The sequence below is a fragment of the Gadus morhua genome, chromosome 1, assembly GCF_902167405.1.
Source record: "Gadus morhua chromosome 1, gadMor3.0, whole genome shotgun sequence".
Classification (NCBI taxonomy): domain Eukaryota; kingdom Metazoa; phylum Chordata; class Actinopteri; order Gadiformes; family Gadidae; genus Gadus; species Gadus morhua.
This window is the reverse complement of record NC_044048.1, coordinates 15587089-15658774: the sequence shown is the minus strand read 5'-3', so window position 1 is coordinate 15658774 and position 71686 is coordinate 15587089. Positions and strand designations below refer to the sequence as shown.

The 71686-nt window shown below is 44.7% G+C and overlaps 3 protein-coding genes across 7 annotated transcripts; all 3 read right to left on the bottom strand.

Moving 5' to 3' along the window:
- Positions 1–2250: 2250 nt before the first annotated feature.
- On the bottom strand, positions 2251–22023 carry nfatc2a (nuclear factor of activated T cells 2a). 5 transcript variants are annotated; one of them, XM_030357220.1, is made up of 11 exons: positions 20089–20488; positions 18583–19588; positions 18156–18324; positions 15524–15726; positions 15221–15393; positions 13557–13697; positions 11475–11530; positions 11206–11338; positions 10091–10885; positions 9480–9560; positions 2251–4204 (listed from the first exon to the last, which is right to left on the bottom strand). In XM_030357220.1, exons 1-10 carry the CDS (start codon positions 20219–20221, stop codon positions 9517–9519), a joined length of 2853 nt encoding a protein of 950 aa, XP_030213080.1. In that variant the 5' UTR covers positions 20222–20488; the 3' UTR covers positions 2251–4204; positions 9480–9516. The 5 variants fall into 5 exon arrangements, with proteins under 5 accessions (XP_030213080.1, XP_030213088.1, XP_030213096.1 ...); XM_030357228.1 differs by having other exon boundaries at positions 10097–10885; XM_030357236.1 differs by lacking the exons at positions 9480–9560; positions 20089–20488 and adding an exon at positions 21619–22023.
- A 4908-nt stretch (positions 22024–26931) lies between these two features.
- On the bottom strand, positions 26932–58807 carry atp9a (ATPase phospholipid transporting 9A). The gene is made up of 28 exons (XM_030357588.1): positions 58628–58807; positions 57161–57305; positions 55358–55471; positions 55087–55195; positions 53852–53910; positions 52705–52756; positions 51407–51501; positions 50864–50944; positions 50696–50771; positions 50043–50119; positions 49729–49889; positions 49302–49444; positions 48315–48427; positions 47293–47502; positions 42550–42711; positions 41540–41632; positions 41200–41283; positions 40032–40202; positions 36791–36889; positions 34784–34873; positions 34474–34618; positions 34107–34171; positions 33610–33765; positions 32164–32228; positions 31771–31879; positions 31141–31198; positions 30524–30727; positions 26932–28965 (listed from the first exon to the last, which is right to left on the bottom strand). Exons 1-28 carry the CDS (start codon positions 58693–58695, stop codon positions 28829–28831), a joined length of 3141 nt encoding a protein of 1046 aa, XP_030213448.1. The 5' UTR covers positions 58696–58807; the 3' UTR covers positions 26932–28828.
- Positions 58808–59016: 209 nt separating this feature from the next.
- sall4 (spalt-like transcription factor 4) lies at positions 59017–65891 on the bottom strand. The gene is made up of 4 exons (XM_030357587.1): positions 65638–65891; positions 61346–63796; positions 60948–61246; positions 59017–60856 (listed from the first exon to the last, which is right to left on the bottom strand). The coding sequence occupies exons 1-4, from the start codon at positions 65702–65704 to the stop codon at positions 60425–60427; spliced, it is 3249 nt and encodes a 1082-aa protein (XP_030213447.1). The 5' UTR covers positions 65705–65891; the 3' UTR covers positions 59017–60424.
- Between the last annotated feature and the right edge of the window lie 5795 nt (positions 65892–71686).

The window sequence follows — 71686 nt, the reverse complement described above, 5'->3', positions numbered from 1 at the left end:
ATATATACTACTATTAATTTAGAAATGTTTTTTTTAATATGTTGCTTTATGTTCAGTATTTATATGTGTGTGTGTGTGTGTGTGTGTGTGTGTGTGTGTGTGTGTGTGTGTGTGTGTGTGTGTGTGTGTGTGTGTGTGTGTGTGTGTGTGTGTGTGTGTGTGTGTGTGTGTGTGTGTGTGGGTGTGTGCGTGTATGTGTATGCATGTCTGTATGTCCGTCAGTTTGTCTGTCTGTCTGCCTGTCTGTCCATCTGTCTGTCTGACTGTCTCTGTTTGAATGCTTGTTTGTCTGTCTGCCAGTCGGTCAGTTTGGCAGACAGACAGTTTGCCTGCCTGTCTGTAGGCTATGTGAGTGTGTATGCGTTTGTTAATTTGGCATGTCCAAATGTCTCTATCCGTGCATTTTCTACATTTACTACTGACTAATGTTCTCGCGAAATGTCTCTGTTGAGGAACCTCGACTCAAGTTAGACAAGTGTGACACTTGAACGTGTGAACATCCCCTCACTGTTTCTGAATACCATTTCTTAGGCCTATCATTTAAGTGGCATTTTACTCTCTTACAGTTCAGGGTTGTTGAACCGACACGCGGATGATATTTCAGCATGATGCCATGGTGACAGCATTACGAGGCCGACCCTCTGAAGCGTCTCCGCGATGCGAAATATCAAAGTGATGAGCAGAATGAAATACCAAGCATGTTAAAAGATCACTCAGTTTCTTCTTCTTCCGATGGCGAGCAAGAAATCCCTATACAGTCTATGAACTCATTACGCCACTTAGTGCCTTGCTAAAGGGCACGTGAGTCACCGTGGCATATATCCGTAGGAGTCGGGGGTAAAAGTCGCTCAGCAAGAGAAGCCCACGTGCTGCACTCCCCCCACCCCCTGCGGTGATGTCATTGCCAGAGACTTCCTGAACACAGGGTTCATTCACAGAGCCCTCAACTAGCACCAGCTCCCAAACACTCGTCTCTATGGCAACAGGGCCACAAGGCATGCATGTGGGCCTTTCTGTTATTTGTTTGAACGAGGGATGGAGTTGTCATGTGTGAGTAGTGTGTGCACATGTTCACAGTGTGTGTCTGTGTGTGTGTGTGTCTTTGTGTGTGTGTGTGTGTGTGTGTGTGTGTGTGTGTGTGTGTGTGTGTGTGTGTGTGTGTGTGTGTGTGTGTGTGTGTGTGTGTGAGGGGGCGAGGGGGGGTTGTATGTGGGTGTGTGTGTATGTGTGTCTGTGTGTGTGTGCATGCATTCATGAAAGTATATGTTCGATTCCCGTACGCAGCTTGTACATTTCTGTGTGTCTGAATCCAGCCCATAGTAACTGCAAGCAAATCAAAGCCCCGGTGAAGAGTAAAACCTATGTTATAGATGTATCAGTTATGGCCCTTTTCCATTCGCAATTTTGGCTTCATCAAACCATGCCACGCCGATTCACGTTTTCATTCCCAGTTTAATTGTGCCAGAGATAGACCATCTCCAGAGTGCACCCGACCAGCCTCTAAGCAGGCTGCAGTGATGTAAGCCTTGCCTGCTGGTCTGAGCGAGAAGTTTCTGTCAAATTTTAGGACTAGAGACCTATGAAAATACAATAACTGTACTCTTGTGACTGAGACGCATCAATGCCTAGATTTTTTATTATTAGGTCATTCCTAAAACTAAAATCAAGGACATCATGTGGCACTTGGGAAAATATGTGTTAAACATTGTCAAATGTGTAAACAAGACCGATCTTTTTCAGTAGGCTGTAATATGAAAGTGTGTGTTCAATCAAGCCAAAAACATACGTTCAAGTTAGTTTGGTTGTGATGGCGTTGCAAATCCCAGTCATGCTGGACTGCCATGAGTCAAAACCAAGTCAAGCCAGATTCCAGTATAGTACAATTAAAAAACACAATTAGTTGCAATCCTCAACCTCATCACTAGATGCCACTTAATCCCGCATACCGCACCTTTAAAGAACAGGTGACCCTTTAATGTTGTAAATAATCTCTAACATCAAATGTACATATCATTTTTTTTCTGTTTGTCTATTTCTATATTAGATATGGTTGGAATATGTCTGTTCATTGAGAGTTAGTAGCTTTAATACTCGATGTAGGTCAATATTTGTGTCTTATCTAATGATTTTGGTTAAACAAACTTACCCTAAGCCAAACTCATTTTTAATAGGATGTTAATAAAAACAAAATCTTTGATGATTTAAAGAACTCGGTTGATTTAAGTGAAAACATAACAAACAACACAAGCGAATCGTCTATGGTTATTATTTATTGCTACTTTTAAGGATATAAAAATAAGATGAAACAAATTGTTTTAAACATACAGTTTGATGCATTCATAATAGAACAAATTATAAAAAAAAAAATATGAGGGAAAATCATGTTATCCAATGATGGAACAAACTTTTTGTAACAATGATAGTAAAATATTCAAAAAGCAAAATAATTAAACACTATTGGCAGTAGAAATATGCCTATAATAATTCCCTTTGTAAAAACAATCATCGATTCTCGATTTTTGCAAATTAAAATAAAAATTGAATATTTCCTCATAGTAACGCAAAGTAATACTTACAGTGCAATATACCATAAGTGTTCTTTGTAGTAAAACGTGCAAATCAATCACAAACTTTGTGTATACTTGAAAACTAATGGATTGATAAAAGAAAGAATGTAACTCATGAAGAACATAAAAAGGAGAGAAAATGTACTTTACATTCCTTCTTTAACCTTTGAATTAATTAATTCTTGGACAAACAGGGTATACTTTGCATTTTATATTTACAGAAACAAATATAAAGTTTACATTCAGAAACTCTTTGTACATGGAGAGAATGGCTCATTAGAGAAAACATTTTATGTAACTGTTTTTATCAAATCTCACTCCTGCAAAATACCCATATGATATCCAATATTAAACATTAGACAACCATTTTCTGGCCAATGGTTGCCTTTAAAACAAATAGCTTTAATTGCACTTCATTGGTCATATTTTAAGTCGGATTAATGGCACTTAAAAGACAAAGGCACTCTTTTCAACAACTATTTTAAACTATATTTGTATGAAATAAAACTTTGTTAAGACAAAATAAAAAATATTTGACATAATAATTTAATACAAAAATAGTCATAATAATAATGTATTTTCTGTATTATTTTCTAAAAATGGGGGCTTACCTTAAAAATGCAAGGCACTGAAGGCACACTAGTGCATAACACATGAAGGGACAGGACAAGTCTGTTGATGTCTTTGAATACAAGGGCTGCCTTTATAAATGCTCTCAGACTTCTGCAAGCACTGTACAAAACATCTTACATAAAAAAAGGCACTGGATATATTCTCTGTGAATTGAAATACGAACACAGATATAATTACAATACAATTATGAGAAATACAAATAGAAAAGGTATTTAAGAGAAAGACAAGCAACCAGATTTCAAATCTGTGTTTGCCTGCTGCATTTGGCATCCCCAATAATTTGGAATATTGGACTTGGACAATACTTTACACTATAAAGCCTTTAACGTATGGCTTTTAATAAACTGCTGCACAGATTATCCTTTTCATAATTTTAATCAATCATTTAAGCCACAGAATTAAAGGCACTATTCACATCAAAGAAATGTTTACAAGTTTTGGCAAAACAGTGCATTTTAGGAGGTGCCAAATATTGTTTTTTATTTTAGTTAAGTCACTAAAATAATAAGGTAGTGTGTTTTTATCTCCACATACTTCATACACAACTGAACCTAAAATGAGATGATTAAAGTACATACAATCTGCTGTTGTACATCTGTAGACATTTTGACTTTTGAGTATATATTCGAAAAAGTAGCTCCAATAGTCAAACGGTATTAACAGTTTTGCAGCATGTGAATGTATTTTAGTTATCGACCTTCTCTTTATTAATCTTTTTTTAATAAAAAGAAGATGTTTCGCTTAAAAAACATTGATTTAAGCACATTGTTTTGATTGTTTTCCACATTTAAGTAAAGACTTTACAGTCATGAAATACTAAAAGATGACTCTAATATAACGGCTGTAAACGGACATCTCTATGGATAAAGAGGATGAGGAAGAGGAGTTGCGGGGTAGGGCTATAGCTGTGACGAAGTTGACATGATGTCGTGTCCTGCAGGTTTTCCTCTATGTCTGCCCTCTGGCCTGGACAGCAGTCAGATCCTTCCTTATGATTTCATTGACTGTAGAGAGAGAGAGAGAGAAAAGCAGAAGAAAACAAGAAAAGAGGATGTTAGAAAGTAAGAGGACAAGGCATAGCGTACAAAGCCAAACACACTTTAGCTCATGTTGTAATAAGATCATAAACAATATAACTGTGAAAGTGAATGAGAACAAGAGTGAAGCTTATTAACAGGAAAACACATGAAAGATGTCCATGTATCCCGTGACAGTTTTTCTTGTGTCGTCAAGAGAATGATAATAATCTCTATCCGTTTCCTGTTTTGCACACATAGGCTTTAGGTGTCTCTCTTCATGCGGTGGAGTGAGTAAAGGTGAGCGAGTTGAACAGGAAATGTTCACTCTTTAAATCTTAAAAGACGAATAATAGAGCCAGTTGCCACGACAGAGAATTGAGTCTCAAGGTTTCACATTTACAAAGGTTAGCTAGGTAAGTTGGGTAACCCTAGGTCAGTTTGCAACCCCTAACCATAACCAAAATCCTGACCCTGTAAAAAACAAGGATAACTTTTGCAAAAACAATTAAAACAAGGATAACTTCTGCAAAAACAATTAAATAAACTAATATCCCAAAGAATTCTAACACCACGAACAAAGTGGCTGCCTTCTCCTGTCAACAGGCGAGACGTAGAGTCTGGATGCTTGTGATTTGATCACGGTCAAATAGCCTACCGACAACTGTGAGGAATGCAACATATGTTGTCCTACCAGAAAGGCCACATTCAACGCAACAGCATAGTATATGTTGAGCAGAGAACCACAGAGTGTTGTTCTCTGCTCTTTGTCAGTCCCCCGCGGAGCACGTGTTTGTGAGCGAGCATTAAAACATACACGCTAACACCCAAACACACGTGCACGCTAACTCTCTCTGTAGCACAGTGTGGCCGTATAGTCGTTGCTACTATGGAGTATTATACTACTGGGTCATTAGGGCTGGTGAGTCATCAACATAATAACGGCTTCAAAGGGGCTCACAAGACATTCTGACTGCAGCTTGGGCCTGGAACACAGAGCCACTGAGCATGGCTGCTTAGAAGTTGTCCTGGTAACCTTGACCAAAAAAACAAACCTTTTTTTTTGGCAGCCCGATTGCATTTAAGAATGAAACGCGGTTGAAACGAGAAAATATGATGCCTGAGCTGACCCAAACGTGGCCATAAATCAGCTGCATGATGTGAAGCTGTGTTGTTTCTTTTGTTCCGTTTGGCTTTATTTAGAAAGTGATGCTCTCTTCCTCTTATTCTACTTCCTCTTCCCTCTTAACCTTTTTACACTTGAGTAACATTCAATGTAGTCTTGTGATTTTGAGCAAACAATAACCCAGTTTCAACTTCCCCAAAGCATGCTGTCATTGAACATCTGCAGCCGCTGTGAGAGGAAAAACAGTACAGTAACCCCCACACTGAGCCCAATGGATAGCCAGGACTGCTTCTCTGAAACCAAACGGGAACGTGGATGCCCTGCAGACGTATAGTAACCAACACGGCTGGGCTCCTGTTTGTTTAAGTCTGCGGTGGAATTCCCTTTGACACCTCACGCCTCGAAGACACTTTCATCTCGCCTAGTGGGGCTTGAGGGTGTTTTCCTGAGCATAAAAAAACAGGCAGAGAGAGAGAGAGAGAGAGAGAGAGGGTGAGACAGCGAGAGGAGAGAGAGACAGATAGACAGCCAGAGGAAAGAAAGAGACACACCCAGAGGAGAGAGAGAGAGAGAGAGAGAGAGAGAGAGAGAGAGAGAGAGAGAGAGAGAGAGAGAGAGAGAGAGATCAGCAAGAGAGAGTGAGAGAGAGCAAGAGAGACAGAGCGAGAGAGAGACAGCAGGAGAGAGAGAAACAGCCAGAGAGAGAGAGAGACAGCCAGAGAGAGAGACAGCCAGAGAGAGAGAGAGAGAGAGAGAGAGAGACAGCCAGAGAGAGAGAAAGAAAGAGATAGCCAGAGTGAGAGAGAGACAGACAGCCAGAGAGAGAGAGAGGGGGGGGGGGGGGGGGGATGCGAGTGAGGGAGAGCCACAGGCGGTCAAATACACACAAGAAGGGCTTTGCTGAGCCTAATGAAGGGTTGGCACGGGGAACGGCCGGGCCGAGGCTGGTGTGAGGAGCACTCAGGGACTCCTGCGCCTGCACAATAGGTGAGTGTCTGTCTGGACTGTTTACCGACTGGTTCACCGGCGTAGGAGTACAGAGGGGATCCCTGTGCTGCCCCCAAACGAGACTCAAGAGAGACGGGCACGCCGCCGCCACCGCCAAACGAAGAGTGACAAAGAGTGGGTCAGTGGTGTGTGGAGGGAGCAGAAACCCATCTGTATGTGCAGTACAAGCACACACACACACCCACACACACCCACACACACACACACACACACACACACACACACACACACACACACACACACACACACACACACACACACACACACACACACACACACACACACGCACACACACACACAAACACGCACACCTAGCAGCCAGCTCATGAATATTGTACATACAGCAGTATGTTTAACTTTAAAGCTACACTCTTTCACTGGATTATACCACCACACCATCACTTTGGGTTAAAAGGTTTTGAAATGATCTGTGTTATGAGAATTAATCCATCCACCCATGGATGGGTGCAAAAAGGTTACAACATGTTGGTTTATTAATACCGCCATCGAGTTGACGTGAGGGCAACTCAACCGCTGGGATGATATTGTTTGTTGTTGTAAAAATGTATTTCAATGAAATGGACGGTAGTATAATGCCACTGGGTCATAGGGCCGATGAGTCATCATAATAATAACTGCTTCAAAGGGGCTCACAAGACATTTCGACGGCAGTTTGGGGCTGGAACACAGAGCCACTGAGCATGGCTGCTTAGAGGTTGTCTTGGTAACCTTGAGAGGAAGGCAAGCCAACCTTGAGGGAGTGGATAAAGGATGATCTAGTTAAGATGGACCAACAGCTAACTCCTCCTCCAACACAAGTAGACAACAAAACAAACACACTTATAAGTCTAAGAGGTGGAGGGAAGCTGAAACCATGGCATGTATCGTTGGTCCTCCCTCTCCAATGGGGTGGAAGTGAAGTGAAACTAATGCTTGTCCGCCATGCTCTCTCCGTGTGCTTTATCTCTCCACCTGTTGGAACATTTTTCACCTGCTCCACTGCCTCTGGGCGTTATTCCACCACCACCACCACCACCACCACCACCACCACCAGCACCCTCGCCTCCCCCCCTCCACCACCCAGCTGGGCCCTAGGAGGTCGTGCAGGCCGGGCCCCATGGCGCTCCCTCCGCTCTCTCCCTCTCCCTCTCCTGCTGAACAGGCAGCGGACAGCAGCCAGTGGGCCACAGCCTCAGCCTGGGCCTCGCCTGGCCTTCAGAGGGAAACCAACACAATGGTCTTTGTGATTCCTCAGCCAGCCGCGTGAACGTTGACAGAAAACATGTTCGGAAAAAGCCCCAATGACTTACTGAGGTATTTAACCGATTCAGAACAACCGACAAACCCGGGAGAATTTGACCGGAATGGAAACGTTCATTTGCAGTTTTTGCTTAAACTTGGCACTTTTGCAGTCGTGGGAAAAATTAGATGGACGTAGTAACAAGCCCATGTGTGGGGTAGGAATCAGTGTTTGTGAAGTTGTTTTGACCTAGAAGTAAAGGGCACGACATATCATGAAGCAAATGTACAACTTAGACACGTGACGGACAACCCCCTCAAGGGAAATGACGCCGGTATCGTTTCCCTCATTTCCAACGATTGAAAGGAAGAGAGAAAAAATAACTCTCATTTTCTGCAAAATATCATGTGTGCTTTCCTCTAAATATGCAGTACATTAAGGGGCAGCCCCTCATTTGTTTTTTGAGGCTAAAAGTGTTTCAGTATCAGTCAGCAACGGCACGATATATGGTTTTCATTTCATGATGAATAGGTGTGTGTTTTCTAAATTTCAACATAGATCTGCTCCACGTTTAAATCCTTATGAAGTTAAAAGACTTCCAAGCTACTTCTGGTGGAAAACTTTAGGCCTGCTTCGCCTGCCAGCTGACAGCTGACACGGTTCACTTAAACGCATGTACACTGATAGGCCCTCGATTTAAGATCTATCTAATCACACACACACAGGCAATCTCTCCCTGCGGCGTGAAGTGTATCAGCTGGATCCCCCCCCCGACCAGCACCACCCCAGCCTACACCTGCTTCGGTTCTGCTCTGTATTGTATGCAACCTGCACAATGGGTTGAAATATCAGATGTATCCCATGGGGGTGGGGGGTTGGATTCCCTGTGGTCAAATGCTGTACCTGACATCTGTGTGTCATGCTTTAAATCCCACCACGCCCTCAAAGAGAGGAACCACCCTGCTAAACCAAAGCGTCTATACCGTTTTATGCAAAACAGCCACATCAGGCAGCAACCAGGAGGGGATAATGTGGCCTGGCCATCACCCTGTGATCAGTGTGTCTCCCCCTGACCCGACATGCCTGGACCGAGCCCTGCCCGCTCCGAAAACAACCCTGTGTGAATTCACCCCAGCTCCAAAACCCTGTTGCTGTTTACCGTGTAGGGAAACCCTGCATCTACCAGATCCAAAAAACACAAATTCCATTGCTGGCCTCTTTTCTTCGTTTCATTTTTTCCACTGGCCCCCTCCTCTCCAGCCCACCCCCCCCCCACTCCCACCACCACACACCACCCTTCCCTTTTCCTGCGGACCGCCCGCTCCACCCTCCTCCCCGCTATCTTACAGGGATCAGGCTGGGTTTTTCTGGAGGGGCGCAGCTGCAAATGGGAATTTCTAGTGCCAGATTGGCAGAATCCCATGGTCGGAAAAAAAAGCTAATCCTCTGTTGGGTTCCCCCGCAGAACTGGGTGGCGCGGGGCCAAAGGGAGCCCCGGCCAACTACAACAAACACAGAGGCTTTCCCCAGCTCTCCCAGGCAGCCCGGTTCCACTGTGTGACAATGGTTGCCATGGAAGTTGTTTTTCAGTTAATAACAGTGTCAACACATCCAGGCCATCAGGAGAACTGACACCTCTTTTCATTTTTTTGTCGTTGTCTTGTTTTTCGTGTGTCTCTTCTTTCACATCATATTTCAAGAGAAAGTCGAGGCAAAAAAAAAAAGAGAAAGGGGCTGTATGTTTTGACAGTGTTCGAAAACGTCCCCCACCCCCTCCTCCCAACCCCCCCATTTTTGAGACAAGCCAACATGTACGGGGGTGGGGAGTTCACCCGTGAACTGACAAATGAGGGGGAAAAACCTGCAACTCATCAATTGTAAAAACTCACCGATGTGGCTGTTGCGGACGAGAGACTCGATTGACTCTCAGAAGGGGCCATTAGGGCGTAACAAGGTGTAGTTGGGAGGACCTTTGCAAAACAAGGAAAAGATTCAACCTCCTGACTGCGGCTGAACGTGGCCTGACATTAATTCTATCAAGAGGGCAACGGGGTTGACAAGCACAAGTATAAACATGCGACTCACGAACCTCTTCGGCAAACATTGTTTTAAAGATGTAAGATTGGGTGTTTGTTTTCTTTATTCTTTTTTCCGAGGGACACTATTGGCCACACCGAGGATACGCGGTGAAGCGAAATTGTAAATATCCTTGAATTGTTCTCGGGGAAATGTTTCATCTTTCCTCGACAGTTCTTCGTCCCCTAATCGCCGTTGACATCGCTATCGCAACATATAGCTTCCCTACAGTGACGGACGGCGGCCATAATCAATCCTGGACACTCGGACGGAAAGCAAGGACAGGAAAAAAAAGAAAAGCTCCACCTACTCTCACTTAACCTCATCAGTAGCACACGCGCGCACGACGACGACGACGACGACAACAACACCATCAGAGAGTCACACGCCGCCATGCACACAAAGTAGAGAGGCCCAGACTTACACTCACCGTCATCGAGGTAGGCCTGGTCCAGGTTCTCCTCCTTGACCGCCACCCTCCTCTGGTGGCCGTTCCCCAGGGCCGGGGCCCCCTCCTGGGGTCCCTCCTGGCCCGCCTGCTCGGGGCCAGGGGCCCCGGGGGTAGGGGGGGATCGGACCTTCTGCGGGAGGGCCTTCTGCGTGTACTGGGGCTGGGGCTGGATCACCGTGGCGTAGTGCTGCGGCTGGCCGGCCGCGGGCCCCCCCTGGGTGTGGGGGGACGTGTTGGGCGTGGACTGGGGGGAGTATCCGTCCTCGCCGTAGGTGATGGGCTGCTGGCTGCTGCTGTTGTCGGCCTGAGGGGCGGCGGGGGGGGCGGCGGTGGGCGGGGGGTCCCCCGCCCCTCGGAGCAGAAGGTGGTGGTGTGCGGGGGGGCCGTTGGGGGAGAACTGGATGATGGACGGGTGCTGGCCCGCCGCCAGGTGGGGACCCCCCAGGGGCTGGGACGGAGAGCCGGCGTGGACCAGCACAGAGCGGTGCGGCTCGGGCATCTGCTGGTACAGGCCGGGGCTGCTCAGGCCGGCGGCGTTGATGATGGCGTGACTCTGCAGCTGCTGCTGCTGCTGGTAGCGGGGGTCCTGGGGGGCCCGCCCCCCCTCCAGGCAGGAGGCCAGGCCGGAGACCAGGCCGCTGTCCGGCTGCAGGATGGCCCGGGCGTTGTGGTAGTAGGAGTGGGGGGACAGGCCCAGCATCTGGGGCACGGCGAAGCCCATGTGAGCCGCCTCGTACTCGTCCTGGGGCTCCGTCTTGATGGAGGGCACTGTGGTAAGGGGGTGGGGGGCACGTGGTCATTGGATGGACAGAGAACACAGCCACAGGGCGGACCCTTTGCAAGCAGACCCGCGGATTGGGCTTCATCAGGGGACAGATGCAGCCATCGTTCGTAACCCTGTTTAGTGTCTGCCACGTCTACGTCCTCGGGTAGTATAGAGTATAAAGTGACACTAGTGAGGCTAACACACATTGACCGGGGACAGCGTGCCCCGGTACAGACAAAGAGCAGACTCTAAAAGTGTGTTTATCGTGTCGCGCTTGTGTGCTACAGGTAATGATTCAATGTGGTGTCCGTTGAACCGTTACCTGACAACGGGGTGAAGGTGAAATGCTGCGGCTGGCTCCGCTTCCTCTTGCCGTTGATGACGTAGAAGTGGACCTTGACCGAGTGGCAGACGGACAGTTCCCGGTAGGAAGGCACCTCCACAAACAGCAGGTTCTACAGCACAGGGGAGCCATGAGGAGTGGGCTATTATGGTCCACTCATTTCAGGATCAGACTGTAACTGTGCAGTGGGGTTAGTGAGAAGGGCTTTCTACGTGAGATATACAGGGACACGGTGGTTCTCCACTTACTGGCTGACTCTTGTCTTTGTCTACAGTCGCCTCCATCTCCCATATCTGCTGGCCGTCTGTTGGACGGTGAACACAGGGGACAGGGAAGGTCAGCACAGAGTACCAATGATCATTTGAATATGAAATTAATAAAGAGAGAAAGCTTTTTTTTTCACTACACTCTATATTGAACCTTCACTCGCAATTGAAAATTGTAGAAAAAGCGCTCTTAGCGGCCATTGAATTGATGTCTTGTTCATCCTGTTCAGAAGACGTGTTTCCGTGTGTTGGCAGCGTGAGGGTGGTGGGCGCAGCCACACACAACTCTTTGTTAGATTAAAGCTAGAGAAGATCTCCCCGGCTGGCCCTTTCCTCTTACACCATGAAGTGCACGGCGTCACATGCATAGAACATTTGCATGTTGCATGTGGACCCACGGCCACCGAGTCTATGGGTATCATGTTCTTAATATCGGTACAGAACATGGGTGATTGGTTGGATCGATGGGGTAGCGGGGAGATGACTGAATAGAAGAGTTGATGTCTAGATATGTTCCCAGGCTGTGGCCAACCAAACAGTTTTCAGTATTGAGACAGAAAGTAAGATAGTGAGTAAATAGTAAACATTTGTGGTTTGAAACAACTGCTTTCTGCTGAAGGGATAGCAGATTGGAGATGATGTAAACAGATAGGTTAACCTTTATTCAGTTTCAAATTCACTTCCTAACAGTTTAGTTCTGCTTTATAGCAAAATAGCGCTCTACCACCTACAGAGTGCTACATTTAGGGAAGAGAGTTCAGGCTAGGGGGCAAAATATAGGTATATTATGTATGAACTGCCTGTGTAATATGAAATCGACTGAAAAACTGTAAGATTGGGTTTTGTAAGCATATCTGTTGGGCTGCATACAATAAATATGCAAAACAGGGTAACTTTAGTTCATCCATTTCTTATGAATGTTTTCCTCACATATTATTCAATATAGCTATATAGATATAAAGAATGCTTGTAAATTCCAAATGCCTTTGACATACAGCAGGACTGAAAGTGCACATAGTTATCTGTGAAGCCCTTACTCGAACAAGGCTGAAAGTGCACAGTCTGTTAAAGTGAGTGGGAATCACTCTGTCCAACTTGGCTGAGAGTGCACAGTCTGACAAAGTGAGTGGGAAGCACTCTGTCCAACATGGCTGAGAGTTTGAAAGGTAGGTGGGAAACTATGCACAACCAATTGAAAAACACTGAAATGAGTCAGCAAGCAAACGAAGGGGATTCCAAAAAATCCCTCCTTCATCTTATTTCTACTTTTATGATCAATTTGCTCAGTTTTCCCAAAACAGAAGTTGATGACCAATGCTTTCTTGGCGCCCGTGTTTGTTGTGCATTTGGTTGCAACTCGACTCCATGGGATACCCTCTGGAGCTGGTTGTGAGGGGACTAAGTGGATGGAGTGGAGTGGTGGAGTATGTGTGTGTGTGTGTGTGTGTGTGTGTGTGTGTGTGTGTAGTGGGGGGACGGGGGGACGGACGGGGGGGAGGGGGGTGATGTTGGACCCAGCCGTTAGGGGCTGCTGGGAGCTGTGGAGGCTGTGCTTGGCTGAGGGTAAACCTTCCCCTGAACACGGAGCCAGGGGAGCCCCAGCCGGGCGCAGCTGTCTCCCATTCAAAGGGCCTTCACAGCTGCCCTGGTCCAGAGCGCATGTGTCATACACAGACTCTCCAAAACAATAGCAATCCCACAGTCATTTTTCTACCGGTGTTTAATTGTCTGTGTTAATCTGCTCTGCGTTGTGGTGCGATAGCAGGGAACCCAGGAAAAACGTGAGGGGACGGGGGGACGGGGGGGGGACGTTGTAGTCTCAGTAGCACTCCGAGAGCCAGCGATGTTTACGAGCCAAGGGCTATTCTCTCTGACAGCCCTGGACCCGGTGAGTCATGACACCATATGCTTTTAGAAGGTCTCATCGCGCTGCCGCTGGTCACCAATATAAAGTTTGGTTTATAGCAACCGAAGGTGAATCACTAAGGGGAGGATTTCCCGAAGTTGGGGGAATAAAGACGTGCAGCGTTAAAGTGGTCAGGGGATCCCTATGCTACTGCTCACCTTGGGTTTTCTCCATGAAGATCACCCTGGAGTCGGAGCTGAAGTTCTGCCCCGTCAGGATCATCTGCTGGCCCCCCAGGACGGAGCAGCCGTCCATATCCTGCTTCTCCACTAGAGGGAGCTCATGGGCCGAGCGCTGGGCTGAAGCCGAAAAAGAGAGAGACACAGTAGAAGAAGAAATAAGAGACAGTCTATGGCCCTGCCATGATTTTGAAGACTGACACACACATTATTACCAGAATATTACATCACCATGATAATATATGTAGGTTATAAGTATTCTTATTTTAGAATCAACAAGATGCAATACACGGAACAATTCATCAATTGTAAAGCAAATCATAAGTGGAACCAATTATATTAGCAACCTGTCAGGATTATGGACTCAATCCAACAAATTGTCACCGCACACCCTGCATAGCCTAAAGGACACCCAACCAGTTTTCCTCCACACAGGCACACACTGGTGAGAAACCAGGCGATTAAAAACGACGGAATGGTAAATGTTGAATATAAACTATGCAGAAAGGAGATTGCTTAAAATCAACACCAACGCAGCCTGAGCTACACAGAAAGTTGTGCAGCATGTTTATGCTTATTCTGGCTCGACGCGCGCACGGTACACCTGTTCTGCAACAAAATAATAAAATCCGAAAAACACACCACCGCTTGTGTTGTCACTTCGCATCACTTGTCAGCTCAGGTGCCATTCGTTACCCACTGGAGCGGGAGCTGAGGAGTTGGCAAACATTCGTGTGACCTTTGCGCAGGTTTGTTTGGGCCTACTACCGTGTGAGTCAACAAAACAACGAGGCGGACATGACGAGAGACCATCGTCTCTCCGTTTGCTTATCGGCCCGGCCCCGGCAGATGTGCTGCAGGGAGTGAGGCTGCACACGACGCAGGTTCACGCTTGATTGTATTTTTACTGACTGCACTGGATCGGATGTTCGTCTGATGGTAATATCCTGGTGGGAGATAGGACGGCAGTAACTGACTGCGCTGCACTATCTACCGAGGGAAATTACATCGCCCATGTTCTGTCACCAGGACTTTAGTGTGCGGTGGATGTGCAGAGCATTGTTTGGTTGACGAGCGAGTGGCGTAAGGCTTAATAAAGGGCCTTGTTTGACTTTGATTAGGTGCCTAATAAACATGTGTGTACTTCCTCACTGATCTTTGGTGAACCAAACGCACCCGTGATCCGTGTGCACATAGTCAGACTGCTTGGTGATGAGCTTCTATGTGCATGTGCACATGTTGCACACACCCACACAGAAACACACACACACACACACACACACACACACACACACACACACACACACACACACACACACACACACACACACACACACACACACATACACACACAAACATGCTCACAGCCATGCATTCACCTACAGACAAACACACAAAGACATAGAATCATACAGACATGCACACTGCAGCCTGCCAATCAAGACACAACAACTCCAACTCACCAAACATATTACTCAGCAACAGAATTTCTCCAAACTCACTGGACATGCAAAAGGCCCTTAAACGCTTGCAAGAAGCCTGACCAATGCCTTGCCCTTAAAACCTCAGCATAAAGCCCTGCCAGTCCTAATCTATGTGTGTGTGCGTGTGTGTGTGTAATGTAAATGACGTGTCTTGCTTACAGCACTCTATGGGATGTGAGGCGGCCTGCAGTGAGATGTGCTGCCCTCCAGGTTGAGGGATGTGGACTCGGAACACCAGGCGCACGCGGGTGTTCTTCCGCCCGATGTCCGTCTCCCCTTTCCTCAGTTCGATGTCGGCGTTCCTGAGCTTCAGAATTCCGGCACAGTCGATTCTGTGAAGTAAAAAAGGGTAAACACGTCATGTCAAAATAACGTCCTGTTAAAAAAAAATAATGCAGATGGTCGGATACTAGGCTCGGATCTCGGTGCAATTCTGAAGCTATGCATGAGGAAAACGCTCACATGGCTTTCATGTTGTTCTTTGGCTCCAGGGGGATCTCCAGGACTTTGGTGCCGTTGACTACCTTCTCTAGGCTGGTGGTGGTGACCGTCTTGCCCGTGATGCGGTGGACCTGGTAGAAGGCATGCGGCTTCAGGATGCGCTCGTCTGCTGTGCCGATGAAGATCTGCAGGCCGAGGGGCTCCTTGCCTTTGTAGCCGTGCAGCTGTCGAGTCAAAACGAGGAGTGTAGGTTACTGGGACAGCTCTGCACACGAATGCAGACACAATCACTCTGCTCGCTGTCTGTTTCTCAGTTCCTGAAAGCAATCCTTTGTTGCTTATTCTCGTGATCGATTCAAACTATTTGGAAAGTGTTGAGTGGTTAGTAAGTGAACTTGATTAAGCCAGAACTATTGACAAGTTATTACATTTAAGGCAACCTCATTGGGCTCAGAATAACATCTAATAATAAAAAATAACATTCTGCAGCATAGCTTATTATATCGCAATATAGCTTATATAGTCTTTTCCTTCTGTTACAGCATGCATGGACTGAGTATCGAAAACGGGAACCACCCTCTCCTGAAGTTAATGACAGATTGACAAAAGCTTTGTGGAGGGACACACTTTAACACATGGCACACACAAAGAGCCGTGAATGGATTGCACCAGCAATTGAAGTGGGCGTGTGTGTAAGTGAGTGTGTGTGTGTGTGTATACATATGTGTGTGTGTGTGTGTGTGTGTGTGTGTGTGTGTGTGTGTGTGTGTGTGTGTGTGTGTGTGTGTGTGTGTGTGTGTGTGTGTGTGTGCGTGCGTGCGTGCGTGCGTGCGTGCGTGCGTGCGTGTGTGTGTGTGTGTGTGCGCTTATGTGTTTGTGGTGGTTGGTGGTTTTGGGGCTTGTACAGTGTTCAGCAAGTTCAGTGACTTTGCATATGAGCAAGTAAGAGAGAGAGAGAGAGCGGGAAAGAGGGGGAGAGGCACTGACACGAAACCTGAGACCAATGACTGAGGAAATGTGCAGAAACCACAGCAGTCGTACCTGCATCTAGAACACGATTTAAAAAAAAAGAAACAATGGCAGTGAAGTGACTGAACCGTGTTCATCATCAAACTAAAAAATGTAATTATATTATTTATTCTTAACTTAACCTTAATCTTTGTTCTAAAACACTATAGTAAATAGCAAGTTTGTCTCTTCCACTCAAACCATAATGTTTACATTGCAGCGACCATGACCAGCTGACAAATAAGGAGTTAGAAGAAAAAAAAGGGGGGGAAAAAACACTATGGCAAAATGGCCTGCAGAACCACTGAAGTAGAGGAAGTTCGCCGTAAACACGCCAAGGGCCATGTGAACAGGTGGTTGTCATGGCGCCGGGGGCAGTGATGATGAGTCATGAGCAGGAGAGGGCTAGGAAAAGTAAAGTGGAGTATTGGAGTCTCAGGGAGAGAGAGGGAAAGAAAGAGAGAGCTAGAGGGAAAGCATGGGAAATATATATATATATATATATATATATATATATATATATAGAGAGAGAGAGAGAGAGAGAGAGAGAGAGAGAGAGAGAGAGAGAGAGAGAAGATGGTTCGAGAGGGGGTGGTATGGGGGGGGGGGGGGGGGGGTTGAATGAAGGAAGAGGAAAAAGTAGTTTAAGAGTGTGTGTGTGTGTGTGTGTGTGTGTGTGTGTGTGTGTGTGTGTGTGTGTGTGTGTGTGTGTGTGTGTGTGTGTGTGTGTGTGTGTGTGTTGGGGTTAGTAATGTCTAGCCAGACCGTGTCTATCTGAATGGCCCTGACAAACCAGGCGAGACTGAGGTCAGGTTGGGTATTAATAGAGGGTCAGAAATAAAAATTATTTTGCCTTTAACCCCACATTATATTCAAGACAAGGAATCCAATTCAAACAGGGAACTAATGACCTCCGTCACACGCAAATAGGCAGGCCTCCGCAAGATGTTGTCATGGTAACACAGACACAAAAAATAAATAAATAAAAAACAGATGTGAAACCATAAATCCAACAGTCCAACAGTAAGCAGTATCCGTATCAACATCGATGGTAAACAACTCTAGCCTTGAGTGTTGAGATGGGCCTAGCATAGTAGAGGAGGCTCCGATGAACACGGGTGTGTCTGTGGTTTGAAGCCATGAGACTGAGGGAGGGTGACTGCATTGTTTTAAGCCGACAAATACTATTTCAAGTCAGATTGTCAACCTAAAAACAACAACACCACCCTCGAGTGTGTGCTGTTCAGCTCTATTTTATTTGGCGTTGAATAAGGACCCCGATTGACCGGTCATGTCACATGATGCACCTGGCGTGGTCTATGCGTGTGAGGGCCCAAACACAGGCGGTCAAAGTAACCTGCGGAGCAATTCTCAAACACGTGTCTGCAAGGCAGAGGCCCCGGCAGCCGCTGTATAATGACTAGGAAATACCATCCCATGGAAACCATGGCACACAAGGGGAGAGAGAGAGGAGACCGCCCAGAGCTGCCAATACACCGCCAGCAGCGACCCCTGTATCCACACTCACACGGGTGATACAACGCGTAACATGAGGAGGTTCCTAAGCCGTACAAAGGATACACAAAAGGAAATTCCGTTTGTGTTTTTTTTCATTCACGCGATCCCAGAATCATGGCGTTCTCACCTGGACGACGGGATGCCCGCCGGTGGGGGCTTTGACGGCCCCCCGGCTGCCCTCCGTCTCGTAGTGGGCCCGGTGATGGGGCTTGGGCTGCACGTCGATGTGCAGCTCGTAGTGCTCCGTGTGGTTGGGCATGGGCCACTCCAGGGGAGGGAGGGACGCCAGCGGGATGCTGCGGAGGGACAACCCAGGACACTCAAAGGAGGGGATGACGTTAACGCATGACATGCATGCACACACACGCGCACACACACACACACACACAGATGTAATACTACCATACATACGTATAACGTACACTGATGTAATTATATCTGCATATTTACAATTTATTCATGATCCTTATATTGTAATTGCTAAGTGAGACACCGGATCACGGCCCCACCAGGGGAGCGGTGTTGACACCTCATTCGGCGGTTGTTTTGTGTACCTGCATAGGCTGGACACCAGAGGTTTGGGCCAGATGGGCGGCATGACGAAGAAGGGCTCCGAGCCGGGCCTGGACTTCATGTCCTGGTCGCAGGACACCAGGTAGTTCCCCTCCACGTGGTTCTCAGGGTACAGGGTGTACACCTGGTTGTGGTTGGCCGTCCTCACGATCTTACTGGGCACCAGGCCGGGCTGTCCGGGGCCGAAGCAGTTCACCACGTTGGCGATGGGGCTGCCGTGGTGGTGGTGGAGGTGGTGCTGGTGGAGGTGGGCGTTGGGGCCGTAGTGGGCCCCGATGTTGTACTCTTCGTGAGCGGCGTGCGACGGGGAGGGGCTGCGGGAGCGGTGTCCCGGGATCAGACCCTGGTTGCGGCACATGTCGTAGGTGCGCTTCCCTTGCGGCGACACCGAGCGTGAGTCGGGCCTGGGGGACGGCGAGCGGGGCCCCCCGGGGCCCCCGTCCTCGGCCAGGCTGGTGCGGGGGGAGGTGCCCGGGGAGGTGCGCGGGGAGCCCCCGGTGTGGATGCTCTGCAGGCGGGGGCAGAGGTCGGCGGCGGTCTGCCCGCTGCCCGGCGACACGCAGGGGGACGCGAAGGGGGAGTAGCTCTCCGAGTGCCAGCTGGTGGAGGAGTTGCTGCTGGCGGGGCTCAGGCACTGGGGCTCCCGGTAGGACTGGCTCTCGTGGCCGGGCACGGTCAGCGTGGGCCGGGGGCTGGTGTTCAGGGGGTGGTTCTGCAGGGAGTCCCTGACATGGTTGTAGTGCTCGCGGGAGGGCGTGATCTCGATGCGGGGGCTCAGAGCCAGGCCGCTGGGGCGCTGGTGGTGGTGCTGGTGGTGGTCCAGGTAGCTCCGGGAGAGCTCCTGGGCGTCGTAGCCTGCGACGACCTGCACGGCGTGGCCCCCGTAGGACGGGCTGCAGGGCTTGATGCCGTAGGGGGCTTCCTCCAGGGGGAAGGCCTGCTCAGACTCTGGGCTGAGGAGCTTTTGGGCCGTGAGGTTCGGGTCATCTGGGGTGGATAAGTGGGAACAGAGTGAACAACACGCAAGATACAGTTTAAAATACTTGCCTATTTTACTGATTATCACATCATGGTCACCACATCATACTATCAGCAGTCAGTAATGAGCAGTTCATCATTTGTATCGGTCCATTTATTAATTTTGTTATTACTAGTAGTATTAGTATCATTGCTGTGATTCCAACATTGTTATTCCACTTGATGCACCGAAGAGGGATCAACATATACAGATTAATCTTTCTAGAATAACCCTTAGGGGCTACATTACAAGAGTTGTAGACTAAAATCTCGATTAAAAAAAGGGCAGCGATGCCAACACTTAAACAAATACATCATCAAATGTGTAATATTTGGATTACACATGTCAAATTAACTTTCACATGTAAATACTATTTCTATTAAATAGTAGCCTTATTAACCTGTGCGAGACCTTAAGTAGGCATGGGGATTATTTGGCATGGCATCCCGCTTTCAAAAGCCACACCAACCTTGTTTTCCTCCTGCAAAATCGTCACTAGGAGGTTCGTATTCAAACAAATATTCGAACTGCAAATCCTCGTCAGGGTAGTTCATTTTGCTCAGGTCCTCCGCAGCCTCGGTTTCGTCGTAAAAATATGTCATTTGTCTTATATAGCGGTTTCCCAGTTCAGGCGATAAGAAAATATAACACTTGCGACGTCCCTAACAGAGGCCATGCGACGAGCGAGGGAGAGACTCTGGTGTCGAGATGAGATGCATTGAAGGGGGAACCTGTTCACTTGTTGCTGTAGTTGAATATGGAAGCAAGTGATGCAACAGCCAGCGCTCAGGAACAGCAGGGCGAAGAAAGCACAAAAGTTTCCTTCTTGCATTTTCTCACTTTAGTCAAAAGTTGAAGGCTGGAGTGTATATTCTTATCACCGTGGCTTTATTTCGTGAATGTTTTAATGGGTTAGTTGGGTTAGTATGGGTTAGTAGTTGTTTTATAATTTGACTTCAACATAGGCACCCTTTAAGTGAATGGACAGCTTCTCTTTTGACTTACTGCTGCCCCCGGGTGTTTGACATGTGGCAATTACGCAATAGATGTAGGCCTATAAAAATGTACCACGTGTGTTTGTGCATGAGTGTGTGTGTGTGTGTGTGTGTGCGTGCGTGCGTGCGTGTGTGTGTGTGTGTGTGTGTGTGTGTGTGTGTGTGTGTGTGTGTGTGTGTGTGTGTGAGAGAGAGAGAGAGAGGTAGGGGGGATAGTGCGTTCGCGCGTGTGCTTGTGCGTGTGCGCGGCGCGCGCAATGATAGATGCGCTCTATTTTTTACACACTGGACATAATTAATGAGTTGAAATGCCTTAAGGATCACGCCTATCAAGATCGGCTATTCCCCTCCTTCCACCCAGACTGATAGATAGCAGCCTGTACCAGCGCATGGGCCCTGACAGGGGCGTCCACAGGAATAGCCCCGACCCAGAGGTAATATGCTCAGTCAACAAAATAGGCAAGGTCCATCTGATGTTTTTGAGACCTATACAATGCAGCCTATAGTTGTTTAGGTTAAAATACATTAATCAAAACGAAATGAATCTAGATGCAGTACAGATCCCTAGACGCAGTCGGTGGCTATAGGTTATTATAATTCCATGAGATCATTTGCTCCACTTTTTTTTTTATAAATGGGCAACGCTGGTTTATCATCTCGCTTATACTAATGGGCCGCGTTGTGTTCGGTTGTAGGCTTCGGTTGTAGTGACGTAGTTAGCTGTTATTTGTAGCCTTAAACGGCGCCGTGTTTCCCGTTCCTCCCCACGAGCCCCTGCCCGCCGCCGTTGGCATGCGCGCGCGGATATTACCGCCCGAAATACTGTGCTGCAAATGAGTGCCCTTCTATTTGGCATTTTTCTTAAGATTAAAGTATTTCTTTTTAGGAAAACACGTTATAGTTACACTTAGGAACATCACACATTAAAAAAAGAAGTCTGTTAAAAATCAAATGTAATGATTACCAGATAATCATTCACACGTCACCACGCGCGGCATCCATACCTTGATCCATGGACCTCATCGTGTGGTACTGGGGCAGTCTCCAAGCCTCCTTGAACATTTGACGGGAAAAAGTTGTAAAACCTAAAAAAAAAAGTTGAAAAATGATCTTCCTCTTGTAACCATAACAGTTCAGACCTCCTTCGTCTGGGAAAAAATAAAAAACTAGGTGAAACACTCCTTTGGTTTGTTCAGGAAATTGAGCTGTAAAGTTAGGCTGCTGTAGACGCAACTCTTGTCTTTATAATGGTCAAAAGTATGAAGCTGCATCGGCGACTATCGCAGGCGGTTATGGTATGAAGAACCTTTCCTAGCTCTAAGGATTACTTGAGTATCAAGAGCGGCTTCCTTCCCCGCTCTTGGTGTTTATAATGGTCCAATGCTGTAAAATAACGGGATTCCCTCTGTGTTTCCTCCTGTTTATGCGCTTTGCCATGGAAACCTGGAGCCGGTCCATGTTGGAGACTCAGGGCTTTCCTGCAAAGCCCACACTCAGGAATCCATGACGTCTCCGGCTCATGCGCCAAGGCATTTCTGCGGCTTCTCTCAGACAGTAGCGCACAAGAACTTCATTGTAGGGATAAAAAAAATACTGTAGGCTGAGAAAAAATACGAAAAAATAGTCCCGGTGCCTTGATACGGTAGCCTATAGGCCTACATTACATTCAATTGAGCTGCACGGTTTAAAGACTGTCCTCTGTTTGCAGTGGTATGTCTTTCAACATCGTTAATGCTTTGCTAGACCAAATGTTGTGGTTCCAACTGTTTATTTTATTTCACTGAATTATGAAGCCAGACAACTTGGTGGTTAAATCCTGCTTAGCCATCTTGTTTCCATGTTGTTAATAACTATATTCAATGGAAACTTTACTGTTGTTTATCCCTTGAATGGAATGTTTGTTATTTTTAAATGGAAAGTTGATGCATGTTATACGTGGGGGAAAAGTAAAGAAAAGCGTCCTTTTTTTCAAAGACGCTTGAAAAAGTACTGAAAAATAGGTTCCTCTTAACATGTTGTAAAACTTTTCAGGTACAATTTCAGGTAATAACATCAACATACATTTTGGCCTAATGCCTAAGTTCATGTTTTTAAATTATTGTCAATATTCAATAGTTTCCTTATTAAGATTTGAATGAAGATTGTGCTCTGCTGTATTGAGGACATGAAAGAGTAAACATCACCCAGCAGCACCTCTTCCCCCCAAGTTCAATCTCTCAGAACCTTCTCTCACAGCAACAACAACAACATACTTATATATATATATTGACCCACCATGAGATCAAACACAACAGTCAAGAAGTGCAACTTGTTTGAATTTGTCGCGGCGCTAAACTTATCAACCTCTACTGAGACTGCACCTACAGAGACATACTACCATACTACTCCAAATCATGACAGCCATGCATTTACGATTGCAGATGATTGTCAGCAGATGTACGTTAACAGGAAGCCTGCGAGGCTGCATGTTTGGATCGGCTTATGTGGATCCTCGGCTCGTATGTTCGAATAATTGAAAGCATCCCGTATGTTTTTGGGGAGGAGAAGAACAGCATGTTTGCAGTTTGATGGAACATCCTCTTGTGTGGATCATTGGAAGCAGAGGAGCTTCACATGTTTCAGGTTCTGAGATAGTGGAACAACATGTCCTGACCATGCAGCACGATGCAGCTTATGTTATTTTATTCACCTCAATTTCTTCTCAGAGATGGCAGGATGTTAGGATGTCTCAGCTGTTGGTGGCTGATTATAGGATGACAGCTAATATGCTAATTACATATTCCACTTTTCTTTTAATATTGTTAAGTATACACAAACCAAATAAATGTTCTTACTTACTTTTACTTATTCTCCTCAATGGCCTTTACTAACCATTTTGTCTTATGCCAACTTGGAATTAAAACCTCAACCCATGAAGGCCGTCAATGGAAATAAAGAATTACATGTAGCAAATCCTTCTCTTATTATGTTTCTATCAAAGTCATCTAGCTGGAAATATGTGTACACCAATTGCATTGCCTGAAACAGTGCTGGCATCTATGAAGTCAGACGCCAGCCAGCTCATAGGAAAATCAGAGTTTCCTTGTTGGGCGAAGAGAGGATCTGTTTTGGATTGCGTTAGATTAGGCGGTCTGATATAGTTTGTGCTGGAGACTTTCGGGTGAGCAAGGGGACTGACTCTGTAACCTGTAGTAGCTCGAGGAGCGCATGTTTCTGGGGGTAACTCTGTGACTGGGTCTCGTCTAACACATGTAAGTGACTCCACCACTATGGAACTCTTATGCAATTGAAATTATGAATGAGTAAATGAAAACGGCACAGGCTGGGAAAAGGAAAGCTGCCTGAGTCCAGACAGCCAAAATGCATTTCCGTTTTTTTAAACTTGGAGAGCCAAATTTTTCCAAGTCCGTGCAGTATTTTCCATCACTCGAGAAACAGCTCAGTGAAGTAGGCTAGTCTGGGTTAGAGCTTTGCCCCCTGTAATAGTTTTCCAAGGCTAACATGTGTGATTGAGTAGTTGAATCCAAACAGTGGAACTTTGATATGGAAATGCTACACTGAAACGTGGCTCATGGAAATTCTATCGAGGACATTTTGGGGGCAAAAGTGTGCATGAATTAAAAAAATAGAAGAGTGGACTAAATCATTTGCCTGATATTAAATAAAAATGTATTTTCACGTTATTTATAGCAAGGAAGTTAATATAATTGTACACTTAACTTCCCAATTTATTAATGTTACTGGGACACAATTGACTTTGGAAAATTAGGACTTCTGAAGAAATTACTTTTGTAAAGTGCTACATAACCCTTTCACTTTAAAACATATGTATGTGATACTATTATTTTGGATGACAACCTAATTTACACAAAAAATCTGGGGCATTACTTAAAATGCAAATATGTAGATCATTCCCCTTAACCATTAACACTCATCACAGGATCTGTGCGGCCCTCGAAGCAATCATAACCCTTTATTGGCTGAGACAAGTCCTGGACCAATCCTATAGCATGTGTCGGTCTGCTGTTAAGACCTGAACCAGTCTGACATGTAAGGTAATTTATAACCCAGCCATAACATGCCTCAATGGATAATACGATACCGTTTCTAAAAAGCTTATTTATTTAGATCAAAGTTTCTTATAAAAATATAATAAAGTACATTATTTACAAACCCTTGATGAAAGATATATGCACGTAAACTGTTTCACATAGAAGGAGTTTCTTTCCCTCCACACAGATTGTAGATTTTTGAAACCATATAGATTGGATGGATATAAGTAGAGCTTGTGAGGCGGCGCGCAGCCCACCGCTGGCAGACTTTGCTTTGGAAAGCGCTGGTGTTGCCATTGTGTAATAAGGAATCCTGCTTCCTTCCTGCCACAACTAGAGATATGTGGAAAACATTTAGCTGCTTTTTCCAAACACTATGAACTCATATGTTCCATCAGTATGGAAACTGCATACCTCCATGCCGGATAAAACAACCTTGTTATGTAACCTGATTCAGATCGATATTCTGGAGTGTCTTGAGTTCAGTGGAAAGTTGCAGACTGACTAGCTCATGGAGTTTTCCCTCTTAGCAGCCACAGTGTGGAATAGTAACAAGGAGACAGGATCACTGTCTCTGGCTTCATTACACTCTGCCTGACCTGGCATTTCAATTCTAAGTCCACCTGTCCATATCCTCTACTTCAACAAGTGCCACAAACCAATAACCGCCATCAGATATATAAACACATCATAAAAACATTCCAATCTAGCGAGCTTCAGGTAAGATATACAGTTTCACATACAGCTTTGATCTGAACATCACAGGGAGATTTGATGTTCAGTGTGATGATGGATGTGTTGCCCTGGTGCTCATGCATCACAAGGGGTCCCACACAGTAGGCCAGGAAACACATCTGCACAGCTTCCTCAGCCCTGATGGGTGCTAGAACAACTCAAAGCATTCCTATCCTACTCGACTATAAATAGCCCTAGAAAAAGGGTGTGTGTGTTCGTTCTTTGCAATGTTTCTACGGGGTGCCTGGCATCACCAGGGTCCTGTGTTTACACAGGACTAAGAACAGTATATAGTAAACAATTAATCTTCCCTGAATAGTTGGGTAAGTACCATTTAATGTCAATACAAACTAAATGTAATGGTGACTAGGCCACTGCAAACGTAACACTGTGCTGCTATACTGTAGCACACACTGTATACTACAATGCATTATTTATTATTATATGCTAGGCTAATTATGCTATCATTAAGATCTATATTTTGCGACAAAACATCATTAATTCTTCTCTTTACCAAAGTGGTTATGACGCTCACAGCAGCCCCAGTTGACCTGTCACAAACTTCCCATAGCATCCATAGTATTGAGTTCTCTAGGAGAGGGTGTTGGCATGGTTACGCTGGCCGTACGGTTGTGTCCGTCCCACACGATTTCCATAGCGTCATTTGTCTTAGCCACTCAAGTCAATGAGCGTATGACATATTTTTGGTGTATTCTGTCGTGAATTAGAAAAAGACAGACACTCTCTCTTACAATGTGTTCCATTGGGAGGAGCATGTTAGGATATTTCCAGAATGGAAAAAACAATCTAGTAATGAATGTTGTGAGGTGCCAATAATAAGACGTAGCAATATGTATGCTTCCAGCCAGGATATTTAACGCAGGTCCCATCAGTGTGCTATACCCGTTTCCAGTTTTTTCTGAATCAAAACTCACTGACCTGTTCTCTCCACTGATTGGATTGTACATTTGGCCGTCGTCCAATCGGGCGCCCCGTAGAAGCCCAAAGAGGAGACCTTGAACGTCGGAGCCAAGAGGCGGATCTGTTTGTTCTGGGGTGGAATTTCAGCTTTATAAGACTGATTAAGTTTATGGGTTTCCATTAATGGTATAAACCTACGCACTAAGGCCATAACATAATAGTGAGTTTTGACACTGAAATACAGTTTGGTACAATTACAAGGGGTTTAAAAAAAAAGTCTGACTCAACTAATCCCAATTCATTCACAACATCCCGAATGGGCAATTCAAGAAGTCTTCATTTAATATGAAGTATGACAGTGATAAGTAATAAACAAATACATGATTTATCTTTTTGCATAGAACTAGTTAGTTTATAACCATCTCAAACGGCAGGGGAGAGTGTGTTGATTATGAGATGGCAAAGGGGGTCTGAAGATATTCTGCCACCAGGGACTCCCTCCACTGGCGAGAAAGGGGCTCAACATGTCGGGTATTAACTCAACGTATAGGATTCAACACATTATGGACACACTTATACACACACATATGGGCACGCACGGAGACCAAAAAAAGAAAACATAAGATTTTATTCATCATCATAACATTATCCACTCAGTTCTTCTTTTTTTTCTTTCATTTCTCGAGAGATAAGTTAATATAATTAAAACAAAAAAATGCTTAATCAAAAATAGTTATTTACAAGCACGATCACATTAATCATGGCTTAATAAAACACGTGTTAATTAACCTCCATTCATCATCCATTTACAATGTCCCTATAACAAAAATGTGTAATCATTATAAAGGTTGTGCAAAAAGTTGCAAATTAAATGGGTTTAAACTTTTATATTTATTCAAATATGCCCAATAAATCAGTACGGATGGCACCTAGTAGCTTATTTTTTCCTCCTGGTTTTCTACAGGTTACCATCATGAGCACAGTCACCATTTCATCATGATATCTGTAAAACGGTCCACAAACACACTTACACAAGGTGAAAAACAAGCAAAACCATTATAACCATTTGCTTCATTTGCGGCAAGTATAATTAATTCCTCAGAGGAAGATGAGAGAGGTCTCAGTAATTGAGAATGTGTACTAATTCTAAAGTGAAGATTTACTTAGCTAAGGTTTTTTGAATCCATCCCAATCATATATGACTCAGGACAATTCATGGGGGTTAGCTTTAGCTTTGGCCTTTAGGCCGTTTGGTCGTGGTCAATAGAACCAGACAAGAGGGCCGCTGGATTTAGCTTTGGGTCAGTGCATCGGAGTGAGTCATCATGCAGAGCTAAACCATGGCCAGTGTTAGCTTCTAGAAGTGGACACATAGGAGGTCAAGTATCCCTGCTTGTACATCTATAGCTCCCCCCCCTGTGTGTGTGTGTGTGTGTGTGTGTGAAAGAGAGGGAGAGAGGAAGAGCGAGCATGGCTTGTACACACCGCCAGTAAGGAGCCACGACGGGCCGCAGTGAACTTTTCTCTTGGCCGACCATGTTCCTTAAACACAAGACATGGGGCTGGTTTAACATCAGAGACCAGGGGTCACTCCAAGTAAACAACCACACCGCCTCCATCATGTTGAGGTTGAGTAGCAGGAAATGACGCACAAACAAGTACACAACGAACGCATCAACACGTTCCATGCTCAGTGAAAATGTTTCAGCGTATAATTATCAGTAGCCATTTATAGCGCATGGTTAAGGGATAGTGTGAATCGGGTCCTGAGAATATATGACCGGCTTGGGCTGAAATAAGCCTTCCCTCTTTATGGTTTCGCTTTAGATATGACTCTAAAAGATCCTTACAGCCCCCATAAACCCACCTGGCTACACCTCGGCAGAACGAGGGGAAGAGCTAGCCTCATGATTCACTCACATAACGCGTCTTTCTCATACATTTCCAACTAGGGTTTTTAATAATGCAGATTACGAGACGTCTGTCAGCATTTACCGCCCGATGCTTGTGTGTTAGTATTAGTAAGTTATTCTATTGACATCTTCCAGTGTACGGAGCTCTGTGGGTGTTGTACCACGATGAGGCCTATCCCATAGGCTATGCATCACACTCATGCAGCATAAAAACACCAGTGTCAACCACCAGTAAAAACACATCCAAAACAATCACGACTCACTTTCCCATTCAGCAACAACAACAACAACAACAAAAAAAAACATCCAAACAAATCGTTGATCTTCTTTTTCTTTCCTTGCGGATGTGCACCGGAGGGATCGGTTCAACCGGAGATAAACAATACATGAATGAATAAATTAATATTAATAAAGGGGGGGGGGGGGGGGATGCAGGGCTCCTCCTCCCCCTGGCCCTCCCCTGAAGCGCGGGCCGGGCCGCGTTGCTGCTCCCTCCCGGTGTAAACGAGCCCGGCGGGAGGCTGGCGGCAGGCGGGCGTTAGGGGGGCGTTAGGGGGAGGGGGGGGGGTGAGTGTGAGGGCGGGGCTCCTCCTCTAGGAGGTGAGCTTGGAGTAGCTGGGCGGAGAGAAGCGCCGCCGCAGGTACTTGAGGATGTAGAGCGGCAGGCAGCTCACCAGGGTGATGACCGTCACCTTCCACAGGAACGACACCGTGGCGATGAAATACACGTCTGGACAGAGGGGGGGGGGGGGGGGGGGTCACAAGGGGTCAGGGGTCACGATAAAGGTGGGATGTGTGAGAGACGCACAGAGCCGAACCATATATAGGGTATGATTAAGATCAATGTCCTACAAAAGAAGACAATAAAAAGAAAAAGGGAAAAGTATGATTTTTGATAAAACAATTAAAAATTCATGAACGTAACAGGATATGTTGTCCAACAATGTCTTAAAGAATCATCAAAATCAACAGAATTTAGCAATAGTATATTACAACATTAATACAGTAAATAAATGCTGCTTCGGACACTGCTATTCTTGGTAGTGCTAGGAATAGAATTATGGATAAAGCCTATTATGCTTTGAAAATAGGAAAATAAATAAACACTGGAAAATAAATAAATGCCTTGGATAAAATGTAACTAAAATTAGGTACAAGCTATTGTTCTAAATAAAGATGTTTTTAGACTAAATTTGACTTTTAAGACTGAAGCCTAAAAAAGTTACCCAAATAGGGCAACTTTTGACCACATTCCTCTCATGATTCTCAGTGGTCTAGATTGCAGGCTAAAACTGAACCTCCACACCCTACATAAAGGCCCAAAATAAAGCGTTGGAAAGGTTTGAAAAGCTCCATTTTAAGGATGTATGAATAATCTAAGCAAGCAGAAATGCAATTGACATTTTCCTTCACGCAGGCCAAGAAATAGAATATCCAAAAGCCTGAAAACAAAGATCAGAGAACATAAATAGCATGTTTACCTTTGACAAGTTTATAAAAAAAACCACTAACAAATCTGGATTGTATGTAATAGAATAAACAAAAGAACAAGTCTAGTTTGCATTGTTTGCAATGCGGTCGCAGAGGCAACAAGGATTTCCCCTGTAATATCACGCTATGCCAACATGTTCTCCGGAGCAGGGCCACGCGTCAGCATGTTCACCTTGGCTTTCCTGACAGCCCAACACAACAAGGACAATGGAAGCTCCCCGCAATTATTATTACACACTGCGTTATTCCAAGGTTAGGAAGCTCTGGACACGAGTAATCCCCCAAGACGGATATGTTTAGAATCAGCAGATCGTTTTTTTCGGTGTCCACAAGCAAATGTCTAAATAATCAACCGTCAAACCGGCTTGCGTAGAACATCTGTGAATAATTGCAGTGGTTTCCAACCGTTCTGGGCCTGTGATCCCGAGTTAAGGTCAGCCCCAACTTGCGGGAAAGAAGCATGTAGGTATTTGACAATACATTTTAGATCAATAAATATGATTAACACTTTTGAAAGGTCTGGGAGACACCCATTGTTTTTTCTCTTTGAACATTGCGACACGCTGATTAACAGCAGCCGTTTCGCTCTTGGACACAAAGCATTCAGTTGTTTGTTACAGATAGGGTGTGTACCAGACCTTTCAAAACTGTTTTGAAAGATCTTATTGTTTTTTATTGATAAGAAATGTAGCGTCAAACACCTGGATGCTTCTCGACCGCGGCCGCATATGCGACTCCAAAGTGTTGGGAAACTGAATGAATGTGTTCAATCTGTGTGTATTGATGTGCTCTCTCACCGATGTAGTCGTGGAGAAAGACGAGCGAGGCCACATAGCAGGACAGACTCAGCAGCTCGGCCACCATCATCAGCCAGTGCCAGGTCTGGACGGTTAGAGCCACCATGAGCAGCTCCGTGAGGATGAGCGAGGTGAAGGAGATGGCCACGATGTGGACGAACTCAGACTCAAACAGCAGCATGGCGCCGTACATTATTATGCTGCCTGCGGGAACAGGGACGAGTCACATGACATGACGATACCTCAAAACATGACATAAGGGTCCTTCCTTTACTCCGATTACTCGGAACAGTCTGTTCCCATTTAAGACGGATGGAATTGAAATTAAAAAATGAGTAGGCCTGAAATGCTGAAAGAATGGCAGGATAATGTGGAGTGTCAAGATTGTTAGGCTGTTGGAGCCCCAATGTCTTTGTAAGATTCCCACCCTCTTCTTGCTCATAAGTGACATGCATCAAAATTCTCTGCAAGTCTCTTTGGATAAAAGCGTGACAAAAGAGTAAACTAGACACCTGTAAGCAATGAATGGTTGGCTTTTTAAACATTATCCTTTCTGCAATTTTTACTCCACATAAGGCAGGCAAATTAGGAGCAGCATTGAAACACAAACACCGTACCTTGGTAGATGCTTATTAGCACCCATATTAGGAATGTTTTGAAGGAAAGCGGTCGGCCCTGTGAAGACAAAAACAAGTCAATAAACGATAAGAGCAATATAATATATTTGGAATAATGTGAGGATCAAGTGAGGATCCCTCCGTAGGAGTAGGGTTAGGGTTGGAGAACAGCCAATAAATGCTCAACGTAGTTGGCATACAGTACCAGTGTTGTTAAGAAATGCATTTAAGACAGGTCACCTAGCCACAGGCAAACATCTCCTCAATGTACTAAAAGGCTTCCTATTTTTCTGAAACATCCATGTTAAGTCTGTTCCAGGAATAAGTACAATGAATCAAGGAAAGCTTGTGAAAAGCTTGTGTGTTGGATGCATCTGTTTTTTGGACAACAAATCGGCTTTTGTGTGGCACAAAAGTTAAGCATTACATCTACAAGTTTCTAGACAGACAATCTTCTGAGGAATGTTTGGCAGATGCATGGACATAGTCTCTTGATCTCTTCTGGATTATTTCACTGAATGTTGTCAACAAGAGAACCATTAAACGATGCTGCCCATGTCCGTGAAAATCGTAGAATACAATGCTTTGTAAAGGACCAAACATCCAACCACACAGTGTGCCATCACACACCTTCAGCAGATCTTTGTATAACTCCGGGTAGAGCATGGCCACCTCAGACTTCACATCCTTGTCCAACACCAGGGAGAACACGGGGAACATGGTGTAGATGGTGGAGTAGCTGCAACACAAAAGCCGTGGTCAGTCAGGGCGGCCGTATTGTATTTGTATTGCATTGTGCTAGTATTGCGTTCTCCCCCTGCACAAAAATATCCTTCTACCATCGGGATCAGTTCAACCTAAAAGTGCATTTCTGTCGATGACATAACGTAACCCCCGAACCCCACCCCCGATTCTTATGACATGAAGCTGGACAGGGCTTGAGGCACAGAGAGAATGTCAAGTGAAACAAAGCGAGCAGATGCCCAAGGGAGACGTCACGCTTAGTTAAAGTATTTAGCTCACCCGACGATTAGGAATCCTTGGTAGAGCGGGACAGAGGCAAAGTAGAACACAGACGAGAAGACGGCCTGCGAGCAGAGAGCACAACGTTGTCTTTGAGCTATTAAGTGTGAGTCATCATTTACTCGCTTTTCATATTTAACGCATGAGGGCATTTGGAGAGGACCCGGGCCTAGAACATACCAAAACACAAGTCAACAACAAACTGTGGTAAAAGAGGATAGCAGCATGTCCAGTATCTAAGCGAGAAAAACATTCACGCCCAAATAACTACAATGAGGAAATAAATAATTCACACCACTCACTACTAAAAGAGGTCTTAATGCCAATGATGTTGAAAGACCCCCCAGGGCTGCAACCATTGCCGTTTCGGCATTAATAACTCTTTCACTTAAGACCCATTCTATCAAACATGTGGATGGGGATATGAATATTTAACATTGAATATTGACGCAGCCAGACAGATTCTCCAGCCAGGTGTGCCCAGGACTGAGACGTGTCAGTAGTTTGTTGTGGTTTGTCTCGACGTGACAGACAGGAGCCATGTGGTGCAGGAGGAGGGGGGCCTTGTGAGGTCTCAAGAAGGCCGAGCGGGTCAAGTGAGTCACAGGCTGTCCCACAGCGGTGGTGGTTGTGGTGGTGGTGGTGGTGGTGCAGGGGGGGGGGGGGGGGGGGCTGGACCAGGACCTTGGATGTAGCTGTTGGAGTGGGAACTGGGCAGAAAGGCCACCACGGTGCCCACTTGGTCTGACTCATCCAGGACCGCGCCCTTTTGATGGTCAGACCTTTGAACGGAGCCGTAGCGAGCTTGACCACTGGACCTTGCCGATCATCCGTGACCTTAAGAGTCTGCTTTGGTTTTGTCTCGTTGGCTAAAACGTCTGAAGCGCAAGATCTTTTTTTAACATGAAATTGATTTTTCACTTCCTTTTTTGGGGTAGCTAGAATCCTCTTGACCGTTTTTGTAACTCTCGACTCACATGAGCCAACGAAGTTGATACACTGAAAACGAACACACCTGAATGATACACCTGATTCCGGTCACTAGGGGCGTCAAACCCAGTGGTTGCCTAGTGCAAATCAATAAGCTGTCAGGTGACGACCCTCACAAATAAAATGCAAAACAAACCATTAAAGGTGACATATCATACCACCAGGTGTGAGTGCGATTAACTGCTACAAGCCGTTTTGAAAATCTGCCCCTTCTGACATCACAAGTGGACGTGTCCACCTAGATGTGTGCTGGATAGATCAGTCTACCAGCCTACCCAGTGGACTGTAGCAAACGTTGCTCATCTATCTGTCATACATTTGGGTGGACCCACTTGTGATGTCAGAAGAGGCAGATCTTCAAACGGCTTGTAATGATTAATCAAACCCACACCTGGTGGTCTAAGATGTCCCTTCTAATGATACCCACAGTGGTTATGTGTCAGGAGTAGGGCCTACCTGCATGGTGCTGATGCAGAGGCTCCTGTGGATCACAAACTGGCTGAGGGCGGCTGACCTCTTGTAGCTGTTGCGGCCGTGGACCATGAGCAGCCGGCCCAGGTGCTTGAACTGAGTCACGGAGAAGTCTGCAGCCAGCGAGGCCTGCTTACCTTCCTGTCGTTGACAACACAAGGGGGGGGGTGGTGTTTGAAGGTCAGCAAAGGCATTACCGGGGGTTACGTTGGAGCACATGAGACAATATTAGAATGAATGTGTTGGGAAGCAAAAAAGTTTCTCTATCATTACCCGTTCTATCATCCTAAGCTCAGTGCCATTCCCTATCCCCTCCGTTTCCCATCTCTCGTCACATAGTCAAAAGTAAAAAGACAGGAATGCTCGGAGTTGTCAGCCCTCCCTTGACATGTGACAGCCAATATTGGCAGGAAGGACCACAGGGGGTGCGGCGGCAGGGAGATGGCCGCGGCATTGTGTTGACGAGAGGGACAGATTCTTACTTTTCCCTCCACTCCCACGCCACAGTCGGCTTCCTGGATCATGCTGACATCGTTTCCTCCGTCCCCTGAAAGACAACAACAGCCGTCGAAGTGTCAGGATTCACATCTATGACTCACCGCTGCGTGTGGGTACGTGATGTCTGTGCATGTGTGATCTCCGTACGTGTGTGGGTGTATGTGTGCATGTGTGCGTGTGTGATATGTGTCTGTGAGATTGGTTTATTTTGTGTGTGTGTGTGATCTCCGTTTGTGGGTGTGTGTCTGTAATCCTGGGAAACCGATAGCTTATCTGGAAGCACACATTGCTTTGTTGGATCAATTGTGCAGTTGGACGGCCGCAGCAGGGCGTGGGGGCGGGGAGACTCACCCACGGCACAGGTGAGCTTGCCGGTGCGTTCCTGCAGCAGCCGGACGATCTGGGCCTTCTGCGTGGGGGCACAGCGGCAGCACACCACCGCGGGGCTCTGGCACGCCAGCTCCATGAACTCATACTCGTAGTACTTCAGACACACCTGGAGGATCACGCATCGACACACACACATACAGAACATTATATGTAATTCTTATTTTGATTAAAAAAATAAATGATGTCCTGCTTTGTGCTGTTTATCTGTATTTAATGTGCATTGTCTGTGTTTGTCCTGGCCAGTGTCTGTCTGCCTGTCTGTCACACTTACCTCTAGTGAGTCCCCTGATATCACCAGAGCACAATCGTGTTTCCTTCTGAAGGAGTTAAGCTCCAGGTGGGCTTCCCCTCGTGTTGTGACCTAGCGTACACACACACACACACACACACACACACACACACACACACACACACACACACACACACACACACACACACACACACACACACACACACACACACACACACACACACACAAAATAATGACAGTCATTCTAGGGACATCAAATATACAACAAAAACAGGATAAATATGTAGACACATTCTATCTGCAGCCCAGCAGTTGATATTATACAGTATATTAATTATCTAATTAATTATCTAATTAACTATCCCCCCCATGTTGAAAATAAACATGTTTTGAAATTGACTGTTTTGTTACAGACATCGCAAAAAAAGTGTGTACAAAATAACTGTGCTATCACAATATCGGGCTGATCTTGTATATTGTCTGTCAACAAGTGGTCTTGCTAGCAACACCCTTTGACCAGCGGTAACCCAGAGTACGTCAATCCAGCCCACGGCCCCGGTGTCGTCCAGGAAGCCAACCCAGATGTAAGCACTGGAGTCCCCCCCTCCCCCCCCCCCATCTCCCATCCACTGGGAGAGAGGGGGAGGGGAGGGGGGGGGGGGGGGGGGCTTTCTTTTTTTGAAACCTCTGCCAACCATTGTTGTGCACTTCCACTGACCCACTGTTGTACGCAAGCCTACCTCCTTCTCCCTCCTCTCCCCCTGGCAGCCACCCAGAGGGGAAGGCGTGTGGGGGCAAAACCTGAAAAACAGATGAGGAAGCGCCGGGCCTCCTCTGGGAGTGGCCGGCCGGGAGTTCTCCTGCCTTGAGGTCCGGGCGCTAGACCTGGGTTTTGTTGTGCTTGACAGGCAAGGGGATTTATTTGGTCTGGGCCGGGATTGTCCAAGGTGAGAGCTGGGGAGGGGTGTGTGGTTGGGTGATGTATAGTGGCTGGTCCACGGGCGCTAGGCCAACAACCCTAGCCTAACCCTAGCCCTTCCATAACCCTCCAGTTAACCTAGCCTTACCCCAACCTACCCCTAGCTTAACCCTAGTCTTACCCTACCCCTAACCCTGGCCCTACCCTAATCCTTACCATAGCCTAACCCAGGCTTATTCAACTAGCGGCCCGTGGGCCAAATGCGGCCCCTCTTAATTTTTTTCTGGCCCGCAAGAGGTTGCATGCAAAAAATAAATAAAATAAAGGAGAAACATAGTTGCATGCAAATCAGGTTTCTGTGTGTAGCCGGTGATACTAGCCCAGGGGTTTTTCTAGAAAAAATTCACAAGGGGGCGCGGTTGAGTCTTCCAGTAACGCCCTGGATCCCTCGCCGACGATTGCTCCTTCAATGGAGCCTTCAATCGCTCCTTCAATGGAGCCGATCTCGCTTCCGCCATCTCTCTTAGGTTCCTGACAGTAAAACGACGTGATCTTCTTCTGCCCCAGGCAATCCTTGCTTTTCTTCACCCCGCGGCACGACATTTTAAAAAACTAAGTCACCAAACGCTATATTTTCTTTCTTCTCAGACACTCTCAGATTCACTGAACTGATAAATTTGGTTCGGGAGAAGAGATAAAAGCCCGCCTACACTGTAAACTGATTGGTTGACTTACCGATCCAGGCCAATCAGGAGGCGCCTGAGGCTCACGTGCACACTGCCTCATGCACAGTTTCTAGATCCCTCTCTGTTGTGCTGCGCGCTCGCTACACAGATGCAAACGCGGTTAGGAGCACGTCTGTCTCCTGTGCCCGGTCTTGCTCGCTCGCTCTCCATTCCGGGAGATTTTAAGTAATTTAAAATTTTCGACAAGGAGGCGCTGGGTTGAAACAAGGAGGCGCAGCGCCCCTCTTTCCCGGTTTAGATTAACCCCTGCTAGCCAGTATCAGTACCCCACAATCAGGAAACGCACGCACGCACGCACGCACGCACGCACGCACGCACGCACGCACGCACGAGGAAGAGAGGGTCCCTCTCTTGTGTACTCACGGCTCTGAAGATGTGTATGTCCTGGTTGCGCGTGACCAGGTGGGCGTTCTTGGCGGTGCAGGTGGCCGTCTCCATCTTGTCTCCCGTGAGCATCCACACCTGAACAGGTCAAAGACGCAGGGGGAGGTTGGAGTGGTTGGGTTTTGAAATGACACATTTCATCTAATTACCGTAAGGATAGATTTTGGTTTCTTCAATGTGAGCAACTTCAATATGAACTTATCTTTACTACACTTTCTAAAAACCACTATTCAGCCATTACTCATTCGGCTGATATTTATTAAAGGTCCCATGACATGCTATTTTATGTATTCTTTAATATAGGTATTAGTGGGCAACTAACACAGTATTCAAAGACGTTCCTGAAATTCAGCCGTGGTGCAGAGTTACAGCCACTCCGAGCCAGTCGCACATTGAGCTTCCCCCAAATGCGCTGTTTCGGTGGGCTTGTCAAGGAGGAGGGTGGGGGTGTGGCCCTGAGCAGCTTGCAGCCAGGGACGGTACCATGCGCTCTGTTTACAGTGGATGTATCGCAATGGCGAGGCGCACACAGCCTTTAGCCGTGTTCTGTAAATATTCTAGAACACACGGGAGTCCTGGAGCTCTATATCTAAATATTATCATATAGCCTACACAGATATCTATATCATATAATATAGGCCTATATTATCACGGCCAAAAGCTGTGTTAGCCGATATTATGAATCTCAAACGACCGCGTTGGGTTCTCCGACGTTCCTGGTTCTTCAACGTCCACATCAATGTGAATACACACACTGTGACGCAAGTGTTTCTTGTCGGTTCTTTTGTCTTGTATTTCCACAACGAGACTGTCGTGGGGGTTATCTGAGCCATGGTTGAGAAGGAATTGGGGGAAAGGAACTTTGGTTTGACTCGCTGAAGTACATGAACTGCGACATGCCGCCGGTTGCCGCGAGGCACCATCGCCCGGCAGCGGGCAGCCGGCAGCAGGCAGCGCGCAGTTCCGTCGACTTCAGGTTGATGTGAAAGTGGAAGAACCAGAGACGTCGCAGAACCCGACAAAGTCGTTTGTGATTCATAATATCGTCTGGAGGCGCACACAATATGTTATATGATATAGATATCTATGTATTATATGATATTATTTAGATATAGAGCTCCAGGACTGTAACGCAAGTGTTGTACACTTCCTTGTTATTTGGATAACCGTTCTGCTGTTGGTGTTATGGCGCATAACACGTCGGACTCTCGTCTCTGGTATTTCTACAACGAGACTCGTATTGGGGGTTATCTTAGCCAAAGTTGAGAATGAATTGGGGGGAAGGAACTTTGGCTTTGACTCCCTCAAGAACATGAACCACGACATGGAGGAGAAAGGGATTGTTGGCGGCGAATGTCTCCCGCTTGAGCCCCGCTGAGGGACCACCGCCGGAGGCGGAGGTGCCTTAGCGCTGCCCGGCAAAGATCCCTTTCTCCTCCTTGTCGTGGTTCATGTTCTTGACTTGAGGGAGTCGAGGCCAAAGTTCTTTCCCCCAATTCATTCTCAACCTTGGCTGAGATAACCCCCAATACGAGTCTCGTTGTAGAAATACCAGAGACGAGAGTCCGACGTGTTATGCGCCATCACACCAACAGCAGAACGGTTATCCAAATAACAAGGAAGTGTAGGCTACAACACTTGCATTACAGTCCTGGAGCTCTATATCTAAATAATATCATATAATACATAGATATCTATAATCTACATCATATAACATATTGTGTGCGCCTCCAGACGATATTATGAATCACAAACGACTTTGTCGGGTTCTGCGTCGTCTCTGGTTCTTCCACTTTCACATCAACCTGAAGCCGACTGAACCGTGCGCTGCATGCTGCCGGCTGCCCGCTGCCGGGCGATGGTGCCTCGCGGCAACCGGCGGCATGTCGCAGTTCATGTACTTCAGCGAGTCAAACCAAAGTTCCTTTCCCCCAATTCCTTCTCAACCATGGCTCAGATAACCCCCACGACAGTCTCGTTGTGGAAATACAAGACACGTCAAAGAACCGACAAGAAACACTTGCGTTACAGTGTGTGTATTCACAAACACACACACACATGTGGCGCTCGCACGGTCGAGTCTCATTGGCGGGCCAACGTCTCTGGGCGGGCCAGGCAGAGTAAGGGGAGGAGCTGAGATTCCTCATGACGTCATGAGCACAGACATTCCAAATCAGCGCGCTTGAGCCTCCGTTTTTCAAAGGCGAGCAGTACAGCTAGTGTTCGTTTTACACCAAACGCAAGTTTTAGCCACTGGGGGACCATAGGCAGGCTAGGGGAACTCATATTTATGTTAGAAAACCTCACAAAGTGAGATTTTCATGTCATGGGACCTTTAAGGTATTTTGCATTGGATTCAACCCACACCTTTCAGATTTGGGGTTGACCACCCTATCCATTACACCTATTTGCCTTTCGCACATGAACTCTGGAGAATCATGTCCGGAGAGGATCCGGAGTCGCCCTTTCACACATGCAACACACAACCTGGGATAAGCGGCATCAGACGTGTTTACACATATTGGAGATGCTCCATATACTTTAGGCGAGGGCTGGTTCCTGGGTGGAGCATGTAGGAGGAAGGGCCACACAAAAAAGGTATGCAGCGGTGTGACGCATTGTGCTGTTTACAACACATCAAAGAATGGCGGTGAGGCTACACATACTTTAACGCACTCTTTTATCGGTGATGTACAATACTGCATTCATTTAGACGCATCCGCAATATCAACAGATGGAAAGCAGAGGTTGAAAGGCAAGTTGGGACGTAAAGAAACGAAGCAGCTACACTCCGTGCCCATGGTTTCGCGCCAGTCCCATGATAGAAACATCATCAACACATGAGGGGTTGATTCTGACATTTGCGTTCACACATAAACCCCCACATACAGAATAATCGGCTTGCGGTGCATGTGTGAAAGGCCTACTACACTACACATTTTCTAGCAGTAGAATATATACTACACCACATACTAGCGTGCTGTCTCGTCATCCAACCCTAGGGAGCTGTGTATCCCTAGGTAGCTGTATATCTGTATAGCCCTAGGGTGCTGTCTTTCCTTAGGGTGCTGTCTATCTGTCCAGCCCTAGCGTGCTCTGTAACCCTAGGGTGCTGTCTATCTGTCTAACCTAGGGTGCTGTGTGACCCATCAAACTGTTTAGTCCTAGGTTGCTATAAACCCTAGAGTGCTTCCTAACTTCTTAGCCCTAGGGTGCCTACCTTGATGCCTGCGTTGCGGAGGATCTCCAGGGTGGGCCTGACGTCGGTCTGGAGCTGATCCTCCACGCCTGTCAGACACAGCAGCTCCATCTCCATCTCCAGGCTCTCGATCACCGTGGCAACCTTCAGGGAGCGGTCGTGGACGCTGAGTTTGGCCTGGACGTACCGCGCCTAGAGGGCAGGGTGAGCAACATATGCACGCATGAAGGAAGCTATCAAGAAAAAAGCCATCCTGTTCTATTTATTTATTTGTGAAATTGCTGCATCGCAAGCATGTTAAACGAATCAATTGTGGACCAGATGATTAAAAGCATGTTTCTCCCGTTGGAAAGAGGAAACAGAGATTGTCACCCCAATGTTACTGATGGCTCCCATTTCTAATGATCAAGTTACCATGGTTTCGGGTGGCCGCACAAATACTATGAGCCATTGAAATGTCTTCTGGTGATTTTAGAAGTGAGATAAGGCTAAAACAATCCGCATGACTCATGCAGGAACCCAAACTCTCTGTGAGTCATTGGCTAAGTGACTCACTGCTGCCCACATGCTTGGCTCTGTTTGTCTAAACTCTCACACGTTCACACTCCCCCATTCACACAGACGGGGCTCTGCAGGAGACCAGGGGGATGGGGTGAAAGGGCTGCTCTGCACCCTGCATCAGTAAGGGCCCATGCTTGAATGGGCCCTTGGGGAATTGGGGACGGGTATGCAATATCAATAGCAAAAGAGGGATGAATGCGTGTGTGTGTCTGTGCATGGGCAGTTGCGTGCATGTTTGTATGTTTGTGTGAAGAAGGGCTATTAGGAGCTTTCTCTTTTAATAAGAAAAATATGTATTTTTTTATGTTATTAAAAAAATATATACTACTACTACTACTACTACTACTACTACTACTACTAATAATAATAATAATGAAAACATAAAAAAGGTTTATATACTTACACTAATACATAATACTAATGATCTTGAGTTACGTAAAAGGGTTCTGGCCAACAGCCACCTACAGACTGCAGCTCCGATAATGACTTCAGCAAGACTCAATTATCCCTCAAGGCCAAACAAACAACAGACAGAGGCAGCCGGAGAGGAGAAGCCAAGACTGTGCTTTACATAAGGACCCCACTGTGAGCGGTGAGCGGCCCACGTCGGACCCCCAAGGACCCTCACCTCAAAGTCCTGGTACTGCTCCTCCGTGAGAGACTTCTTGGAGACCACCAGGACCCGCAGGCCTTCCCGGGCCATGTTTCCACACTGTTAATATACAAACAGCCCCGCAGGAAATCATCCGTCAAAGTTTTAGCAATTCGTCGCCCACATTTCGCCTCGTATTTTATTGCTTGTTATGCTGGGAGACACAGAAACAAATGACGCTCTGGACTATTCGTGTAAGAAGTGACTCAACTAAATACGGCAACAGTAGCGGCTATATATTATCGAAATACCCACACAAAAAAGGATAGTGTTAATGTTCATACATTTGATTAAAAATAAAACAACCAATATGCACCTCCTCTTCCAGCCAATCGTTGTACTGAACGATCCCGGCCATCACTGCGTCCGCTCCCTTCATGTAGAACGTGATCTCTCCCGTCGACTCATCCTAAAACCAACAACACACTCCACACATTAAATGCATAGGCCATGTAAAGGGACCAAAACCAACGCCAGTTTAATCTATATGTTTATTGTTTTTTCGCCATGTTTTTTCACGGTAAGGAGAGGTGTGCGGTCACGGGACTGGGAGAAGCAGTGCTTATTGAGGTATGCCCATGGGATGTAAAGCGGTTCGAAAACACAAGGAAGCCAAGTTACAATCCCAGGCTTCCTGCTTTTTGAGCAGTCTAGCTACGCCAACGAATAATAAAGTGAGTCATCAGAGTTCACCACAAGTTGAGCTCTTTCTCAGATCACTCTTTGAAAGGCATTTGTTTTGCTTCCTAATTTGTACAAACATGAAACGATATCAAAGTATTTTCTATGAACAGATGAGGGATTCCCAGATGAGGGATTCTGCAAATGAGTCAATTATATAACTTATATTTGTAATAAAACCAAATAAACCCTAGCCCTCAGTCATATGATTCATAGGTATTCGATTACTTCTATCTATAATAAAACAAAATAATTGTAGGACCACCACCGCCAACACTATTAATTAACATTAATAATACAACTGACCTCTACCACCTAAACTATAAATTAACATTGATAATACAACTGAACCTCACTACCTAAAGTTTAAATTAACATTGATAATACAACTGAACCTCACTACCTAAAGTTTAAATTAACATTGATAATACAACTGACCCCTACCACCTAAACTATTAATTAACATTGATAACAAAAAAGATCCCTACCACCTTAACGATTAATTAACATTGATAACAAAAAATAACCCCTACCACCTAAACGATTAATATTGATCAAACTGTAGACCACCATACTTACACTATTTGTCAACAATGATAATATAATAAAATAATATATACACCCCCTGGTTACACCAGGCCTTACCCGAACAATGATTCCCATCCTCTTGCTCTCATAGGTGAAAGGGAAAATCTGGAGGATGGTGAAGTTCAGTATTTGGCCACTAGGGGTCCGCAGTTGCATGGATGATTGGTCCCTTCCCACCAGAGTCAGGCCCACACTCTCTGTCCACTGCACCAAAGACACCTGAAAAAAAGATGATGCGAGGGGAAAACATCAACCAATAATATTGACGAAAAAATGAATGCAAAAGAAAGCTGTTTTGGTACTTTCCAACAGGGAAAACCATTAAAGTGCTTGCCACAATTACATTGGAGGACTTTAAAAGCACCATTCATGCCCATAAAGATGTCTATCATAATATTGATTAACCAACTATTTTTTAATGGTAAAAACCCTGCTCCGCCATCATGTCCATGAGATTCATCAGCACATGAATCGAATTAGCTACAACAATACTGAAGGACACTTAAGTGTGATTGATTGGTTAAGAGCACGAAGACCATCCAGGCCGTGATCAGTAGCCTAAGCATTTTCAGCACTCTAGACTATTGACCAAAGAAAGAGAAAAAAAAAGAAAACATCACATTTTTGGTCCAAACATTGTTTGCGTTGCTAGGTCCTTCAGGAAGGACCACAGATAACATCCATTAATGAATTGTAAGTGGGGGGCGGGGGGAAGGGGTGCTGAGAGAGAGAGAGAGAGAGAGAGAGAGAGAGAGAGAGAGAGAGAGAGAGAGAGAGAGAGAGAGAGAGAGAGAGAGAGAGAGAGAGAGAGAGAGAGAGAGAGAGAGAGAGAGAGAGAGAGAGAGAGAGAGAGAGAGAGAGAGAGAGAGAGCACTCGCTTTTTAGATGGAGGAGGAAAAGGGGAGAAAGATGACAGAGTTCCAATATGTTCCAGACCGGAGATTACAACCCACGATCCCACAGCCAATCCATCACAGCTCCTCTGACGAGAGTCCGGTGACCGATGGCGTAAAAAGGGGAGGCTAAAAACGGAAGCCGGTGATCCAGCAACCGTTCCAGGAGGAACCCCTCTCTGTGGTTCTGGAAACAAAGAGGAAGAACCGCACTGGGTCGTGCTTAAGCCCCCGTGGTCGTTGGAGCTCTAACCAGACGAGGGCCTCAGCGTCCTTCGTCAGGAGCGGGGATGTGCACAGACTCTTGTGTCTTAGTCACAGTCTGGAGATATTCACTGTGGAGGAATGCCATGAGGCAGCATTCACCACAGCAGCCCTGTGCAGCCGCTCTCTGGAATCACTTGCCCTGGCTTCTGGGCTCAAGATGGGTGGCTTGACTCAGACATCATTCTAAGTAGGATTTCAAGGCAGATGATTCATATGTCAACAAATGGTCTTTGAATCACCCTTGATCTACATGATAAAGTGATTTGGGCGTAATTTAGCTTGAGCGGCATAAAATCGATTCCAACTTTGGACCTGTACGTCAACACAGCTTTATTTCCATCGTGAATATCATTAGTTTAGCGAATTTATTGGTTTCCACGGTTTCCCAGTAATCGTATAAAAATATAAAACACCAACGGAAAAGTCATAGACATAGAATAAAAAAAACACAATTTGAGCAACTGCCAAAAGCCTTGCGCCCACAGTCGAAATGGTCCGTGTCTATAATAGGACTTCCTGAAAGGCCCCAGGAATGATAACCAATCACAGCTTTGACATTAAGCATGGTGAAATTCGATACACATTAATTGCATGGTCTAGCCTTCGCACAATTGAACATTCGGCTACAAAAATAACATTGGCACACAATAACCCAGGGGTTTCTGTGGCTCATTACTGCACTACACTTCATATAACCTTATCCAGCATAGCATAGTGTGAGTAAATGTAAATGACCCTGCTAAATCAATATCTTTGTGAACAATGTAGTACACAGATTCCATAGATCATCGGAAAGGAGTAACAGCCGATGAATGCATTCAGATATTTTTGCTCGAGGAGGAATTTTCAAATAGGGGGAAATGGCCGGAGCGCAGTGCAGTGGGCTGAGGAACACATTAAGGAAATCCGTATTTACACCGCAGGAAATGGACCCTGTTGAATTCCACAATCTTCTTCCTGAACTTCAAAGGATTCCTACTGATCAAGGACATAAATGTGGAAGACAATCCTCCTCCTTCAGGTTCCTACAACCTAGACGCAGCCTATAGAGTCCACGCCAACTCCACCTTAAAGATGAACTGAACTGAAATTTGAAGTTTAGTTGATACAACAGATGTATTGTCTGCCTTCTCATTGGTACAATAACTAAAAATGGCTGAACTTGCTAAAAGGGATTAAATTGTACGGTGAAAGGGGTGAAAGTGTTACAGGGCGCCGCCGTGTTGGAGTTCAACAATCAGCTACGTCACTGGCATGGTAACCTACTCCTACTCTGTGGCTCTAGCAGCCATAGCAGGTAATAAGTCAGGCTCTGAGGCTTGCTGAAATGGCTACGGAAAAGCAAACAACCAGGTCTACAGGAGGGTCATCTTATTGCATTGCCCCTGGCTGCAGAAATGAATTGTATAGGGCCAAGGCAGCTGGGGTAATCGTACATTTCCACAGGCTACCTTTGAATAGGAAACCAGCCCTCAGTACCTTGCTGGCAGCCTTAAAACTGACTAACCCTCTGATAGCCCCTGTCATGTCAATCTCCACAAGCTAGCACGCCGACCATAAAGTGTATCAACGATTACTCCGACGATATCACAGATCTATGTTTCCAAGCTGCAAATTAAACTACGGCGGGTCTGTAAACAGAAGTTCGACAAATGTCCCTTTCTACTCACCCTGATGTTCGCCGTCTAGCGGATTTTTGATGCAGAGGGAGTTCAACTCAAAGAAGTAGTTTCATAGTAAGATGTATCTGTGCAATATCCATCTGTGCAATATCCATCAATATCCACCAGAGAGTCAACCTCCAACCTCCACCTAAAGTAAACGTGACACTCGTGAATCCGCCTCGCATCTATGCTCATCCGCGGGTGTATCTCCCAAAGTGCATCTAACATGTCTTTTTTTTGTGAAACCATGTCTTTAATAACCATGATATTAGGCAGATAATAAACCATGTTCTTTAATAGGTCCATGGACCCAGAGTGGTTTAAAATAAAACCGGACCTATGCGGTTTCGTGTTAGGATTCGTGTGGACGCCTGAAGCGACGAGTTTCGTTGAAAGTTGCAGGTTTTTTTTTGTATTATTTTTGTAGCTTTAAATACAGCCCCTTGGTCAATTTAATTACTAACTGTACATTAAAAAGTATTGCTACTCAATTTAAAAGGTTAAACAACTACTATCTCCTGCTCGACTTGAATGTTTTTATACAGCGCGCAGGCTGGATGCGCGCAGGCTGGATGCGCGCAGGCTGGATGCGCGCAGGCTGGATGCGCGCAGGCTTGATGCGCTCCACCTTTTTTTTGTGGAGAACCAGCACCTTGAATATGTAGGTACTACAAGGTTTGTACAACTCGTTGCGTTTCCGCAATGAGTCCGTCTTTACGGAGGAATTACTGAAACACATCAAAGAAAACCGGATGGGAAATGATCGTTTTCGGCTTATTACTTGGTTGCTATTTATGGGGCGCTCCAGTGTCTCCGCTCGGACGTCCCTTCGAGAGAGCATGGCCACTTCCAAAACCTCTCTCTTGCCGCACAGCATCCGAAATGCCCTATGCATGGTTATGCAACCTAATCCCACCATTAGATGGTCAAGGTTGACCGGGACCTCTCGGCAGCAGACCGATTCAACGGCAGTGTCCATGCTCAGGAAGCACCCACACGCACACCAGTCACACCCACAAGATCCGAAGTTGGACCTGGAGCTTGAAATTGATCCCTCTCTACTGGGTGGCAGTCGGACACTACAGGCATGTCCCTCACAGGCTCAAACGCGTAACCAGCCATATTAAAATTCACTATTTTCCGCCGTGCAGCAACGACCTAGTCCTACCATGCCAGTGACGTCATCGGCGGTCTAATACTAAAAGACACATTAACTTTTGTTTCTAAAAAAGCTATTGATTTTTTTAATATTTATTTTTGTGTCATTTTGTTTTATAATGGTCATAACTAACACGTTATCGATGTTGATTATTTCAGTTCAGTTCATCTTTCTGCTACACCTTCATACCTCTCTGATCCACCTTAATCTCTCTCTGCTCCACCTTAATCCCTCTCTGCTACACCTTAACCCCTCTCTACTACACCTTAATCCCGCTCTACTAAACCTTAATCTCTCTCTACTACACCTTAATCCCTCTCTGCTACACCTTAATCTCCCTCTGCTCTGCCTTAATCTCTCTCTGCTCCACCTTAATCTCTCTCTACTACACCTTAATCCCTCTCTACTACACCTTAATCTCTCTCTGCTCCACCTTAATCCCTCTATGCTCCACCTTAATCCCTCTCTACTACACCTTAATCCCTCTCTACTACACCTTAATCCCTCTCTACTACACCTTAATCCCGCTCTACTAAAGCTTTATCTCCCTCTGCTCTGCCTTAATCTCTCTCTACTCCGCCTTAATCTCCCTCAGGTCCAACTTAATCTCTCCCTCTCCTCCTCTCCCTCTCCACCTCTCTTCCTCTCTCACCCTATCGGGCTCCGAAACAAATTGCCATATTTAAAATGTATCCAATTATCAGTGCCATCTTCTGTCATAACATCTACAGGTGACTCAAGGCCCACGCATGCAGTGCAGCGCCACAAGGCCGTCTGAAACCCCCCCGAAGGCGGAGGGCAGGTGGGGCGCTGGTACCTCGTCGGGGCTGGCGGCCTGGTAGACCCTGCAGGTGTCCTCGTAGTGCTGCTCCGCCTCGGCCTGGTCCGTGACGCCGTTGGCCTCGTACACCGGGGTGACGTTGTGCACCAGCGCGATGGCCTTCACCGCCTCGTGCACCCTGCTGCTGATGGTCTTGCGGACCTTGGTGGCCGCCGGAGCCCTAGACAGTGGAGGGTCGTGGGGGGGCTGGGGAGGACAAACCGACGGTTAAGTTTGTTGTTGCCGTCGTGCTTTATTTTTAGGTTATTGATTTCAATAAGAGCCTTTCAAAAAGGCTCTTGTTTGAAAAAGCTTGTGCGGAGCGCTTTGAGGCAGTGTTGAGGCAGGACCGCTCAGAGTATTATTTTTTCTGTGTACATATTAAAGACTGAACTGGCGGAAGTTCATCTTCAAAACATCCCTGAAGCCATTTGCTGACCTCTGTTCATATCATTAGCGGAGAGGCCAGTGGCTCATAAACAAAACCAGATGTGTAGAGAAAATATGACTGATTAGCGTTGGGCTTTATGGCCGTTCTATTTCGGGAGGCTGTGCGCTCCGGAGGGCTAACTGAGGCGTCATTAAACAGGTCCGGCCAGCACTAGCACTAGCTAACTAATCCAGTTTCCTGTCTCGCTAACCTCTGGTGTCAAAGGGACAAAGTGTGCCATCTGAGGTCAGGAAGCATTCAGCCAAACAATAATGACAAAACCTGAAGCATTTCTGAAAACACGTTGCCCGGGGCTGTTTGCACAGCAACTCTTGTTTGGTTTGTTATTGCTCATGTTTCTTCCTATAAACAACACTGATTTCACAGATTTAAAATCAAATTCAAATAAAAACCTTAAATTGTGTAGATGTTTCAGCGATTAACCACACATAACAGAAAAGCCAGCAACAAAAACAAAAAGTGGAAATGCCAACAAGCTGTCTTAATTCAGTCATTGTTAACACATAACGACTGTAGATGGCCATTTGGGATGACCACAACAGTGCATTGTTGGAGGCATGGTGTTCACCTGTGTGTATGCGCTGAACACATGGCTCTGGACCTCGTCCATGGAGTCCATCCCATAGGCTACGGTTCCCAGGTGGAGTCGCCTGAACACCATCTCATTCTGGGTAAGAGTCCCTGGTAAATGTGAAGACAAAGATAATAGATGTATTGTTTCAATCAGGGATATTAAAACCAATTAAATCATTCTTTTTTTATTTATGTGATAGGATTTTCTCATCGGATTCTTCTCAGACTTTTCTGCCAGCTGGTTTCCATGCAAGTTTTGAAGAAGGTTAAAGCTTAGTTTCAGTTTTCAACTAACTAGAAAAGAAAGTTAGTTGATTGTTAGCATATAATCAACACCTTAAAAAAATGATACACTCAGATTTAGAAATAACTTTATAAGTGATTTACGAGCAATTTCTAAACCAAATCTAACTTCCAGCATAATTCATAAGTTAACAATTAAACCCTTTTGTTTGATTCTGATAGACAAAAAACAAAAGAGAAGTGAATTGAATCCAGGCAACCATTCCCTGCATCCTGATGTAAGCCCCTTTGTAACCTCGGCATCCTTAAAAGCATTTTCTGTCCATATATCAAAATGACCTTAAGAGGCCCCTGCACATATATTAGGCTGACATCTGAACTATAGACCCCACCGGCTTCTTCGCGCTCTGAATGGTGAGCATGCCTGATGGGTTTATTGGGCGGGGCGGCTGTAAATCTGACAGGTTATGGCTTATTTCTCAGGAAGTGCCACTGGAGAAGTTGTGCTACTGGGAGGGTGTGTAAAGCAGGGGCCCGTTTTTGATTGAATGAACCAATAAGTAGCATGTTTAGTGGCACGCAGTGGGAGCAGAACAGGCAAAACAATCCAATACACTCACTCACTTTGGGCTCTGTAAGCGGCCCTTATATAGTTGTGTCTTACACAACAAGAAAACCAATGTCTGTAGAGGAGGATGTACATGGACTTGGGGTGCGGTACTAATCAGTGAAGCCCCACCGGTCTTGTCGGTGAGCAGGTATGAGATGCGGCCCAGCTCCTCTGGTATGGTGCTGGCCCTCACCACCGTGCCCGGGATCTTGGAGTCTCTGTTGATCATCCAGCTGAAGACCATCTTTCCCAAATCCAGGTTGACACGCAGACTGGATGAAATGGGGACAATAACAACCTAATGAATACTATTAGCAATAACAAAATAAATCAAGTGCATAAAATACAAATTCAGTAATCATGAGGAGGAAGAAGAAGAAGAAAAACAGCAATTGAATATTTGAAGAATAGTGCCCCAAATAGCTAAGCCTTTGCTAAACTAACACATGACGGTATCTCCTTTGACCAAAGGCTTTTGCACATTTTCTATTGGCTAAGGTCGCCTGCAGGTAGAAATGTATTAATTTAAAACAAGGCAACGTCCAGAGAAACCCACCTGATGGGTACGATGTTGGAGAATAGGAGCAGGAAGCGAAAGATCTGGAGATACCAGCGTCCTGCAAAGTGTTGCAGGGCCACCATGACAAGTGACACCACCACCAGCGCCCCAAACAGGATCTTGGTCAAACAGTTCACTTCCAGGTCAAACAATCCCATCTATCACAGAGACAAGAACAACACAAAGTATGCATATTGATATTGTCTGCGAGGAATGACAATGGGTTGAAGGCCATGAGTGACTTATGTTGGACTTTTCAACCACAACGTAAACAGTGAGATGCAGTTGTTGCGTGCCTTGCGACATCGTACCTTGTTCTTAGGGTTGGACGTGTTCATGACCCCTCGCAGCTCCTTGCCCGTGTAAATGACCACCCCCACTATAGAACCTATAAACACACAATCATCTCAGGCCAAAAACATAACATTTCAGAAAACCATTGAAAACCCCCAACATGTCAAGCACAGAGATTTCCCAGACAAACTGTTGACATGAAGAGATGTTCGTAACTCCCAATAGAAGATCTAGATGGCCAATTACATAATGACTTGCACATGGCTCCATAGGTTAAAGTGTAATGGCTGCTCCTCCACAAAGGAAGCGTGCTGACTTGGGCTAGTTAGGCCTTACAGAGCCCTCTGGCTACTTGTCAATATACCAAACGTGTTTGTGTTTGTGTGTGTGTGTGTGTGTGTGTGTGTGTGTGTGTGTGTGTGTGTGTGTGTGTGTGTGTGTGTGTGTGTGTGTGTGTGTGTGTGTGTGTGTGTGTGTGTGCGCTACTTTATGTTGTCCACCCACATGCATTCGGAAAAGATAAAATATCGATTACCATATCCGTGACGGCGGAAGGAAAGATAATGATTAATCGTAGCTAGTCTGTAAGCTAATAGCTAACAGGAGGTCATCATTCAACTAGATTCAAACTCTGGGAAGCTGAAGCGAGTGAGCTAGCCAGTACGTTTACCAGAGGCAATCACAGTGCTCGCCCACAGGGTGTTCTCGATGCTCAGGCTCTCATTGACAGGGGGGTCTCCGTCTTCCTGCAACACAGAACAAAGTGATGATAAGAATGTGCCGAGAGCGTATACACATGTACCAATCAGCTCAGACGGATATTTTGTTATAAACGTACCCTTGTGAAAGTGCCGTTAAAGGTGTGGATGTCTATGTTGGGTTCCTCTGCATATACGTACGATCTGATTTGAAGAAGATCCTTTGGAAAAAGAAAACGTAGTTCGGTTAAAAAACATAAAGTTGCAAAGTGGGTGGTTCATTTTAAAACCACAACTGATTTGTGCAAGATGGATGCAAATAAACATCACAGAAACTGCATTACAACTCATTTGTGGTTATGGTGAATTAAGTAGATCTGATGAATACAAAGACGGTGTCCTTTGAAATGATATATCTTCAACTGACATGAGCAGCACAACTGGGAAAAGTTGTGCTCCAGAAATGTCCCTAATTCAGCTAGTTTAACAAGCATCACACGGACCCATTCACATTCACACATTTTAGGATTCATACCCCCAAGGAAATCTAACAAAGTTGAATACCAGGGCTTTACTTTACCCCACCCAACTGTTGAATTGTGAAGCTGGAGTGTAGGCTTAGCAAAGTATCCTACAGGTTGAGCCTCTAAAGGTTGGGCCTGAAGGCTGAGCCTATGACTTACAGCAGCAGTGGGGAGTCGCTGTGTGCAGGCCACTGGGAGGCGTAGCTTCCAGTCAGTCTCTCCATCCAACTGGTCGGTCCGCAGGAAACAGGAGCCTGCCAGAGGGAGATATAAGCGATTTATACATTCACCCTCTAGGGGGCGCCAACACATCGGATTTACATGGTGTGTGGGTGAGGGGTGTTAGTCCCATTTGATTACAATCAAATGTGTCTTATATGGTTGATGTAAAAACTAAAGTACATTATTAGTTTGTTTAATTTACAACTTATTCACACTATTTAGAATCACTCCCAGAATGATTAGCCAAAATAACGCTGATCGATAGAGGGCATGGTAAATAACCACTTGGTAAAAAACTACAACTAGTTTTGCAGTTATTGAATGGGTCTGGGCTACATGTAACTAGGGGGACAGAGTAGTGGGGGAGCGGAGACCACTCGAGCACATCCCCCACCCTCCCTCCCTCCTCCTCCACCGTTGGCTGACATGCGTCATCCTGCCCAGAACCCCCAACGCTGGCCTAGGCTCCTTTATAATTGACCTAATGGCCTCCACATGGGAGAGAGATAACCCAAGCACTATTTCCAGTCAAACAAGGCTGGTGTTTTTCTTCCCGCAACAGGAAGACACAACCACAACACCCAATGGCTTCAGGCTCCCAAACTAGAGGCTTGCCACAAAGCAATGCAATCTCTATATTGCCGCACATGGGTTACCTTTAATTGTCATATCCATTACAGGTTTTTTTTTTTTTTCTATTTCTGAGAGGCTTCTGTTTTGAATGGACAAAAGACTATTTTGTATATGTGCAAATATACAATGCAACGTAATTCCCCAAGTTTGTGCAATCGTTGACAAAATCTTTTGCTCTAATCCCCATTTGATTATTCAGATGATGCATCCTTCTCACGGCCTTCAGCAAAAGTCTTTGCATTTTTTTTCTCTCGTTTTGCATGCCTTAAATCGCCTTTCCATTATCTTTAAATTTGAAAGACAAAAGAAGGAACGGCACAGACCAAAATAAAAATAAAGGCTTGTTATTTTGCATGGCCACCATCTCAACACACATACACTATACAGAAGAGTCACCACCCACCACCAATGCATTCACCAATGTAGCACAACACCGAATTACAATGCTGCCTGGAACTTCCTGTCCAGGCGTTTGGGGGCTAATCCCAACGTCTCAACACCCCTTCTTTTCTCTCTCTTTTTTTTTTACAGGCCGTTTCCCCAGTCAAGCTGGTAGCTTGCCTGTACGTGGAGATGTGGATGAGTGACTGGCAGATGTTTACCATTTCTTTCTGTGGTCCTTAAAAAGATCATGTCGGCAGGAACACGCTGGTTCTACAGGCGGAAGAAGAAAAAACAACAACAACAACAACAACACAGGACTTAAGCATCATATCCTGATCCTGCACGTTTCCTCCTCCCTCCACCGCCTCCTTGTTCGCCCTTTAACTGGATTAAGTGAGACTTTCAGTGTTTTATGTTCCACATTACATGGAGTCTGGCATGCTAAACACCAAGACCCCCACAGTAACATATCCCTCTGTGATGTAGGGAACCATGGGGCCTGGTTGTTAACATTACCCTGAACATTAAGCCCACACTGTAACACCTCTTCATGTATTCACAAGTTGACTGCCTGGGCTGATCCTCTTGACAGATCTCCTGTTGCCGATACTTTTCTAAAAGGGAATGTCTTTCAGCCCATTTTGCCAATATTAAAAACAATCTTTGTGGACCTTCCTGTGTCTTGAATAAAGTTACAATAATAATAATAATATATATATCTTTTTTAATTCAGCAAACGTTTAAAGCCAATTAATCATTGAGAAATGTGTGTTGCAACACACATGAGTGACCTTTCTTTCAGATGTGTTGAAGTGGTTGATTGAGAAAGAAGTCTCCTGTTGGAAACTGAAGACGGGCTGCATCTCAAATTTCACGCACACAGACTTAAGAGATTCCTCCCCGGCCACAAGAATGAGTGGCGGATCAAGAAATCAGCATGTTTACAACAAGTGCTGAGATATGTGAAATGGAACAAAAACCCTTTTGTTTTTTTGCCAAATGCTTATAGGTTTTTGTAGGAGAGGGGGGAAAACATTAATAAATAGTGCTGTATTTTATCTGTCCCGGAGATTCAACAAAAAGCTATTCAAGGTGTATATGCGCTACATGGGCATTGAATCTGACAGGCTGAAGCAAAGCATTGATCACAAGATTTCAAAATCATTACTAACTCCTTTCACCTCTGTCCCAGGTCTAGTGGCTGTGAAGATTAACTGCCCTCTTGTCCCTTAACTTCCTTGTCATGGAAATAGAACCTGACTATCCTTTAAAAGAACAAGATGACACAGAACAGGGCCCAGGGCAAAGGGCTTAACCAGCCCTACCCCTATATTACCAGTGTTGCTTTGACGGAAAAGTACAAACCTTCTCCACCATGATAAGGTCCCCCACTTGAATTCCACTGCTTTTAACTTTCACCGTGCCTGAAAAGATGAAGGCAGATATCATTAAACCGACGGAAGATAGAGATGAAGGGCAGACAACGGTGGTAATAGTAATTCAAAGTTGAACAATAATTTAAACCTGCTCTGCGGACATTTCAATCTGCTTTCGGACTGAGTGCAGCCAGATGGTAGCAGGCAAAACTCTGACCCATCCATGTATACTTTCAACATGGATCCTACAGGATTTATGGCCCTCTGACATCCTGTTACCATTAACGTCATTCAAAAGGCATAGTAAAACCTCTCCCTGCAAAATATGCTTTGTGAATCTGTGACCTCTTGTGAATATTGTGGTCTGTGCTCCAACAGTCCCGCTGTGGATTTTGTGTGCAGCAAAGTCATTTTCTGCACACAAACTCTCATGTAAGAATGCTGGGTGTGTTCAGCCCTTCCTCTCATTCCGTTTGGAATAAGGAGGCAAAATTGTTTGGGGAGTTGGGAGGGGGTCACTGACCCCTGCCCCCTGCCGTGACCTCTAGGTTTTGCATATGTAAGACATTAAACGACATTAATATTGCTAGGCAGTTCGTTCAGATGGCTTTGCATAGTTTCATGTTTCCCTTAACTACTTATATGGGTTTTTTTCAAGATAAAAAAAGAATAACGATAAAACATTAATTATATGTTTGCGCAATGGTGCAAGATCCACCCATTATGCTATACAAAACTTCCATTGGAAATTAAGAATATTATGTATTTAACGATAACGTTTTCTGGTAATGAATTGGTGCTGTACTGGCTTCATTGATTGGAATCAACAGAAACATGTTTGTGGTGAACTTTGCTTCTACATCCAACCATATTACACCATTAAGTTTACACCATCAACCAGCCAACATTTGCACTGAGGCGGCGATCATGGAGGCCACCAGTCATTTTGTTTATGGTTCGGACAAGCTGCCACATCAAGGGAAACCCCAAGCGGTCTCCTGCATTTTATTGCTAGTAGCACTTTATACCAACCTCTCTTATGTACACTTTTAAATCTCTGCTTTGAATTACCAACCATTTCCCCAAGCCCTTATACATTTTAACAGCACCCAGCCCCAACATCTTATAGCATCTGAGAAAATAAAACAGCAAGGCAAGCTTACATCAATCTTTGATAATTGTGGTTAAGTAAAGTATAGCAATCCAAAATGTTGGCACTCTTACCCCTTGGCAAAAGCTTGGAATAAATATGGGAGTTGACTTCCTTGTCCCTAATAGAACACCGGATCTCTTCCACCGCCTCTCTCCCGATCGTGATGAACAACACCACTAGCTAGGAAGAGATCATGATACAATTAGACACAAAAATTCTAAAGCATTATTCAGTACAGAAGTTGCCTATTCAGCGTACTTTATTTTTTAATAAGCTTTCTCCATACAATAGGCCGATAATTTATCCATTTTTCCAAAACGACAACTATGAAGGGCTACCTACCAAAGGAACCCAGTAGGTATAGAGAGCCCCAAGTCGCAGTTCGTCCACAAACTGAGAGCAGGCCAATAGCAGAAAGTATAAATTGAAGAAGTACTTGAATTGATTGTATAGAACCTGCAAACACAAAATAGACAAGCAAAAGAGCCTTTTTTGAATATCTTGTTTAATTCAAGCAAAAGCAAACATATGCATTTTGAGTTTTACATTCATTTGGTAAGCACATCTTTAAATTAACATAAAGAAATATATTAGAACATTTTAATGAAATGAATATTCCCTACTGCAAACACCATATTTCAGACTAGCAGAATTGAAAAGAAGCTAGAACTCAAAGAGCAGACAGGGGAGGAGACGATAAACAAATACTTTTGTTTCTGCAATGTCAAGCTGTGACATTGCATGTCATATCACGCCACTCCCTCTTGTGTCCTACCACCAATGTGCAAGTTTACCAACAAGGGAAATTCCATTTTGGTGCGACAGAAAGTTATTACTGCTACATGCGAATGGAAATTTGAATCTAAATAGAACCGGCAAGCTAGAAAATATTGAGTGCACACATTTCCACAATATGTTTATGATATTGCACTCAATAAAGACGCACCACGCTTTGCAATGCAAAAATGGGCTGGCCTTGTCTTATCCCTTTCAAACAAATAGGGGCTACTTTTAATGGCTAAGTCCATACACAAAAATCCCATAAGACTATAAGACCACTGAATGTCTGGAAAGCAAATTCATATGTAAAACAGGTGGAGAATATGTGGCTGGCATAAGCAGTACTTAGACTACAGACTGTATTGTTGGGCGAAAACCACAACCACTCGCCTCTATTGATTCTTGAAATGTGACCTAATATTGGCATCTAGTATAATACCATATGGATCTAACATGGGCCGATTTGAATGTGTTCCCTGAGGCTTGATGAGCATATGGCTCAACACTAGCCAATAATCAAAACATGCCTATACAGGATGTGACCTGCACCTTTTAACAAGGCTTATTGTAAATAACAATTGGCCCACTTTTTCAGTACTTACATATGTTGCAAGTTTGTAAGATGATTTCAAACGTCTGGATGTGGAAATGAACACTTCCTTATACTGCGAATGCTTGCTAATTAGGCAACAAGGCATATTTTACACTTTAAATATGTGCAAAAATTGAATGAGATTAGAATTCGCTAGTGTCCTTTTCTGATTGGCTAACAGTCACATAAGCTCACATGACCTCAGTAGCTAACGTAGCCAGTTTTCCTGGGCGTCATTAGATCGGCCACTAATGAAGATTGTTTTGACTGTTGTAAATATGTTAATTAATCACCTAAAAACGATTGATAAAGAACTTTGTGAGATTAGTTTAATCAACCAAATGATAAGGGGTGAGGACTAAACACTAGTCCTAACAGGACACTAAGGTCTGGGTACTAGACACTAGTACCTACAAGTCTTAGGACTAGAGACTAGTCCCTAGAGGACGTTGAGGACTGAGGACTAGACCCTAGTACCAACAGGTCTGAGGACTAGACACTAGTCCCTACAGGTCTGAGAACTAAACACTAGTCCCTACAGGACGTTGTGGTCTGAGGACTAGACACTAGTCCCTAGAGAACGTTGAGGTCCGCGACTAGAGACTAGTCCCTACAGGTCTGAGGACTAAACACTAGAACCTACAGGACTTTGTGGTCCGAGGACTAGACACTAGTACCTACAAGACGTTGTGGTCTGACACTAGTCCCTACATGTGTTGAGGGCTGGTGAGCTGGGGGAGTGTGTTGGGGAGTGACCCGTGGCTGACACTCACCCCGGGCAGGAAGGTGAAGAAGTTGTACTTCTGGTTGTTAATGACGTTCCTGGGGTATCGCTGGTCCCGTTTCTCTGGGTGGCCGAGCCACACGGTGCGGGGGCGGAGGTCTCCCATGCCACAGCACCCAGACACCGGGCAGCACCTGGTTCACAATTACATTCCTACGTTAGGAACAATTTGTAGAGAACAGTGCCAAATAGTCCAAATAGGTAGGATGTCGTTATTTTGTGGTTTAGGCTACTTGTTATGAAAAGGAGGATATTAAGATGATGTTATGCTAAGGTTTACGGTTATGATTTGCCATGAATTTAAATTTGTACTCCTTATGGAATGTTACTGCATAGCCTACTTTTCTATGAATGACCATGATTCCTTTTTTTTAGGCATGTGAGAAGAGAGAAACTGCACGCCTTACTCGAAAATATAATACTTGTTTTAGTCTAGATGATAGCCTGGTCATCCTTTTGCATCCATATCTCATTCATCTTATTTTTTAAATTATCATGAATGTATTGATAGACATTGTTTGAGTCCAGCTTCATTGATTGATTGGTTGTAGCATTCGATTAGAAAGTATTGAAATCAATCAATTTAATGTTGTGCTACTTTTGTATACAGATATATATTTATTTAATTTTGAAATCAGATGCAAAAGGAAACAAATGTAATGTTTACATTAATTGATTTGTAATAGAGACTTCCAGAATACATGTGAAATTTAAGACAACTAAGGAAACGGTAACTACCAGTATTCTCTATCTGGTCAATAAAGGCCTGTGATGCCAACCAGAGCTGAGACCGGACAAGAACTGATATATTTATAATAGCCGTTCTCTCGATATAAATTGATACATCTGCTTTATATCACATATATTGATTACATTACGCTAAAGTAGAACAAATATGTCACTTAGACTGTACTTAAGCATGTGTTTAGGTGACATCATCGATGCTATCCATAGACGCCAGCCTAGAATCTGTGCAGCCAGCATCTAGCATCTATTCTCGTTCCTTTTCCACCAGACGCAAGGTTATCACCGAGATAACCTAACCCCGGGCGGGTTAGAATAATAGCAAGTGTCGAAGCACGTATGTTAATTTTAAACCCGCCATGGCGTACATGTTGGCAAGCCGTCTGGGTTTGAGACAATCCCATAGTCAACAGAGCAAATATTGACATGGGCGTCGCGCTGCACTTGTTCCAACGGAACACGGATGTCCCAGCGCCAAGGGAGCCGTCAGACAATAAATGATATATATAACTACACTACAATTTATATATTAGTCAAATTTGTTCAATTGCCATGTTGAATAGAAATGCTTGTTCCGCTGTTTCGACAATGTCGAAAAGACATGTAAACAATGACATCAGCATCGACAGTATGTGACGAGCGAACACCGGGTCTTTATCGTTGTAAATATTTAAACGTTTTCAGCGATTTTTATTCGGTATAACACCCTTACCCATTCCTGTGTTTACTGTCATGTCTTTTGTGGCGTCTCACGGGTTGTAAAGGAATATTGTCCGTCATTCCTGCAGCCTCCGCTGAGCTCCAGCACAATCTCTCCGCTGTCTGCGCTCTGGGCGGAGGCTCGAGAACTGTCCTTCAATGGGTTGTAATGAGTCAGTAACACACAGCACTGAATCCAACCCAACCTTAAATTCATCCCAATATTATAGAAGTTACATTTTGTAGAAGGAATTATATTATTGCCCTTCATTGTAGTGAAAAGTTATAGCTTTTCAAATATACAATACACGTCCAAAGCATTATATTTACATGTTAGCCAACCTAGTGTAGCCAAATGCATTTCATCTTCTACCATCCAAACATGTGAAAGGAAAGCCATCGGTAAGTCACATTGATTTTATTTTTTAAAGGCCTGGAAGTAACACTTAGTGAGAAACAATACATTGTAAACATGTAAAACGGCTAGACATTACTTAACTGTTTCAGAAGCTTTTTTTTTAATTATTTCTTTTTTTAGGAAAGGCACACCGTGGCATATGCATATTAATGGGGAATGTACAGCAGGAGGAGCCGTAAACTTTTACTGACCATTCTGATTTGTGTAAAGTGTCCAGTGATACATTCATTACTGTTGACCTCAGCAGTTTGAGGATGAAATAGATTTTGCGTCACGAATGTATCAGCTAATGAAAACTCTGCATTGATATAAGGGGGGCAAGAATGAAAACCTATCATAAGCTAAATGAGGTAGAATAGACCCCCTATCACATTTTTGTGTAATATAAATAATGAGTTTACAGAACTGAACAATTGCAGATTAAGCAAAACAAAGTCTAAAAAAAAAAGAAATTCACAAGTTAAAGTTAAACAAAGTGAGTTACTATCCCCGAGTAGAACATGAAATGCATGTATAAGAACAAAAAAAAAAACATGGGACTTGAAATGCAATGATAGAATGTAAATCCAACATTTGAAAATATAAATAAAGTGCAGGCATGACAGCATTGAACATTCTGTAGCTCAGCCAACTGAAACAGACTACAGTTCTACAAGAGGACTAGAATGGAGTAGCAAAAACATTTTAATCAGAGTTAGTAAACGGTTGTAATAAAAGGGTAAAAAAAAAGAAAAAACAAATGCAATGTTATACTGTAAGACATGCTTAAGTATAAGTCTAACGGGCCTTTATTGTAATTGAAATGCATTCAAGATAAATTTGAATTAGGCACAAAGATTATACATTTCAACCAACATTTCAGCATCAGTAACCATGTGAAAACCAGTTTGTAATCTGTGTCAATTGGATGACAAAGGGCATCTGGTTAAAATAAAAAATGCTGGAATCATTCAGACTCTAACTTCTGACTCTTTTTCGAAAAGCAAAAAAAACAAAAAAACTGTACAATTTGATAAAATCTATAGCACACAAGGGGAAAGTGAGTAGTCATGTACAAAGAAATATGGTTAAGCACACTATTATTCCCATAAACACTACAACACAGTATCCATATTCAGTCACACCCTGAAACGTTTCCCAATCCTAGAGAAAATCCTTCAAAAGCACGTCAGAAAGACAATGTGTAGCAGTTTCAAGTAGTTATACATTCAACATCTGGACACACAAAAAATACCCGCATGTTAAAAAAGTAAATACAACTACAGTAGTTATAGGTCAACTACAAATAACACTTATGATTTGCATGACTGAACAGACTCTCCACCTTGAAAGATTTACTCAGTATTGATTGTACAGGTAGTTTCCAGGCGTAACTGGCTCTAACCTTCATGACTAATTGACAGCGATTTTACCCTCTTCCATAAAATGGGAAAATTGTGATTTTGACACACCACCAGAGCCGTTCTTTTCCATTTCAGCCATGGAAGCAGGCAGGCCAGAGTGGGACCCGTCCATCTTCATTAGGCCACCGGTAGAGCCAGCCATAGGCCCACCAGCAAGGCTACCAGGATATGGGATCCCACCCCCCTGGATGACTGAGATCTCATTGGTCTTCATGGCCAGGCCGCTACTGAAGACAGCGGCGTACTGGTTCCATAGTGATGGGTCAAAGTTCATGGCTGGAGGACCCAACTCTTTGGGCGCTTGCATCATCTCTTGCATCTTCGCTTCGGAGCCCATGGCCATCAGAGCCATTGGATTATCCAATGACATACGCTGGCCACGCCTCGAAGTGTTGTTCCACATGTGGGTTCCAACATGTACCTAGAAACAAACAAAATATAATTAATGCTCTGTTGAAAAGTTGTGTTAATAAAATAATAGGTGATAGCTTTTTGTGCCAGAGGATGCATACCTTTAGGTTTCCCTTGGTGGTGAAAGCTCTCCCACAGATAGTGCAGGCAAAGGGCTTCTCCCCGGTATGAGTGCGTTCATGGATCTGAAGGGCACTGGCAGATGAGAAGTTCTTGCCACAGGCATTGCAGAGATGCTGTTTGGTAGACCTTCGCGACACACTGGAGTTGGATGACGTCATGCCAGTTCCCTGTGGCAGCTGGGAGCTAAACAAGCCATGGGCCCCCAGGGGATTCTCTGGAGGAATCTTCATCTCCAGACCGGCAAGACTAAGGGGCATTCTGGTGAAAGGCAGGTGAGCTGCAAAAAGAAAGATTATATTAAGGGCAGGAACAACAATGCATTATTTTCATAATAATATCTGTAAAATATGTCAAAAAAAACAAAAAACATATTTACCATAATCTCCATTTGTGTAGGGCAGGCCAGGTTCGTCTTTAATAACTTTAGGGACGAAGCTGCTGGGAGCTGTGAGGTCAAGGGCTCCACTGGACTCGTTGCCTTCTTGAGCACCACCATCAGAGTCTGGTCTCGAAGCGTACTGTGGGGAATCGTCCTCAGAGTCTGGAGACTTTGTGTGGCCATTGGCCATGCTTGTTAAGGGGGAGAAGGAATGGTAGGACATGGCAGCCTCCGAGATGGCAGGACTACGGCCGTTGTGAAAGACCTGCTCTTGCAACGTAGGGGGAGACTCCTTGGACGTCCCCTCACTTTCTGAGGCAGTGCTGCTCTGGCGCTTCAGTGAAAGAGCGGAGGAGAGATCCTTTAAAACCTCCAGGCTTGAAAAGGGAGATGCAAGAGGAGCGGGCTGCTGGTGTGCTGGCTCTTCAGTGGTAGGAGGTGGTAGAGACGCTTCGGTCGGCATCTCTTTGGAATGCAGCTCCTCCTCTGGCTCATCCATACTGTCATCAAAGCCGTTGATATCCATGGACCTTTCGTCGTCCAACACGGAATCCATTGCTTCGGCAGCCTCGATTTGGCTCTCTGGCACGGGGGTGTTTGGGATTTGCCCTCCCATGTGCATGCGAATGTGCTGCTGCAAGACCACGGCGTTGGTGAACTTCTTCTGGCAGATGGGACAAGAGTGCTGCATCCTGAGAGGCGTGTTGGCCCGGTGCACCCCGTAATGGGCCTTCAGGTTGCCCTTTGTGGAGAACGCACGGCCGCAGATCTTGCACTTGTAAGGCCTCTCGCCCGTGTGCGTGCGGTAATGCATTTTGAGAGAGCTCTGGCAGCTGAGCACCCGGTGGCAAATGACACATTCGTTGGGATCCTTGGTCCTCTTCTCCAGGCCGTCAACCATCTGCTGGAGTTTGGCCGTTCCAGAGCTTTGATCTCCCGACTGGCCGCCGCCGTTGACGTGGTGCAGTGCTCTGATCAGATCTTTAGAATCTTGGATCTGCTCGAAGCCCACGTCGTGGCCAAACATGTTTGAGGAAAGCGATGCAGACTCACTTGGTGATGGCGAGGGCCTCAGGGAGAACTGATCACTCATAATGCCTTCAAATGGATTTTTCAACCCTGGTATAGCTGACTGGTGGGGCCCAGCCATTGGACTGCTGACCACTGGTTTCACGTCGGTGAGGTTGGCCTCGTCGTAGGGCATGGACATGCCATAGGGAATGCCACTGCTGGTGGGAATGTTATCGAGGTGCTCTGGAACAGGATGGGGGTTCATCTTGATGTTGGGGTATTTCTCCTTGTGCCTTTGGAAATGCACTTTGAGGTTTCCCTTGGTGGTGAAGCGGTTACCACAGATGTTACATTTGAAAGGCCGTTCTCCAGTGTGAGAACGCAGGTGAATCTGCAGAGCGCTATCATTTCCAAAAGTCTTGCCACAGTACTTGCACTTGTGCCTGTATGGTGACTCGCTATTCTTTGACTCGGAAGGAAGATTCAGCATCTTGGCCTTTGCTTTTTTAGAGGCCTCAATACCAGCCTGAAGGCCAGCAAAGGGGCTGGGGAAACCATTGACCCCGGCAGTCTGTGGCAAAATTGCTGGTAGGCGATGGGCCAGGTCTGAAACTCCCTTTGAAATGTCAGCTTTAGTGGTGAAGTTTCCCAGTCCTTCAGTCAAAGAGGTGGGGATACCAGTGATTTGAGGTAGTCGACTCTGCTTCATGGTCTCCATGGAGAGGCTCTGACTGCCTGTTCTTTTACCTATGAGAGCTGCGGCAGCAGAGAGCTGTTGAGAGAGATGGGCACCGAGGGCTTTGAGTGGGTCCACTGCGGCCCCGAGAGCCGAGTGGAGACCTTGAGGTGCCATCATGGCCACCTGAATTCTAATCTGCTCCGTCAGCTGGATCTGATGGAGCTGCTGTTGCTGGAGACACACCAACTGTTCCAAGATCATTGGTATGGTTTGCAGCGCCTCTTTGGATGACGACAGATGCGCGTGTTTTGAAGAATGCTGAGTGACAGCCACCTTAGTGGCACTCATTGACTCTAGAGTTACATTTGAATCTTGCATCTTGCTGGATCTGAACGTCATCTCAGAGCTGGGGGACATCTCTGTTCTGTCTTTTTGACCCGACTCCTCTGCAATCGATTTGATCTCGTCTGCCAACTCTGTATGGTTGTTGGATAGGGAGTGACTGCTTGACTGGCCATCATCAGGGTCACTATTTGCACCATCGGAAGAACCTTGTGAATAGTCCTCCGGAACCCCGTTCCCATAGCCATTCCTCAAGATGACCACCTGTTGACTTTTAGTGCAATTTTTCTCATGTTCCTGGAATTCAGTCTCATCAAAGAATTCAGCGCAACACTTGTTGCAGACCTTGGTATTGTCCATTCTGAATCTCTTCATCTCCCGTCCTGTTTCTTCAGCTTGTCCACATGAAGTGACTCCTAAAATAAGAAAAGACAAAATCTTGATAAGAGCAGGTTTGTGGTGAATGAAAACATTGATAGTGGTTTGTTTAAAAATTAACAAAGGTAGCTAGAATAACAGAAATTTCTATACTAGGACAATAATCATGGAATCTCGATGTCCAGCAGAGGGCGCCATATACTTTTCAAAAGTACATGAGGACCAAGGTACCGAAAACAAACAATGCCAAATCATTTGGGATTATTCCACAAGAGACTAACCCATGCTCATAACAAATATGGTGGTTAATATGACATTGAACATACGTCAAGGTTGGTATGAACGCTGGCGAGATTAATTTGCCTACAAGAACAATCTGAATGTAAAGTAAATTACATTAGCCAAATTAAACTTTGAATACATTTTTATTCAGCGAATCTTCTCACCATGGTGCATTCCTCAAATGGCCCATGTATGGGCATTGTCAAATGCTAATGCACTCAGCGAGGGGCAAGTAGCCTACTTGTTTGCATTCTCACACAAAAATGGTAGAGTTGTTAATTGCTCACCAGGCATCATACAGTGGGGGGAAAGAAAAACGGACTCCCGCATACTTTTTGAAAATATAGGCGAACCTTGTCCTTGATATTTCATCAATGACTCATTAAATACACTTTACAAAAGACGTGGCCGTAAGTCAGGCCTTTAGCAATTAAAAAACACTTCCACTTCGTGGCACGCAATCTAGATGAGTGATTCTGGTCACCTATTGTAGGGTTCATAGTTGAAATAACTTGGCAGATCAATGAAGGTAGAGAATTTAAAATGGTCAAAAAAAATAAATAGTAACGCGGCGTAATATTTATTAATGTGGACATTTGTTAGCGTTCCCATTTGTGTCATCAGGAAATTTGTCCACGACATGGTTTAAACAGGGCAACGCCAAACGCACCCCCTCCCCGTCTCAAAAAAGAGCTGAATGCTCCATCCCCCCACCACTCCCCATATGTACCAAAGGAAACAGTCATGCATTAAACTAGGGGATTTATTGCCTTTAGGTCAGCTTACTCCCGAGTCACATTTCATACGGTTTTGTAAACTACCTTGTTTAGAGGGAAGAAAAAAATTGCAAACTTTTTTTTTTTGAAGCAGAACCTCAATAAACACGTGCTGTTAAATACACTACAACAAACCTTGTTGAAACTTGCATATTGTCGTGCCAGCACCAACATTGCGAATATACAAAAGAGCCATTTCCAATTATATAAACCAAAATAACCCAACCTATAGGACTACACGACAAAAATGTAAAATGATTTGATACAAACTCAATATAACTAATAGTCACTATATAATGCCACTTGTACCATCAGCGGGCTACTGGCAACACAAAACAAATCTATGAAGTTTGGAAATCCAAAAGGTAACGTGAGCAGAATCAAAAGGTAGTCCTTTAAATCAAAACACAAAACGAGAGGAATACCACGACTGAATGCCCGCTTTTGGTTAAAAGTTGAAAAGTGAACTGTAATAATTTCCACTCGGGTAAATTAGCCTACTCGTGGTCATGTCGAGCCTCCATAATCAGTTATCGATGAGCAACTAGAACTCGTCCGAGAGAATCGGAGTCCTTAAACGATGAATGAAAAAGATTCAGCCTATTATCTTCACTTTGATCAAACACTTTCGCTAGATGAAAAAACTCAGAAGACAGTTTAAAGACCGAAACTTGGTCAACAGCAAGGGTCACTTTGCAGGTCAAAGTGCGAGAGAACAATGCAAGGTAGCCAAGTTAAAAGTGCTACTTTAGAAACAGCAGAGGACTAGAGCAAACTTTCAGTAAACTCTGCGGACACAAACCAAATATCCACTCTCTTACCTATTTCTGACGAGCCGGGTTCATCCGAATTGATGTGCTGCGGCTTTGCTTGCTTGCGCCTCGACATGGTGCAACCATCAGCAGCAAATAGTCCTGAAATATTTCTCCCTTCTTTCCAAATTCTTCGGGTTGGAAATTAGCCCCTCAAGTAGAAATGCGCATGTCAACGTAATTATTATTATCAATAATGCATTGCGATTTATCATGCCCCCCTGACAGCTGATTGGCTCTAGTCCAAGCGCTCACTCATTATTCAAATCGGTGCTATTGATGAGAAGAGCAGAGGAGCCGTAGGGGGCGGGAGGAGCGCTACTAGTGGATGGACGAGGGAGGAGCACCAGTCCACACTTCTTCCCTTCTTCAAGATTCTTTTTGTATTTCGATGTAAAGTAAATCCTTCCCTACTGACTTTTAAACTAGATAGGCCTACTCGTTGATATTTTACGTGAAATATCTTGGATTATTAATGCGTGGTCTCAAACCAAATAGGCCTACAAATGACGTATTTTGCTTCATATATGTCTTACCAATAGTTTGATTAAAACTGATAATGTGTGTTTTTCTTAGAGCTTTGTTGAAGCTCAATTTTCCTCAGAAAAAAAATACTACTATCCTTTATCATAGCATTGATCATAGCAATGTTTTTTTTATAGATATATTAGGCCTATAAATATATTTATTTAGGACTTTGTAGTATTTCATTCATATTAGCCTTCAAGGTGTTATTTGTTTGATAAGATCAGTTGTGTTATATTGAAATGGGTGTAAAAAGCGACCCTGAATGTTAATGACAATGTTCCATACCCAATAGAGTATTGCATGCACATAGATTCGGTTAACGCAAATGAACTTAACTGAGCTGATGCTTAACAATATGACCTGTGTTTTCACAAAGCTGAATCTGTAGGTTAAGCCACCACTTATTGCTATGCCAACTAATGCATTTTGGACCCTTGATAGGTGTTTGTTTTCCATGTTTGTCTTTGGGGAATATAATAAACAACCCCTTATTTCCTTTCAGATAATGTCTATCCACTTCAGGGAAAACTGTAGGTAAGTAAGTTTATGACAAGCACCATTTGTCTTTAGCATTAGCTTTGAACTTAATGTTAACGGTTGGGACTGTCATGCTGTGTGTCCATGAGGTTGTGGTGAATGTTAAGGGTGGAAAAGAATTTATTGCCCTCATTAAGAGACAGACCGGTCCAACCCATTTTGTCTTGTTGCAGCTCATCTTCGCTCATGTCATCAAAGCTGAAGACCAGTACTCCTCAAAAGCACGGATCCATGATCCACTGACCACAATATTAACCAATATACAGGTATATGCCTAATACCCTCTTATAGAAATATATGAATATGACTGGCGAGATATTAGTAATTTCTCATTTGCAAAGAGATCCGGCAAGGGAGCAGAAGGCTTAATTGAGGACCTAAAACAATGTACAAACAATGTACAAACAATCAAACAAAATATCTATCAAACTAATTGTATCTCAATAGGTGGGAGGATGGCGTCCCTTTTGGTTAATCAAGATTCAAATTCAGCACAGAATGTGTTTAAAATATATCATAATACTGCAAAGTTCAAAAACGTATGAGCAGCTATGCTTTAATCTGGTGGTTTGTGGTTGTCATGAAGGGCTTGGACATAAAGTTGCTTTACTATAGATAATATGCCAAGTGTCACTTGGAAGGTATTCTTGATTAAGGGTCTATTAAATGACTAAATGTGAATGTAAACGGATACTATGGAGTATACAGGAACACTGATATACATGACTAAGCATTCATGCAATGGGAAATTCTTTCATTCTATGTGAAAGGGGATTTTTATGACGCCATATGTGATAATTGTAAGACAAATACAACCCAATACATTGGGCAAAGCAATTGCTCTTATGGGCCCTGGTTGAAGGTGGAAAAGAGGGGATAGTTGTCTAGACAGTTTATGACCCCAATAGGAAACTATGCTTCAATACACTGCTTCTGCTACAATCAATCCAAACAATGTAAACTGTTCGCAGTTGTGCCATAAATCCACACTTGTTGACCAAATCATGACCAATTTCCTCTATATTGCCTTCCTTCAGAGCAGAATAATGTGATATATGGAATAAAGAGCGAGCCTAACACTCAAATTGAGATCTGGAACAGAATTGAATTGTGCAATTGTGTTTATTCATCCATCAAAATGATAATGGTTTAAGCTCAACTTATATTTCTTTGCCTTTCACCCTCGCCACAAAGTATTTTTCAAAGCCTTTTTTATATTCAAGCTGTATTTATGTTTGCAGGAAATTATTGCGTGTATATTTGTATTGGAAAATGTTGAACTCAACAGCGGTGGTGTTCCAAGATGAAAATAAAGAATCCATAGTACAAATTACTTCTAAAAACCTTGACCTGGGCCAGTAAATAAATAAATAAAAGCCTCATCAGTGGTCAATAATGGAGACAGAAAACAACCGATGGAAGGTTGCCATTCAATTGATATTTTCTATATCCTAACCCTTTTCTAAAGGATGGCGAAAACATGCCTATTTTGAGGAAGCAAAGCATGGCCCAATGAATCTCCCTCCGACAGTAACAACAGTGGCCTTGAGGTGGACAAACAAAGACAACTGAACACTTGGTAGAGAATTGTGAATTGAACATGTGTCGTTTATTACGACTCAGTAAAAGATGAAAGGACCAAAGAAGGAATTTAAGAAGGATGAGATATTTCACATCTGTGTGAAAATCCTTGAAGTCAGATGGACTCCGTAAATAGTGTTCTCAACAAATGCATCATATAAGCCATGGCATACTCCAGCCTGACGGGCTGCTGCCCCTGTCTCCAGTTTTTTCAGTATTCCCACAGCCGTACCCTCCAATGTGTCTCATCGCCGGGCCCTAAAAACCAGTTCCTTTGGTTTCAGTCGTTTTGGTTTCTGTCCAATTAAGGTACAACTGGTTCACTCTTAAATTAGGTCTCGTTGAGACAAAGCATATGGGAGACAAACTCTTGATTGAATAGCAGGTTTTAACACGGTAGTGTCCTCAAACATGTTATCATTCTTTGGCTCAAGGGTGAAACTTTAGTTGACATTGTAGGGGGGTCGAGAACTGTGACCCTAATATCGGAATCGATGGTTTAACAGTAGCATGCTTTCATGAAGGTAATTTCCATAACATTTCTGCCTATAGCTTTGCTTTACTTTGCTTTACACATTTCTTGTTAGGATACTTTACCATTACTGAGGCACATAAAACTAACATGTATGAACCCGTTTGCAAGTTCCACCGCCTTTTATAGTAATACTGAGATCCGAACTTCTGGCATTTACAAGCCTTCTCTTGATAGCTGGAGATTGGTGGAAGCTTCTGGAGGCTCATGGAGACTCCTCAGCGCTGTATTAAACCAGGGACCTTTCCACCACCGACCTACGGCAGAGAACAGCCTGCAAGGGAACCATGGTTAGCCAGTGTTTTTGTAGCCGAGAAACATTAAGAAGTGAAGACATTTCCTGAAGCAGGAACTGGGACTGTGACAATAGAACAAGACTATTTATGGTCCCATTAACAGGCTCAGTGGGCTCTTCCTGGTTACTTTGGTAATTGGTTAATCAATGTAAAATGTTCAAATGTAACATTTTGTAACATAACATCAAAATGTACCGCGAAAGGAACCGATTAAGTGTGCAAAGAAAGGCACTGACTTTTTCTTCTTTTATTGATTTCCAACTTATTGCTTTCAAGTATTAATTCAAAATCAATGTACATCATTGTTGTCAACATTGGCGCTTTGTGGCAGCAGTGTTACAGCAACGTAGGACGTTGTTGTACAATACAATCACTGCTAAAGGGGCCCATTCGGCATTTTCCGAATCCATCTGAGCGCATTCTTTTGTCTTCTATGATTGTCAGTTAAACACAGCATTATCCAGCACACAGAGGCTGCAAGGCAGTCATTGCTATAGTGTGGCTTTTATTATTGATCAAAAGCACCTCCTTTGAATGGTAATCCCTTTCAGAAGCACATATATTTTGTTCTATTATTTGGTAAGGTCAGTGTACAATAAAGGCAGTGCGAACTGAGGGGGAAACATTTCACTTCTGTCGATCCAAGGTCATGTTATGTACTTCTAACTCTGCAGCTTTGAAAAGCACTATGCACGGCTTGCAATTTGAAAGTTTAGAGGTTATATAATTAAATATGATTTAGATATGTATAAATTGAGGTTATTAATTATATATATTTATATCGATGCTAGCACATTATAAAAAATAAAAACACGTTAATATATATTAAATAAATAAAAACAATTGGCAATTAATGTGTGCTGGCTGTGCCAGCTGAGGCACAGCCAGTTGAGGAACAGGAAGCAATGATGATTCTTTCTTTAAACAGAGAGAACCATCCAATTGGGGACACAGGAAGTACTAATGAATCCGTCTTTAGAGAACCATCCACTTGGCTTCACAGTAAGTACTAATGAATCTGTCTTCAAACACAGAGAACCCAGTCAGTGGAGGACACAGAAAGTTGTAATGAATCTGTCTTTAAACACAGAGAACCAAGCCAGTTGAAGACACAGGAAGTACTGATGAACGTCTTTAATCACGGAGGACCAAACGAGTTGAGGAACTTGAAAAACTGATGACTCTGTCTTTAAATCCAGGGAACCAAGTCAGTGACACAGGAGTAACCAATGACTCTGATGTTAAAACTCAGAGATGTGAGTCCTCAGAGATAACAAGGTGGCTGTTTATTTGTCTCACACCAGGAGAACGTTGGGGGTTGGGCTGCGGGAATTTATGTTCCCCAGCATTCTTTACAATTTAGCATTTTTCTCCATCTCTGGGCAAAGCTTCTTTGTTATGTAAAACTTTGTTATGAGAAACAAGTCTTTGTGCATTTTGCCTTTCAAGCAATTTAGGTTAGAGCTTTTGCAGTGAAATGCGAAATGTTAAGTGTAAAAAAAAAAATGATTACATGTATTTTTCATCTAAATGAGGGTGACAAAGGAAAGTCTGTGTGGTTTTCGTTCCCTAACACTTCATAGCAATCACAACGGTCAACAAGGAACTGGCCCAGCCCCAAAGAAGTGTGAAAGAGTGTGAAGCTCTATTAATGGGAGGCTGGCGGGTGAGGGGGAGAGATCAGTTGGCCCACACATGGCTGTAATTTAACGGAGAATTGCCCAGTGGTTCCTGTGCAGAGGTAAACATACCAACAGGCCCGCTTTTGTTAATGTGTGAATATGACAAGTGCTCCCAATAACAACAATAGAGCGTGTGGGGGTTAAACAAGGACATACTGTATGTATGGAAAGACACCCACTGTGTCCGCCTCTCAGTCCCAGTAAGCCACTGATTGACTAGAGATTGTCTGGTCAATTCCCTACGGCTCACTGCTTATTATGAGTTTGTGTAACGGAGCACTGCGGCTACCACTGTGTTTTTGGGGAGTGCTTAAATCCCCCACCCTTGTGTGAGCCCTTGTGTGAGCACTCCCCAAAATCACAGTGGTAGCATTTAATTTCAATGCCTAACTTTTTAAGTTAAGATGCTGATTTCAGTTGTTAGCAGGAAAGGGGAAATCAGGGCTACAAATAAATAAATTAAACAGGCAGTGAGACAGAGAGAGAAGGAGAGAGAGGGTAGAGAGAGATAGAGAAGCAGTTGGCCAGTCACCATCCAGCTGTGAGTCAACAGGGGGCCAATCCTTCAAATCTCAGAGGCAATCTGCGCCAGGGGGTCATAAACGTTTACAGGGTGGGAAGCGGTGGGACAGGGATGCAGGATATCAGCCCAGTCCCACCTCTAATTAGCTTATGGGAATGCGCGAGATACACAATAGCTTACACAAGCATTTTGGAACGGCAGAAAAAAGGCCTCTGTGAGAGGCTGTGTACAAACTCAGTAGGCGTTACTCCACATTTACATTAGAGAGGTCTCTGAATGGCAAGTGATGTCCATATTCATACAATGTGAGGATTAAAACAGAGCACTCTATATGCTTCTCACAAAGGACACGAAAGCAAGTGGGTCAAAGGAAGAGTTT

Coding starts and splice junctions, on each gene's coding strand:
- nfatc2a (XM_030357206.1), bottom strand. CDS start 20,221: ATGACATATTTTTACGACGAAACCGAGGCTGCGGAGGACCTGAGCAAA. Junction 19,589..20,088: donor TTTTGCAGGAGGAAAACAAG/GTTGGTGTGGCT, acceptor TATCCACCCCAG/ATGACCCGAACCTCACGGCC. Junction 18,325..18,582: donor CTGGTGTCCAGCCTATGCAG/GTACACAAAACA, acceptor GTCCCTCCGCAG/CATCCCGCTGGCGTCCCTCC.
- atp9a (XM_030357588.1), bottom strand. CDS start 58,695: ATGACGGACAATATTCCTTTACAACCCGTGAGACGCCACAAAAGACAT. Junction 55,472..57,160: donor TCTTCACCTTCCTGCCCGGG/GTGAGTGTCAGC, acceptor TTGTGTTTGCAG/GTTCTATACAATCAATTCAA. Junction 55,196..55,357: donor ATACCTACTGGGTTCCTTTG/GTAGGTAGCCCT, acceptor ATCTCTTCCTAG/CTAGTGGTGTTGTTCATCAC.
- sall4 (XM_030357587.1), bottom strand. CDS start 65,704: ATGTCGAGGCGCAAGCAAGCAAAGCCGCAGCACATCAATTCGGATGAA. Junction 63,797..65,637: donor ACCCGGCTCGTCAGAAATAG/GTAAGAGAGTGG, acceptor TTCTTATTTTAG/GAGTCACTTCATGTGGACAA. Junction 60,857..60,947: donor CCACCAAGGGAAACCTAAAG/GTATGCATCCTC, acceptor GTTTGTTTCTAG/GTACATGTTGGAACCCACAT.